The 71,217-nt window shown below is 43.9% G+C and overlaps 2 protein-coding genes across 6 annotated transcripts; one reads left to right on the top strand and one right to left on the bottom strand.

Annotated features, from left to right (window-relative positions):
• The first annotated feature begins 691 nt into the window (after positions 1-691).
• On the top strand, positions 692-53,600 carry RHOH (ras homolog family member H). 4 transcript variants are annotated; one of them, XM_021100346.2, is made up of 6 exons: positions 3,930-4,131; positions 4,553-4,593; positions 7,360-7,509; positions 10,988-11,073; positions 49,083-49,204; positions 49,502-53,600. In XM_021100346.2, exon 6 carries the CDS (start codon positions 49,716-49,718, stop codon positions 50,289-50,291), a length of 576 nt encoding a protein of 191 aa, XP_020956005.1. In that variant the 5' UTR covers positions 3,930-4,131; positions 4,553-4,593; positions 7,360-7,509; positions 10,988-11,073; positions 49,083-49,204; positions 49,502-49,715; the 3' UTR covers positions 50,292-53,600.
• Positions 10,829-26,801, bottom strand: LOC146400400 (uncharacterized). 2 transcript variants are annotated; one of them, XM_084971775.1, is made up of 5 exons: positions 26,636-26,801; positions 26,377-26,439; positions 23,183-23,291; positions 11,534-11,687; positions 10,829-10,945 (listed from the first exon to the last, which is right to left on the bottom strand). In XM_084971775.1, exons 1-5 carry the CDS (start codon positions 26,783-26,785, stop codon positions 10,921-10,923), a joined length of 501 nt encoding a protein of 166 aa, XP_084827901.1. In that variant the 5' UTR covers positions 26,786-26,801; the 3' UTR covers positions 10,829-10,920. The 2 variants fall into 2 exon arrangements, with proteins under 2 accessions (XP_084827901.1, XP_084827902.1); XM_084971776.1 differs by lacking the exons at positions 10,829-10,945; positions 11,534-11,687 and adding an exon at positions 20,025-20,143.
• Positions 53,601-71,217: the final 17,617 nt, after the last annotated feature.

The raw sequence follows: 71,217 nt of genomic DNA on the forward strand, positions 1-71,217 counted from the left end.
GATGTTTGTAGTGTGGCAAGCAGATGACTTCAGAAGGCATTTCTGGAGTCTGTGATCATGCATAAGGAATACATTACCATTCACAATCCAATTTAAAATTTTCCAGACCCTTTAAAACTGTTGAGGCAATAAAAACATGACATTAGAATCCTACACATGATGTGTAAGCTTGAATGATTTTATTTCAGCTAGAATTTGGCACTGGCAAAGCTTCTCAAATTCTGAAGTTCAGAAGTTGTTATTTAAAGAGGGGGGTGGGAGTAGAGGGAAAAAACCTCCAGAGGGAAAAAGTTCAAAACAGGAGTGGTAATTAATAGACATCCTGTATTGAGTGGCTACTATATTGCAAGGACCATGCAGCTGTTTTACAAAAGCCTTCCCAGATAGATACAATGATACCTCTTCCCCAGATGGGAAGATCAGAGCCTCATCCTTGCTAATAAGTGGACCTGGGATTCGAAGCTTGCTTTGTCTGAATCCAAATTCATAATTCTCCAAAATTTCCGACTGCGCTTGGGTACAGGCTTTAAACTGTTCCTTCCAGAACCGTGCAGGAGATCCGTTACTTTGAAACGATGGCAAGTCAGTACTCACTGGGCCCTGCCTTTTAACCGAAACGTCTGCAACCCCTGCTCTGAGGCTCTGAGCAGGTGCGCTGAGTTGCAGTTACCCTGCAATGTTTGTGCCCAAACCAGAGATCCCTATCAAGGCAACGAGTAAAATATGAGTGCCAGAAGAGGCAGCGATGGCCTTCTTCTTCTTTTTTAAACAAATCAGAATTTCTACATCAGAGAGGATCTTGTGCGCTGTGCAGAAGTCCTCTGGGAGTTGCTGCTGCTTGACCCAAGCACACTACTCTCCTATCGTGTCAAACTCCTCCTTGGGTTTGCTCTCAGAGCCTGAGGCACATTCTTTCACATTTTCTTCAATGATAGCCCATCTTTGTCCTTTCCCAGTGGATGTGATTTTTGGAGACAGCCTTTTGGAGCTAACATCTCGGGAATAAGGTGGGTGACAAAGCCAGATTATATTTTGAGTCAAAAACAAGTTGTGAACAGAATGCAGTGATGCTGGTGTGCTTTTGTAGTTTATTAACCTATCGTGGAAGGATAGTGTAAAAAGGTTCTAAATGTCTTTGCCTTATGTCTGCAGTGTTGGAAAAGCGCATCAACTAAGCAAGGACTGCTTTGAAGGTCATTTGACAACATTATTTCTGCTTTGACACTTAAAATAAAAGGTTTCACCCTCAATTTAGAGCCACAGCTTGAGTGATTAGCTGGGTGCCATTGTTTTCTGCAACAAGGCCCTGCATTGTTATAAATTATGGCTCCGCAGCAAAAAGGGCCAGTATGTAAATGTTTGCTGGATACACAGTTTATCATGGCAAACAAACCAGGATAAAAATGGCAGTTGAGACTCCTGAGAACCTGACATTCGCTGAAACAAAAAGCAATATATTATGTGACATTAAAACAGGTTGAAAATAGATGATGAGGATAACAGAGGGGGAAATGATGTTTTTATGGCTTTGGCTACAAGAGGGAAGCTAAAAGATGTTTGAAATGATATTCTCATCCGGTTAGGGAGGCTGTTGTTGATAATGAATTAAAATGCATAAGGAGGAAATCATTCACGCGTTTTCTAGCCTGTGGCATTGCAGGGATATTTTAATATTTAGACTTTTAAAGGGTATTTTGTGTGAATGTATTTTTACATGGAAAGTGATACATCAGAGTTAAGCTCTTTCTCTCATGAAGAGCTAACATTTTATAATCCCCGTCATAAAAATCTCTCAATCAGAAGGAATGCGTGTTTTGGTTTAACGAAGCTGTTTATCACTTGGTGGGGAGCTGGGTAAAAATAATTACAGTCTGACCAATGCCCTGGGTTTGAAACTCACAGCATTCAGACAAGGTTTTAGAACCCCTTTCCCATCTTCAGAACCCACCGAAATGTTTTATTAGGTGGCATATCGTGAAGGAGAATCTGTTTAAACGTTACCCACTAAATCTAAATCATTTCACTTAAAACCCTCACCATAAGAAGAAGGGGGAAGCATCTTATTAACCCCAAGTAAAAATAATTTAGTAAATGAGAGAGATCACAGGTCTCTAAGGTTTATTATTTATTACAATTGCCATTGTCATCAAGAGTTCTCTCTGGTATAACTGGCAGAGACCTTTGCAAAGGGCAAGGATACTACTTGTGAATGAGTTCAGCTGATGCAGCCTGGTAGATTATTTTAAAACCGTCCATAAGGTGTTCCTGTCGTGGCTCAGCGGTTAATGAATCTGACTAGCATCCATGAGGACGCAGGTTCAATCCCTAGCCTCGCTCAGTGGGCTAAGGATCTGGCGTTGCCATGAGCTCTGGTGTAGGTCGCAGACACGGCTTGGATCCTGCATTGCTGTGGCTGTGGTGTAGGCCGGCGGCTACAGATCCGATTTAACCCCTAGCCTAGGAACCTCGATATGCCATGAGTGTGGCCCTAAAAAGCAAAACAGCAACAATGACAAAAAACCCTCAATAAAAGACGTCTTCATTCTTATGAGACAGTTAAAGAGACAATGAACTCATCTGCCATATCAGGGGACATTTCAGATGAAGGTGTTTTTGAGAAACCAAGTCTTAACATTTGGGGGATTGTGTTTGCCCGGCCATCTCAGAGGAGGGGTGCTCAGGAGAGAAAACGGACCTGTGGTGGGGGCCCAGGCTGCCTTCCCTCCCCACAGCAGCCCAGCTCTCCGCTTTGGGAGACAGCAGAGTGAAGAGCCAGGACCAATGGACCGGGGTGCATCCTTTTTCTGTTTTCATGACCCTTTAGATTCATGCAAATTGTTTAGTCAGCTGAGGGCTCCTTGGCTGAAATATGTATTTAAAGCAAAGCCAAGCCCTGCGCCTCAAGGACCTCTGAGCTGGCACGACAGGGCTGTTTGGTGAGTCCCTGGCAGTGTTACGGAAGGTGCCGTGGGGGTTGGTGGGAGGGCACTCGCCCAGCTCACATCGGGCATGGGTGGGCCACATGGAAAGCTTCCAGAACATGGCTTATAACAAGGAGCCAGATCTTACAGGGAACTCCATACCCATAGCTTCCTTCCTCCCATCACTCTGAATTCCCCAGGATTTCCCCCTTCTTCTGTCCCAAGGCTTGGCTGTATAGCATCAGACAGACACACCCAGCAGTTCTGCTCTGTGTGTGTGTGTGTGTGTGTGTGTGTGTGTGTGTGTGTAAGCATGTAGTATGTACATGTATTTTAGGTTATTTGTCTTCCTCTTCTCACCACCACCCCTGTCTGTGAAAAAAATGAGAGAAAAAGAGCCAAAAAGAGATTTCCGGGGAAGGAAGTTTAGATAGCTGTTCCCCAACCTCACCCCCCCACCTCCCCTGAAAATCCCCTCTTCGATTAAACTATGTGTGGAGATCAGAGGTACGTAAGAGATAATAGGAAAAACCATCACCATCAGAAGCAGGAGGAGGGCTCTGACTCTGCGAGAGCATCTAAAACTACAATGACACACACGGAGAGGGCAAGTCCATCAGAAGAGGCAGGGCGTCAGCGGGGAGCCAGGAGGGAAAGGGGTGTCTTGCAGCCAGAGAGCAATACCCCGTCCCAGCAGCATCCAGGGTAGGGTGGGAGGGCTGCCGAGGCTGACCCCCTCAACCCTGACCCCAGAGCACGTATGCCCTTTGGTGCAGAAAATGAATGAGGCACAAAGCCCTGAGCTTACAAATTGTGCCTGAGGTGCCTCATGCTCTGTTTCCCCAAGGGCAGGGTCTCACCTTCTCCTGGAGGTGGAGGGGGCTGCCCCTGGAGGCTGCTGTCCTTGCTGGACTTCTCTGCTTCCTCAAGGGACACTGGGACACTGAGGAAACCCCTGGATCTCTTGCTGGAGGTACAACCTATTTGCAACTCTTTGATGTCCCCCAGTCTATTAAAAGCTCGGAGGAGAAAAGGATTTTTATCCTGAGTTTTGGAAGCATTTCTGAAGTCTGTTTGCCTCTCTGCATGAAACGGGCGTCTCGGCCCTGGAGCAGCACACACTGTCCTCGCCACCTCCCCGCCCCCCAAACCGGGATTGCTTTTCGTCAACTCTTTCCTGAAATGAAATCAGCCCAGATGGAGGGAAAATGTAAGCAGCCATCTCGCCAGGCTTGTGCCTGGCTGTGTTTCGTCTGAGGACGGTGTGTCACTTCAGTTGCAATGTCCTCTGATGAGAATCCAGGCACCAAGCTTGTCTTTGGTCTCAGCGCTGGGCAGCCAGGAAGCCCTTGCCATCCTGAGCAGCGCCCAGCTCAGCTTTGTATGTGGTAGTGTTCGCTGCTTCACCACGGCTGCTTAAACACTGAGACCTACGTGCCATTTTCATTTTCTCTATCAACCTCGCCCCTGGTTTTAGCTGAATTTTTTGTCTTCATTTCTTTTGGCCTCATCTTTCCATTTCTTGCTTTTAATTTGCTTTCTCTTGCTAAGGTGTGTGTGTGTCTCTAAGCTGCTCTCTTTTTTTTATTGATCTTTTTTTGTATATAATGATTTTTTTTTTTCCATTATAGCTGGTATGCTGCTCTAAGTCTTTTGATGACCCAAACTAGAGGTCAGTAAATAAAGTATCCACCAGCCATGTGTTCTGCTTACCTAATAACATCATAGTGGTGATCTGACTTTCCCAGGAGAGTTTTCTAAAAGGAGATCTCTATTTAACAGAGGGCTCAAGGATCTTACCTGCCAGACTGAGTTCTTACTGCTCATGAAACTCACTGACATCTGGGTTCATGGAAGAGTCTCTAAGGGACTTAGAAGTTGTGTGGCCATCTCTGAGAATGCTCGTTTTGCTCCATGTATTCCTGCTATTGTGACACACCAGACACATCACTCCTCTTTCACTCCCTTGAATATACCAAGCTCTTTCCCACCTCAGGGCCTTCTTCCTTCTACTCCCCTTAGGTTCCTTTTTTTATCATTAGATTGGTAGTGACACATTAGACTGGCAGGGAGATTTATATTGATGTCCTGGCCCCAGCTCAGACAAATTAAACTGGAATCTCTGGGGGTGGGGCCTAGGTATTGATATTTTTAAAAAGCTTCTCAGCCATGGCAGAGAGTCGTGACTTCGGGTCTCACCTTCAATGTCATTTGCACAAAGAGGCCCTCCTGGACCACCCCTAGGAAGTAGATATTGTCTTGCTCTTTAGCTCAGCTTCTTCTCTGTTCCTCTGCAATAGTTATTACAATTCGGAATTACCACTTTTTTTTTTTTTTTTTTTGTCTTTTTGTCTTTTTGTCCTTCTAGGGCCGCACCCTTGGCATATGGAGGTTCCCAGGCTAGGAATCTAATCGGAGCTGTAGCCGCCAGCCTATGCCACAGCCACAGCAACACCAGATCTGAGCTGCACCTGCGACCTACACCACAGCTCACGGCAACGCCAGATCCTTAACCCGCTGAGCAAGGCCAGGGATTGAACCTGCAACCTCATGGTTCCTAGTCCAATTCTTTAATCACTGAGCCATGACAGGAACTCCCATGTAATTATCACATTTGTATGAATGTTTTTGTTTGTGTCCCCCACCCCACTAGAATGTAGGTCCTGTAACACAGGGAACATATCTGTCTCAGCCTTTGTGCTTCTCTTCAGTTCATAGTATCAGGCACATAACAACATTCTGAGTCTGCAATGGTGAGTGGCTGAGGGTGGCCCTCAGATGCTGCATGAGGGTCTGTGTGGCCTCCTGGAAGCCAGCCAAGTCTCCCTGGAATATTAGGAGAGCACAAGAGAATGCACATCCACATTCAATGGTTACCTTTTTTTTTTTTTTTTTTTTTTTTTTTTTAAATGGCTACATGCAGCATATGGGAGTTCCCAAGCCAGGGCTTGAATCCTCGCCACAGCTGCGGCAATGCCAGATCCTTTAATCACTGTTCTGGGCCAGGAATTAAACCTGTGCCTCCGCGGTGACCTGAGCTGCTGCAGTTGGATCCTTAATCCACTTCACCAAGGCAGGAACTCCTTCCATGGTTATCTTAACTGGACAAAGGATTGTATACATTTACCTTTCTCTCGACTCTAGTGTGCCAGGATTTTTCGAGTGAGATTTGTAAATAGATCCCGACTCAGCATCTGCTTTATGTCTGTGTCTTTCCCCTTCACTTGATTTTGACCATCATGAGGGAGATGTTCCATCTCATTAACCTTTGGGTGTCCTCCCCTCCCCTGGCCCCCAGCACTGGGTCTTGCATATAGGAGGGGCTCTATAAATGTCTGTTGACTTGAGGGAAGTTGATTTTATCCTTATGGCACATAGGTATTTTGACCAGATTTTTTTTTTTTTTTGAAAACGTATTTTCTATTTTTTTATTATTTATTTTTATTTTATTTTTCTATTACTCAATGAATTTTATTACAGTTATAGCTGTACAACGATCGTCACAACCCCATTTTGTAGCATTTCCATCCCCAACCCCCATCTTTTGGCTAGATTTTATCCTGGGTGTTAGCTCTTATGGTTATTCAGGAAGCACAAAAGGGGAATTGTGACCACATTGTGAAAGTTAGATTTGCTGGTGCTGGCGACTCGCTATAACCTAAATAGATGCAGCTGGTGTCTAGATGCACCGAAGGATAGAACGAGTAAATTTGTGTTTGGAGGCAAATAATGACACCCTAAGGAGTCTGAAAACAACTCAGAGTCGCATATTGCCCAGCACGGTCCGTGGAAGGATAAAGGCGTGGTGGAGCTGCTGGAGCTCTCGCGAGGGCTGAGCCTGAGGTTTCCCAAGGATTATTTAGTAGCTATTAATAAAAAAGTGAACCGCCCACCTGCCCTTTTTCCCTCCACAGCTGACCTGAGGCTCTAAGGGGTTTTTTCCTTAAATGAACCAGGCTTAAATGAACCAAGAGAAGTCTATGTTGTGGCCTTGAGCGCCCGCCACCACCCTCCGGTTTATTTTACTTCCTGAAGAAAGCATCGTGGTTTTCTGCTCTTCCTTTCCTGAGTTTTTACATTTAGATGATTTGCTGGTGAGAAAAGAGGGGAAGGGGAGAGGAGATGGTCCCAGGAGAGCTGATAAATTCAACACAAACCCAGCCATGCAGCAAAGGCCTTCATCTGTCTCTCATCTGGGGACGTTTTCATCTTGTCACGAAGAGAAACGCACGTGCACACACATCCACACACATCACGAAACCCACACAAATGAAACCCTCTCTTCGGAGAAGCCAGCTACAGGAAATTGGCTTATGCACAGGAACTTGCTAATCTCTTTTGTCACATTCGGATTGTTCCTGCTGCCACAGTCACTGCGCACACTAAACCTCAACCATCTGGGTTGGGTTCTCTACTAGCCTAACTCTTAAAATTTCAGGTCTCCCAACATGAAACAGTTACATGCTTGAGGAGGAAGGGAAGGTCGATCCTTCGGCTGCTGTTGTTGTTGCTTACCTGCACCGAACAAATTTGACTTCCGGAGTCCGTTATATTGAGGTCAAGAAATTTCTTCGGCGTTCGACAGCAGGTAAGACTTTTGCCCCTTTAAAAATATTTCTTTGGGGTCAAAAGAAATCTTTCTGATTTTATTTAGCTTTTGCTCTAGCTTTTACTCTAGGCTGATTCCACTGTTCTACCTGTTGGGAAGTGTGGAACCACGTTTGGTGGATACGGTGCGTTGCTCTGATCTCCAGCTGCCCTGACCCCATTCTTGTCCAAGTCTAACAAGACACATAGAGCGTTTGGGACATTAAACGTTGTAGTAGTTGGCTTCTTGGTTTTTCAGACATTTTCCTGGAGAATTCACAGGCTTATGATTGGCTATGACTGACTGAGAGCAAAGATTTCGGTGGTTTAAATATCACCCTCGGTGTGATAAAGTCTAAAGATCCTCTAAGTTGTGCAAATATGAGTTTTCACATTTCCTAATTCATAAAAGAAACAACCCAAACCCAAAGATGTCGATTTATAATCGTAGAGGGTTGGTTTCATCTAGTCACAAGGCTAAAGTCCTTTTTCTAAAAGAGGCATTTGATGTATAAATATATATATATATTTAAATTAAATCAAATCAAATTAAATTAAATTTAGTTTTTGAGGTGGTTTCATTTGGAGACCTGCTGCGAGGTACCATTTGGAAGGCTGGGTCGTATCTAAATAAAGTTTGGGAAATCACTGGTTTTGGGTTCTTGACTAAATTAAAGCTGCCATCGGAATAGTCAAGTAAATCAGTGGACGATAATCACTTTTTGATTCTAAGCTGGTGCTGAGGAGGGTATGAGAGATACGTAAAGCATTCTCTCTTTTGAAGGATCCGGTAGTCACGGCAAGAATGAAAATTCAGGAAGCAGAGCAAGATGAGAATTAAGGGAGGAAGGGGGGCGGCCACTGGCTGTTAGTGTTCTCAGGCTTCCGAGAATGAGATTTGAGGTTCAGGTGGAAAGACATGGGCTCTGGAAGGATAAGTGATTTGAGCAGATGGAGAAGGAGGAGGTTCATTCACGCTGGAAAGACTGTGTGGGCAAAGGCGCCAAAGGTCAGACCGACTAACACACGAGCAGCCCCGGGGGAGGAAATTGGCCCCAGAAGAAAAGAAAGGTTGTTTCACACGTCGGCAGGAAAGAAGCTGGGAAAATTAAGGGGTCGACAGGCTGCAGAGCACCTTGCAAGGCTGCTGAGAAGAGACACCCCTCGGGGGTTGGGGGTTGTCTGGCCTTCTTAGGCTGCCAGCTCCTCTTTCTCAGCTTTTGCAGCTCAAACAGCGTTCACGGGAGAGGCTGCCTGGGGATCCTTGCCTCTTCATACTTGGGGCTGCTTTGGGGCGTCTCCAGGTCTGTGGTCTTCCAGGTGCCCTCCCTCCATGGTCATTATAAATAATGAAATTATTATATATATATAATATATAATTTCATTATAAATAATGTCATTATAAATAATATCTTCGTACATTATGTATGCAGAGAAAGGTTTGTGTGGCTTGGGGTACCTGTAAGACCTCCATTTCTGGTCCCAGCGTTTTAAGGAGGCCCTTCAATCATTCAGCAATTAAAGCCGCCTTCCTCTTGGGAAGCCAGGTTTTGACAGATGACAAGCATGTCTCCGTTCTTCAAAAGCCAGACCCCAAATCCCATGAGCTATAGGTTACTTCCTTTGTGTGTCTGAATGAGAGGATGTGGATCTGCTGCTCTTTTCCTAATGATGCAGACTGTTCCTGGACTGTGAAATAGCTGCATCCACATAATAACAAAAGTACAGTGTGGTGAAGAAGAACCCAGATTGCCTTGTGTTGAATCCTGGTGCTGTTGCTTCTGATCTATGAGAACTTTGGATATTTTCCTTTACTTTTTCAATCCTCAGATTAAAAAAAAAATCTGTAAAGTGGCTCTATTAATAACTGAAAACACCTGCTTCAGAGGGTTGTTGCAGGGATAAGTGAGATAAAAATATGTAAAGCATTTAGCCTTGGGCCTGGAATTCAGATAAACTTTCAGTAAATGTAACTACTACGGTTCTAATCAAGGCTGGACACTAAAATGAAGATAGTAGGATCCTGGGCACAGGAACAAGATATCTCTAAAGTAACTTTTTAAATGCCAGTATTCCTCTCCAAGGAAAGTGGAGTGATAAATAGAGACTGGGAATTAAGATTTTTTAAGCACCAAGAAGAGACTAGGCACAGGGTGAGATGTTTTATAGTGGTAATATATATGAGAAAAGGGAAATGAGATTAAAAGCTGATCTCTCATAAGCGTTTTCATAGCAAATTCTGAGACTAAGCTAACTCTCCGAGTGATGGCTGTTATTCATGGGCCTCTGTGCCTGATGCTCTCGGAATGCTTTGGGTAGAATTATAGAGTATGTGGAATTAGAGGCAAGAGGGCGACTCTTCTTCCTTGGCCAGTTTAAGTAAAATGCTCTATGACATATTTTAATTTTAGTGGCTAACAAGACACAGCTAAAAATCCACTTCTGTTTAGGAATTGGGACCATTTGACCAGAGTGCCCCAAGTGCTTATCTGGGTTCTGGATGCTTGGGTCTGGATGAAAGCCAAGATTAAAAATCATTCTGCTTTCCCATTCCACTCTCTAGATCAGAGATTCTTTGGGGCTAGTAAGTGATTTTTAAAAGTGCAATTATGGGGAGTTCCTGTTGTGGCACAGTGGTTAACGAATCTGACTAGGAACCATGAGGTTGCAGGCCTTGCTCAGTGGGTTAAGGATCCAGCGTTGCCAGGAGCTGTGGTGTAGTTCGCAGACACAGCTCAGATCCAGCCTTGCTGTGGCTGTGGTGTAGGCCGGCAGCTACAGCTCCGATTGGACCCCTAGCCTGGGAATCTCCATATGCCTCGGGAGTGGCCCTAGAAATGGCAAAAGGACAAAAAAAAATAAAAATTAAAAAAAATTAAAAAAAAAATAAAAGCACAATTATGTCCATCACACAGGGGACTCTCAGTTGTACGTGCAGGTTACTTTGGTCAAATCACAATATTATTTTTCTTTCTAGAGCCCCACTAAATCCTAAGGGAGAAATGTGGGGGCTTTGTGTATGGAAAGGGGGCGGAGGACACAAGTCAGGATGGGATACCCAAGTGGAATGTGCTGGAAGGCAGCCTGACAGAAACCGAGTGCTGGGACAGGCAGTGAGAGCAAGGCGGTGACCGAGCTGAGAAGGGTGAATAGAAGGAGCTGGAAGGGGCCAGAATGAAGGCTCCTCCTCTGTGGCTCTTCAGTCATCCGGCTCCAACAGCTGCTTGAATGCCCTGAACCACTTCTTGCCACCTGGCCTAAGATGCATCATACTGTTCCCCAGATACGGTCCACTGTTCGGAGATGGTTTGATGTGTCTAGTTCTGGCCTGGAATCCCAGTTCCTCAGGCTGGCTGGCCATCAAAACCCTTTGGGCTGTTTTTCAAACATAGCAATTCTCAGGTATCCCACCTCAGCCCTGGAGGGTGTTCAGGAATCTGTGTGAGAAAAAAATATAATTTTTTTTTTTTCTCCCCCAGGTGACTTGGAGACAGTTGTCTAGTCGATGAGCGTTTGGGAGCCATTCCTCCAGAACTCTCCTCCGAGGGCCCCAAGCACCGAGATGGTAAGTTGAGTAGGTGCTGAAATGAGGTGAAATGATTGTCCCTCTACTGTGAACAATCGTCACCCCAAAACATTTTCCTTTGTTTTGAAATGATCTCTTGGGAGAATTTCTGGGATGGGACCTGAGCCTGTTGAGCGTTTTTTGTCAACCCTATTTACATTTTCACATGCAAATGTAAGGCGCCACTGGAAACACTGAAGCGTTTAATGCAAAAAGAGCTTCTTCAAAAAAAACACACAACAGCCAAAATAGCCTCTTCAGTGTGGCACTCAGGGAAAGCCTAAGGAGGGGAATTCGTTTTCAGAGGGGAATTCGTTTTCAGAGGAGAAAGTGCCCAATCACTCAGTTCTCCTTCCCAGTGAAACAGAAAACTAATGAATGACTCCTGGAAGAAACTTTCGAAGCCTTGTGGACAGGAGATTGCTTCTTAGAGCCTAAGTTAGAGTCTTCTTATCATTACCTTTTAGTTTCTTGTAAAACTGAAGTCAGCACTGACCTCTTCCCCATTTCGTAGAAAAGAAAACCAAGGACGTAGACCATGGTTGAGTAACATGCAGTATTATGGTTCTCATCACATCTGCCCTGAGAACTGCGTCTTGTCATCCAGCCAGTCACTGTTTGAGAAAATAAGTGATTGAATAGTTTTATAAGTGACCCAGGGAAAAACACGAGTAAAAGGAATGCACGAAGAGAGTATTGTCTGAAGTGGGGGAGGGAGGGCAGAATTAATTGACCCAGATAGACCTCTTGCTCTATCTTTGTGTAATATGTTCTATTCATTATGCGTTATCATAATCTGCTAACCTAAAAGCAGGGTTATTGTTTGTGGCACAGATGGAATAAGGTGAATTTTCAGTAGCTGCAGTGGGTAAAAAAAAAAAAAAAAAAAAAAAAAAAAAAAAAAAGGACGTGCTTTTCCAAAACATCAAGGGAAATACATGCAGTGGTATATGGGAGTCTGCTTGTACTTGCTTGCAATAGCTGAATGGAATAGTTCCAGAAATTTCGCAAGTTGGTTGTTAAACAGTCACGATTAAAAATGAAATTTCGTAAATCATGGTTAAATACATTTTATTAAAAACAAAGGTAATACTCAAAACTCATTAATCCCTAATTATTTACCATTTTACTCTTCTCTATGCTCTTAAAGTTCTTTACTCCAGTTTCTCTATGTGTCAGAAATATTGCATAATGCATGCTAGTAAGTATTTCTTTCCAACTCTGCATTTGGAGATGTCACGTTTGTAACTTAAAACTGACCATCAGAGGCCGGTATTAGGAGTATTTCTTTCCACTTTTTTTTTTTTTTTTTGAGGAAAGCCTGTTAAATAAATCTTTACCAGTGTCCCAACGAGGAAATATGTAAAACACAGTCATGACCACCTGACAATATGTATCAAGAGCCATTAAAATGCTCATACATTTTGATCCATTAATTCTACCTCTGGGAATTTACCCTAAATAATTCAAAGAAGGAAAAAATAATGCATACAAACATGTTCACTGTAGTCTTATTATAAGAGAAAAATCTGAAAATAACCTCAATATTCAGCAAAAGTGGTCTGGCAGCACTAACACCACAGAATATTTTATAGACATTAAAGGTCATAGTTACGGTAGCTGTGAAAACATATGGTAGTTAATTATGGTGTTAAATTAGAAAATCAGGATTAAAAATTTTACTTACATTCTGGTTTCGGTATGAATGAGGATTAAATGTGAGTGTAAAAAAAATGAAAGCCTTTGGTGTGTTAGAAATGGTGAAATAGTAGAATTTTGTTTTTTACTTCATGTATTGTAGTAGTGGTGTGTGTGTATTCAAAAATGTGGAGAAAGTCTGTGAGTAAGTGGTCTTAGGTAGTTCTAATATTTAAGGGGAAGGCTGTGGACCGGGTGGGCTTGCTTTTAACTTGCAAATAGGTACTGTGAATCCCCAGGCAGAGTACTGTAGAGGAATGTAGGATCCAGACTATGTGGAGTGGGGGATGCCAAGGAGGTTAGTTAGGGTGGCTCAGGAAGAAAGACATGACTGGCTGAGTAAGGACGACTTGCTAATGTAGACAGCGGAGTCTGAGAAGGAGGCCAGAGAAAAGCTACCACCAAAAGCCTGAGAAAGGAAAGAACATTTCTTCGAAAGAGGCAGGGAGATGCTGATCTCAGAGGTGAACAAGATGGATGTGAAAACAGTGCAGTTTGGATCTCAAAACAAGAGGGCTCAAACCAGAGAGAAAATGGTTCTTCTTAATCATGGATGCTTCGGAGTTCCCTTTGTGGCTCAGCGGTTAACAGACCCGACTAGGATCCACGAGGATATGGGTTCAATGCCTGGCCTCTGCTCAGTGGGTTAAGGATCTGGTGTTGCCATGAGCCTTGGTGTAAGTCGCAGACACGGCTTGGATCCTGCACTGCTGTGGCTGTGGAGTAGGCCAGCAGCTGTAGTTTCCCAGCCTGGGAACTTCCATATGCCATGGGTGTGGGCCTAAAAAGCAAAAAAAAAAAAAAAAAAAAAAAAAAAGAAAAAAAAAAAAAGAAAAAGAAAAAAGAAAAGAAATCGTGGATACTTGAATTTCAGCATGTTTTAGAGTCGCCTGGATGGATGGGGGAACGTGTTAACAAAAACAGCTTCCTAGGTTCCAGGTCCATGGCTTCTGATCCAGTTGGTCTTGGGGTTGGCAGGAATATGCATTTTTTAAAACAAGTCCCCCCACCTCATGAATACACAAATGGTCTGCAGATCATACTTTGAGAAATGCCAATAGACTAAAGGTAATAGTTTCGGTTGGCCCAGGGAATGTGTGTGTGTGTGTGTGTGTGTGTGTGTGTGTGTGTGTGTTGGAGGGTGAGCCTGTTAGCTTGAGGCTTAAGATCCAAGAGCTTATGGTATAAGAGACATGTGACAACAGAGAAAGCCCAGAAGGGACAAATTACTGTGTTAGATCTATAGAAACAAACTAAAAACAGGAGGCTGTACTTCAGATACTCCTTAAATGGGACCATAGTTTGTGCCACAAAATTCCCTTCCACAGTTAAGTAACTTCTGTCAGGAATTCAGACCAACTGAAAGTAGGGGAACTGTGAACTGTGAACAGGGGAACTATAAAGGGGAAGCACAGAGAAAAATAGTCAGCAGGAAAGTCTGGGACCCATGAGTGCTCTTTTTCAAATCATTGGGAGGTGGTAATCAAGAATAAACCCGAGGAGTTCCTGTGGTGGCTCAGTGGAAACGAATCTGACTAGCATCCATGAGGATGCAGGTTCAATCCCTGGCCTTGCTCAGCAGATTAGGGATCCAGCGTTGCCGTGAGCTGTGGTGTAGGTTGAAGACGTGGCACGGATCCCGTGTTGCTGTGGTTGTGGTATAGGCCAGAGGCCACAGCTCTGATTAGATCCCTAGCCTGGGAACCTCCACATGCTGTGGGTTGGGCCCTAAAAAGATAAAAAAAAAAAAAAAAAAAAAAAGAATAAACCTGAGCAGGAGTTGCCCTGTGGCTCAGCAGTTTAAGGATCAGCATTGTCACTTCTATAGTTTGATCCCTGGCTGGGGAACTTTTGCATGCCACAGGCATGACTAAAAACAAACAAACAAACAGTGAGTGTTAAAAAAATAATAAACCTGAGCAGTGATGCCAAGTTAGGAGTTTGAGAGAAAAATTAGAAATGTTAGTTTAGAGAGCTATAGCCAGATACTGAAAGATATTAGAACAACTGAAAATTTGGTAAGGACTGACAAAATGTGTTTCAGGTAATGAACAGGACCAGAGTCTAATAACTCACAAAGTTCGCTAAGTTTTCTGTTAGAACACGAAATTTCTTTCCAGAATTATCCTTCTTTTGGTCAAAGATAATTAAGGTAGAATTATTCGTGATTTCAAAACAAAAATATAAGCTCAGTAGAATACGCAGTGCTGTGTTCAGAAAGCCTTTGGGCCTTAGCATATGATAATGTCACATTAAAGGAAGAAAGAAGGTCTGATGTTTGGTGAGATGTAGTCCTTTACACAGAGTCCATATACATATTGCTCAACGCAGTAATAACCGTCAGACATGTGCCGTAACAGCAATGTGGGTATCACAAATAAACATATTGAAGTAAACAACAGAGCGCTATCGGGAGCCATGGTACTAAGGTTATCTTCTTCACCTGGCTTTAGAACTTCGGTGAGACTAATAAGCTCTCAAATTGCCTTTAATATCTTGGGTTCCTCCAACTTTACATAGAAGGTTCTTTAACTTTAAAAAAGATTTCATCCTCCCTCTCATCAGGACACTAGTGTCATGGGATGTAACATAATAAAGCAAGGACAAATAAACAACCTTTCTAAGCGTCGGAGGCACAACTCAGGGGCTGTTGGATGTGAAAGGGTTTCGCACCTGAGGTCAGACCTTCTTCCTCAAGCACCTGCTGACTGTCCTATTCCCCACGGATCAGGGTTTTCCCTGGACCAGTTGGCTTACACTTTAGAGCGATGTTTCCTAATCACTTTTTTGGTCCTTTGAGAATCTGATGAGAACCAAAGATCTTCTCCTTGAGAAAAAGCACGTGCATTTGCCATAGACTTTTGGGAGATTTATGGATACTCTAGAGCACATCCACGGAACTCAGTAGTCCAGAGGCCTTGTGTTAAGAAATTCTGCCTCAGAGGTAATATGTATATGGACTCTGTAAAGGACTACATCTCACCAAACATTAGACCTTCTTTCCTCCTTTAATGTGACATTATCATACACTAAGGCCCAAAGGCTTTCTGAAGACAGCACTGTGTATTCTCCTGAGCTTATATATTTTGTTTTGTTGTCCCACAAGCATAGGACACCTTGTGGAGGTGGAGAAAATTCTGGTTATTGCTGATGTAGATTTAACTGCTAGAGAGAAATGTTGACTCTCGAGTTGGTTAAAATGAGGACAAGATGCCAGGTGTATGCGCAGTTTTATGGCACTGGATCCTTAAGTTGCTTAAACATACAGGGCTGGAACTGATTCTTTTCAGAGTATATATGACTGGAGTTGCCATTGTGGTACAAGTGGATTGGCAGTGTCTCTGGTCACAGGTTCTATCCCCCATCTGACACAGTGGGTTAAGGATCCAGCATTGCCAAGGGTAGCTTGGATCTGATCCCTGGCCTGGGAACTCCAAACGCCTTGGGGCAGCAAAAAAACGAAAATGAAAACAAACCAACCAACCAAAAACCCCAAAACAAAAAGCAGAACAAAACAAAACAAAAACCCCCAGAGTATATATGACCAATGTTCTAAGTCCTTGATTCTGAATTCAGAATTACATGAAGCCAGGATCAGTTCCCCTCTGGGCAAAGAGTCTCTAAGATTCTACTTTAATGTCTTATTTACTGTCATGTGGTGCCTAGTTGGCACAAGAAATGCAGACAGGTTGTAAATACCAGTGGGGCCAACTCCTGAGTGTAGTGAGTGGACTTGCTACTGGCTACCCAGCCGGGCTGCTTTGAGAGGCCACAGGCATAGCTGGTGTGTGATGTGCTTGCTTCTGGGTGTAAAATGTTGGTTTTCCTCTCTGAAGCTGAACATCTGTTTGGGTCCTGATGACTTTGGAGATAGTCCTTTTCCTGTGTAGCGTTTAGACCACGGAAGGCCTGTTGGCCTTCTTCCGCTCGTGGGTACTTGACTTGCAATTTTGGGAACTGGCTGTTTTTGATGGAAAGTTCATGCCTTTGTTAATCTTCTGTCCAACTGGATGGTGATGGGGGCTTAGGCAGGGTATAGAGATTCACTCCAAACTGTCTGTTTGAATTAGCCAACTGTGTTGAAAGTGATAAAACCATATTATCATGTCATGTTAATAGGGTGGGGTGAGATCCAGAACGGGGAGAGGAAATACATCTTGAACCCTCCAGAGAAAAAGTATGAACAACTGGCTAAAAAACTGTGAAATATTCCTACTAGTGTAGCACAGGCAATTATATTCAATCTCTTGGCATAGAACATGATGGAATATGAGAAAAAGAATATGTATATGTATGACTAGGTCACTTTGCTATACAGCAGAAATTAACACAACATTGTAAATCAACTACAGTAAAATTTTTCTTAAATTGTGAAATATGCGTCAGGCACAGTGTAAGGATTATACATCTTTCTTTGAGGTAGAAAAGGAAAATCTATAACACATATATTCAAGGCTACCTCACCTTTGACAACCATTTGTGTTATTGTACACCCATGACTAGGTCTCTTGTCAATTTCGATTGAATGTGTTTTTCAAAGTATTCAGTGTATTTTAATTTAACACATCAAAGGCATTTAAATAATAATACTGCATCATGGAATCCTCGGTTACAGCCCATACAGCAGAAGGACCCATGTTCACCAAAGGACAGTGGCAAACCCTTCACCCCTCTTTTCTCCTGGAGGTTGATTCCTCTGCTTCAGCCTTGTACCCAGCAGCCTAGTTGCTGATGTGGGGAACCGACTGGTGTGTCTCTCTTCCTTGATGCTTTCCTTCTTTCAGAGGACTTTCTCGTGGGCAGGATCCCTACTTTTCCTTTGCTTCCCCCAGTGCTATTCCAGCTGTCGCCTTATCAAGCACTTCTTTTTTTTTTTTTTTTGTCTTTTTCTAGGGCCACACCTGCAGCATATGGAGGTTCCTGGGCTAGGGGTCCAATTTGAGCTGTTGCTACCGGTCTATGCCAGAGCCACAGCAATGCCAGATCTGAGCCTCATCTTCGACCTACACCACAGCTTACGGAAACGCCAGATCCTTAACCCACTGAGTAAGGCCAGGAATTGAACCTGCAACCTCATTGTTCTTAGTTGGATTCGTTAACCACTGAGCCATGACGGGAACTCCATCAAGCCCTTCTTTTTTAAGCGCTGCAGCCGTGGCATATGGAAGTTCCCAGGCTAGGGGTCAAATCGTTGCTGCAGCCACAGCAACGTCAGATCCGAGCCACATCTATGACCTCCACCGCAGCTTTCGGAGACGCTGGATCCTTCACCCACTGAGCGAGGCTGGGGTTTGAACTTGCATATCCTCACAGACACTAGTCCTATTCTTAACCTGCTGAGCCACAATGGGAACACCTCCAGCTCTTCTTAATACACATATCTTATCATGAGCCATTTTCTTAATTGCCACCAAAAATCCTGCCTGTTTTTGTTCCAATCTTGGGCTGAAATAAGCTCAACCACGACTGAGTGGTGTAAGGCTGCCTGTGATTATTTCCTCTAACAGGGAAAAGGGAAGCCATATATTTGGATTCACATTTAAATGTCCTCAAAAACCCTTAAAGGGTCTAGAAATCCCCTTGGGTATTATACTTTTGGGGGCTAAAATCTGATTTTCTTCAAGCTCTTATAACTTTGGGCAGTAACTTGTCTTCATTTATGTCAGTGTTTCTCTCTCTCTTCCTCTGGCTGTGATGAGGCTGTAGAAGAGGGTGTTGGACGTACATACAGGAAATGGGAGGGGAAAAGGCAGAAAAAACCTTACATGTTGACAGTACCACAATTTCCTATATTTACTAAAATGATATTGTCACTATATTCTCGTACACAGAATAGCTGATGATATCATAGAAATATCTGTAATGATTTTGACTTTAAAAATGTAGTAGTCATACATGCTTATTGTAACAAATGTCGCATATGCCTTTTAACCTAAAGAGGTGTGTATAATTTTATTTATGAGTATTTAAGTTTTTATGTATTGAATACACCATCATGCTAGTGCTTTCCCTCCAAAATGTGCAGAATCTATAGAAAGAAGCTTAAAGTAAACATTGCTTCTTTCTATAATAGAAATATAGCTGATGCTTAAATGGATCGTTTGAATTAATGAAGGGCAGCAAGCAACTATGATATCTTTTCTGAGTCCCACAGCTGTCTTTTCTTCCTCTACATCTCAGGAAAAGTGACTTTTATGGCCATGTCTCCATTAAATTCTAGAGCCATGAAAATACACAGACAGTTTTGACATGGTAGCAGGGAAGTTCTATGTAAAATTGGGACCAAAATTTCAAAACTCAAACCGATAGTTGTGGATTTCCCCAAGAGTTACCCATTTGACATGTCATTCAGGAAAGACCCCACAGACACCGCTATGGAAGGAAAAACAAAAGTTTCTCTTCCAACAGGCCTAGACTCTTGTGGCTTTCAGTTTAGAAACTAGATTGTGCAATGAAAAAAATTCACCAGCATTCGCAGCTTACGCGCATTTTCAAATTTTTTTCGACCTGTGACCAGTCAACCTTATGAAGTTATGTTATCTTAAAGTTCCTCAGATTTATTTAGAAGGTTGAGATGATCATACTTTAACATTTGTCCTACATGTATTCCTGCTACTTGGAGTTTAAATGTTAGTGCTCCTTCCTTTATATATAGTTGGTCATGACTAATCTTATTTCTCAACAGGTATGTAGCTCATTATTTTATCTACCAATTATAATTACTTTTTTTTCTGCTACCTTTGAGAGTGTTCAACTCTTCTTGAATACTAGACCTTTAACAAGTTCATTATTAGAATAAACGTAGGATAAATAACAAATTCCCTTGCCTTCATGTCTTTTAGAGTTTGATCAAGAACTTGTAAATTATTATCAAGTTTTCGTTTCTTGTAAAATATTGGCCAAAGTACAGTTTATAAACAAAATCACCAGTCAGGAAAAAAAGGGGTCTGATGATCCCTTCTTCTCATCGCTCCATATGCGAGTAGCTGAGCAGTATGAATGAATAACCTTTAAATGTCCATATCCTGTGTCTAGTTATAACTATTCCTAAAAATACACTGTTTTATTATAAAAGGAAAACTTTTCATCAGAGTGATTTTTTAATAATAGAAAAATCTAAAAATCATCTAAAATGTCCAACAAAGGAGTTCCCGTCATAGCACAGTGGAAACGAATCTGACTAGGAACCATGAGGTTGCCGGTTCGATCCCTGGCCTTGCCAGTGGGTTAAGGATCTGGTGTTGCTGTGAGCTGTGGTGTATAGGTCGCAGACTCGGTTGGGATCTTTCGTTGCTGTGGCCGTGAGGTAGGCAGGCAGCTGTAGCTCCGATTCAACGCCTAGCCTGGGATTGAATATGCCGTGGGTGTGGCCCTAAAAAAGCAAAAAAAAAAAAAAAAAGTCCAACAGAAAGGTATGATTAATAAATTGTATTTCAGCCTATTAAGTATTCATTAAGATAATTTCTAGATGATGTTTAATAAGTGAGAAAAATCAGAGGACAAAATTATTTGTTTTTATTTTAAAAGGCCTATATGTTTTTTTACACATGAATTCAGAATATAAGGGTAGATAAACCAATATATTAAAAGTTATCATCTAGTGTATGATAAGATTACATATGATTTTTAAAATAATTTTTATTTTTCCTGTATTTTCTGTGGTTTGCATGTATTATTTTTATAATAAAAAAGTCAAAAGTCCTTGTTAAAAGAAAGTCAATTTGTGGTGTGAGGTTAATGCAACTAGTACAATGATGTTGATATGATCATTATTTTGGCATTTTGAATAAAATGTAATGCTTGTAAGCCCAAGCCTATAATTAAATTTTATATTTTAAGATTTAGAGGATCTTTAGATTTAAAGGGATCTTGAGTTTCTTTTATCTTGAACTTTGATAAGCTGTAGAAAATCACTTTTAATGAGAAACACTAGAGTTACTAATAGGCGTGTGTGTAGTTTATGTTTTTAAAATAAGAGAGAATTAGCTTTAGCTAGTATCAGAATTTAGGTAAAATATAAAATATTCAAATGATGAATATAGATGATCATCTAAAATTCTTAACATGTGGAAAGATTCCCAAAGGGATCCTTTAAGAAGCACATATTCCATATGCATCTTTAATGTTTAACTTAGAAATGATTGACTTTCAAATATTTTGAAAGCTGCTAGGCAAATCATAATGTATTCATTTTGGCATAAAGTAGGGAAATTCTCTTGTAGCCTTTTATGGCTGTTTTTCTATATGCTAAAGTTTGTTAGTTTCAAATGCCAAATATTAGTTGGAATACATTAGTTGAATTATTTGAAAAGTTGATTAATTTAGTGAAGGAGAACATTTTCCTTTTCTTTTTTTTTTTTTTTTCTTTTTTCCTTTTTTTTTTTTTTTAGGCCAACTCCCACGGCATATGGAAGTTCCCAGGCTAGGGTACTTTAGCTAGAAGTTGAAGCTGCCAGCCTATACCAGAGCCACAGCAACGCAGGATCCAAGCTGTGTCTGTGACTTACACCACAGCTCACGGCAACGCCGGATCCTTAACCCACTGAGCTAGGCCAGGGATCAAACCCATATCCTCATGGATACTAGTCGGGTTCATTTCTGCAGGGCTACAGTGGGAACTCCCATTTTCCTTTTATAACGAGTGAAATCTCCTTTTTGATTGTATAACACCTGAGATCAAATTTTGGTTTGTTTTTGTTTGTGCTTCTCTCTGGGCTTTGATTTAACGATAATTCATGATCTGTCAGATAAGCTGTTGTTCATGAGAAAGACAACGGATCAGTTAGCAATGCTTTCAGCTCCAAGGTATACAAAACCTAGCAGGAACTCATAAAAAGAATCCAGATTCTTTTCTCCCACACAAGGAGTCTGGAGGCCTTCGTTCCTGCCACTGGTTCCGTGGCTCAGTGATCCTGCCCCTGCAGTTCCTATGACCTTCCTCATGGTGGCAAGAAGGCTGCTGTGGCTTTGAGCCTTGCGCTTCCCTCGAGAAGCGTGGCGCTGGGTGGGGGTGGAAGGGAGGCCGCTGACCTGGCCGTGGCTGTGGCTTTTTCTAGGAAAACAAGAATTTTCCCAGAGACCTCCTATACAGATAGCAACTTCTGTGCCTTTGCTAGAACTGGGTTGCATGGCCGGCCAAGCTGTGAGAAAGGTAAGGAATCATTATAACTGCCTTGGACCACCTCTTCCCAACAGAGAGGGAGAGGGAGGAAAGTGGTAAATGGGCTGAGGGTAGGGATGGGGTGAGGGCGGATGTGGGAGAATAGTGTTTAATAGTGGGGAGGAGAGGCAGAAAAAAGATCTTGCTGATGCATAAAGAACAGGTATACATACAATCCATCAACAGATGTGTATTCAACTTTCCTGGGTGGAGTGATTAGGAAAAAAGTGTCGAAAAGTGCTCTGAGGAGTTCCCTTCCTGGCTCAGTGGTAATGAACCTGATTAGTATCCATGAGGACGCAAGTTCGATCCCTGGCCTCACTCACTCAGTGGGTTAAGGATCCTGCAATGCCGTGAGCCTTGGTGTAGTCCCAGATGAGGCTTGGATCTGTGGCTGTGGTGAAGGCCGGCAGCTACAGCTCTGATTAGATCCCTAGCCTGGGAACTTCCCTGTGCCTTGGGTGCAGCCCTAAAAAGATGGGGGGAAAAATGCTCTGAGGAGGATGATAATGAAAAAAAGCGTTGAGAAAGAGTGGCTTAGGCCAAGTATGATGCATTGCCTGAGGCTTTGCACACTGTCTTCTAAGCAAAATTGGATTCTATTATTATTATTATTTTTTTTTTTTGTCTTTTGTCTTTTTTGTTGTTGTTGTTGTTGTTGTTGTTGCTATTTCTTGGGCCGCTCCCGCGGCATATGGAGGTTCCCAGGCTAGGGGTTGAATCGGAGCTGTAGCCACCGGCCTACGCCAGAGCCACAGCAACGCGGGATCCGAGCCGCGTCTGCGACCTACACCACAGCTTACGGCAACGCCGGATCATTAACCCACTGAGCAAGGGCAGGGACCGAACCCGCAACCTCATGGTTCCTAGTCGGATTCGTTAACCACTGCGCCACGACGGGAACTCCGATTCTATTATTAATGACAAAAAGAGACTCGGATATTGAGTAGAAAATTAGCAGTGCTTGCCACAGATATCATAAATTAAATTAAGGAACCACTGACATTGACAAGTGTGCCTAATTTGGAGTTCCCTTCATGGCTTGGTTGGGGAACCTGACTAGGATCCATGAGGACGTGGGCTTGCTCCCTGGCCTCGCTCAGTGGGTTAAGGATCCGGCATTGCTATGAGCTGTGGTGTAGGCTGGCAGCTGCAGCTCCAATTCAACCCCTAGCCTGGGGAACTTCCATATGGTGCAGGGGTGGCCATAAAACGCAGAAAAAAATTTTAAAAATAATTAAAAAGCTGTACCTAATTTGCTTGTTTGTCCTGACTCAAGCGTCTGTATCTTGGCTCTGCAATCAGCTAAATTCCAGGAGATCGGGAAATCTTCCACCGTGTCCAGTGCAGTGCCGTGCATCTGGGAAGCAATCATAAAAGCTAACTAAATAGTGAATACAATGGATAAATATCAATAGATAAAATGAGAACCAGTAAGTGGTGGGACGCTTTGCTCTCTTTGCAGTTCCAAAGCCCCCTGCACAGTATTTGTGTTTTAACATTTATGTTAAAATGGAGATTCACTCACAAGAGACTAATCTTAAGGCCTGATTTAGGAGCTAGAAACTGCTCACTAGCTATGTTCTGCCTTCCATTTCCTGACCCTCTCTGCAGGAGGGTATTTTAGGCATGGAGGTGTGGTGGAAAGCCCAGGGCTTTGGAGCTAACCAGGGACGAGTTATTTAATTTCTCCGGATCTCAATCGTCACACCTGTGATGCATAATACTCTCTGCAGGGATAACATTATTTACCACGTGGCATTGTAGTGAGGATAAAATGAGGTCATATAGAGAAGTGCCTCCTTTAGGATGTGGCTCCGTAGAGGTGCTCAGTGTATAGTGTTTGGCTGGCTTGGTTTATCAGCCTGATTGATGTTTGGGGGGCAGTTTGTCTTTGCTTTACTGAATTTCTCTCTCAACATTCCCTTGAAGAGAAGAGGTTACTTAGGTGTGTGTAAACCTAAAAAGGTATTTCTAACTGAGGAGTTGGAGTCAGAGTGGTATCGACATTTCCTAACATTTAGGGCCGGGATGAATCCCTCCTGTGTTATGCATGATGAAGGCTGCGCCCAGAGGGGAGTGGTCTGCTCCTGGTTGTGAGGCCAGTGACAGAGATGAAATCGAACCCAGATATCCTGACTCCTGATTAAGGCTGGGTTGCTAGATCTAGCAAATAAAAGATCAGGATACAGGAGTTCCCGGTGTGGCTCAGTGGTGACAAACTCAACTAGTATCCATGAGGATGGGGGTTTGCTCCCTGGCCTCGCTCAGTGGGTTAAGGATCTGGCATTGTTGTGAGCTGTGGTGGAGTCCAAAAGCTGCAGCTACAATTCGACCCCTAGCCCGGGAACTTCAATATGCCTCAGGTGTGGCCCTAAAACGACAAAAAAAAAAAAAAAAGAAAAGAAAAAGACCAGGATACTAGTGGGATTCTGAATTTCAGATAAACAAAGAATTTTTTAGTATAAGTATCTTCCATAGCCATTAGTTAAAAATAACTGAAAAAAACCCTTTTGGAGAACAAATGAGAAAAAAATAGATGTGCAGAAGATATCTGATACATAATTAGGCTTGTTGGCAAGCTATTTTAATAGGCATTGAGAACTTTATTGGGGGAAAATGGAACTTTGGAGAAGTAAAGGTGCTGATTTTTTCATTTTTTATTTATTTTTGTTTTTTGCCTTTTAGGGCTGCACTTGTGGCAACTCCATGGATTTCCCAGGCTAGGGGGTCTAATCAGAGCTGCAGCTGCTGGACTGCACCACAGCCACAGCAACGCCAGATCCGAGCTGCATCTGCAGCCTATACCACAGCTCACGGCAATGCTGGGTCCTTAACCCACTGAGCGAGGCCAGAAATTGAACCCACAACCTCATGGTTACTAGTCAGATTCGTTTCCGTTGCACTACAATGGGAACTCCGTGATTTTTTTAAAAAATTGTTTGATTATAAAAATTTTGAATGCTTCTAAAAATCCCCATATGTCCATCACTCAAATTCAACAGTTGTCAAGATAGTGCCATATTTGTTTTGTATTCTTTCCCCCTTTGCTGAAGTACTTTAAATTCCAGACATCATGTCACTTTACATATATATGCTATGCATTTCTAAAATCAAGAATATTTTCTTACACATCATGCAGCCATTACCCACCTAACAATATTAGCAGTAATGCTTTGGAACCTTTTAATATCCAGCCCATAATCATATTTACCTGGTTGTCTTTTTATAATTGGCTTATTTACTTCAGTATTTAAACAAAGTCCATCCGTTATATGGTTGTTATGTGTCTTAAGTATCTTTAATGTTGATTATTTTAATGGCAAAACGAAGTATCGAGAAAGACATTGGTAGATGTCTAGGGGTAGTTTTATTTTGATTCATACTTAGCAAGCTGTTTGGTTACTCATATGTAGATGGTACAAAAACCAAAACAGGTTTTGCAAAGAGCGATGTTATAGTGATCATTTATGAGATGATCCGTAATGGCAATTCCATTGCTTTGGTTACAGCAGATGAAAAAGAAAGAAGATGGAGAAAGATGGAAAGAAAGATGGAAAGTGGAAAGGAAGGAAGGAAAGAAAGGAAGGAAGGAAGAAAAAGAAAGAAGGAAAGAAAGAAAGAGAGAGAAAGAAAGAAAATGCAGAATTAGTTTCGATTAATTTTGGGGTGGTGTGATTTTTTGTAGGGGGGGGCAAAGCTGCTTCACATGTAAACTGGGGATAATAATATAATTCTTACTTCCCAGATTGTGAAGGTCAAGTGAAAAGCTGTCTGAGAAAGCTGGGCTTAGCTATGGAACAGTGTTTATCCAATCTGACTGAGTTTCTGAGTCATCCTAGCTCTTTAAAAATAGCTTCTCTGGTTCTTTCTAGACCTACTGAATAATGTGAATGTCCCCAGGAGGGGCCCAGGAAAACATTTTAAACAACCTGCCAGGGTAATTTTGATGATGTTCAAATTTGGGGATCACTGACTTTACCCGCTGAACATTGATCAATTTGTCTGTAAATTGAGATGAGCATTCTTCCCCGGGCTCATGGGATGTCACACACTGCAGGGCAAGTAGCAAAAGTCGTGAATAAACACCAGAGGCTTCCTTAACCTTGCTCATGATCAGCATGAAGAACCCAGGTGATCCTCAGCCCCACGTGAAGACGCTTGACTTTGAGATGGATTAGAATTCCTCAGCTTTCTCTGTTCCCCGTGTGGCATCTAATACAATGCCTGGCACGGAGTCAGAGTGCACTGCGTGTTGGAGGAATAACATACGAGGGGTATGATTGAGAGTTCAGATCGGTGACACTTGAGGTGATCAATCCACAGACTATACAGGAGACTGATAGGCCACCCGCGTTGTGCCAGTTTAGGAGGGGCCCAGACTAAGATGGGCATGGCCCAGGAATGGGACCCAAGCCAGTAAAAAATGTCTTCCAATGCCTTACCTCTGTTTGTATACAGTTTTTGTTTTCTTGTGAAGCTTTCTCCTCCTCTGATCCAAAGTGGCTCTGAGGAAAGAATGAGACTGGAAGCACATTCATATAAACATGGAAATGCTAAAAAAGGGCTTTACCTTTCAAGGATATTTGCCTTTCGACAAAGCACTGAGCCTCTGGAATCAGGGCTGTTTCAGTGGTGGGGGGGGGAGTGAGCAGTAGCGAGGGGACTTCCCATCACCGTGATGTCCCCCATGGAGGCGGGTACCTTCCGGTAAGGCTGTTCCCTGAAGAGGACATGCTGTGCCTGCTGTGCCAGCTGGTTGGAAAGCCCGTGCGTTGGACTTTCTGGCAGGGGATCTTTATCAGCAGAGAAGCAGCTGCGCTTGTTAGATTGGGAAGCTCCTTGCTTTGCCATCTCTGTCTGGGGAGGGTTCCCCTGAGCTGGGCCTCTTGATGATGCCAGACCAAAAATTGTGCTGTGGGGATCTTATCTGATGCTTCTGAACTATGGTCCTTCTCCAACATGAGGAGCTCAGAACACTCAGTTCTGTGTCGAGCAGCCGTGATGACTCAGAGTCAAGAAGATACTTGAATTCAGCCAAGAGAATATCAGTAAAAGGAAAAGACAAGAAAATAGACTCCATGTGATGGAGAAAGGGCCCATTCTGTGCCCCATGATGCAAAAAAAGAGGGAACAGAGTTTGCCTAAGATAGTGGCCCTGTGGATAGTAAAGTTCCCTGGTACCTTATTTGAGAAAAATAGCAAGTGTGGGTCTCACTCTTCTAGTTCTTGATTACACACACACACACACACACACACACACACACACACACACACACACACACACCATGGGCCAGTCTAGTAAAGCTTCATGGGAAATAGAACACTCGAGTTCACTGAGAGGTTTTCAAATTTAATCTTACCACGTAAGCCCTTCTGGAATGATAAACCCAAAGGAAGCATTCTGGCGGATGACTGCAGAGGGTGCATGAGCCTGTAAGGATACAGGATTAGCCTAGAGTGAGGAGGAGGGAATGAGGTTAGGGGAGTATCTTCTGGTGCACTTGAGTGCACTTTGGGATTGTGGATTTAAGAAGTTGGCTAATGTCGATATCCTGGGGTTTCTTCTGGAGACTTACTGTTGTCTTTTCAAAGTAACTTCCGGTGGGCTGATACCCCTCAGGCAGGATAAGGGTAGCCTAGTACGTGACGATGTCTAGAGAGTCATCTCCTAAGAAGCTGGATTGATATGAAGAGGTATTGATCAGAAAAATGAGGGTTGATGTTCTGAGGAAACGTAGAAAACAAGCAAGTCTGAGAATCGTACTTTGACAGCGCCCATCCGTGCATCGTCAAAGGACAGAGACTCTTGGCGCATAGACTTCCTGTATTTTGATCCCATTCACAAGGCCACAGAGAGGAAGGGAGCCTTAGGCTAAAGCATGCCCTTGACTTTTCTGGGACTCAGGGACAAAAGGAAAGGGGTTCCCATGACTCCTAACAGTGGCAACCATCTCCATTACACAAAAAATCTTTTTTTTTTTTTTTTTGTCTTTTTGCCATTTCTTGGGCCGCTCTAGTGGCATATGTAGGTTCCCAGGCTAGGGGTTGAATCAGAGCCGTAGCTGCCGGCCTACGCCGGAGCCATAGCAGCTCAGGATCCAAGCCTCGTCTGCAACCTACAGCACAGCTCATGGCAATGCCAGATCCTTAGCCCACTGAGCAAGGCCAGGGATTGAACCTGCAACTTCATGGTTCCTAGTCGGATTCGTTAACCACTGAGCCAGTGAACAGTATGATGGGAACTCCACACATACTGTTTTGAACTTGCTTTTTTTTTTTTTTCATGTAACAATGTGATCATGTTAAATATTCCCACGATATTAAATATTTTTCTTAAATAATGAGTTCAGTGGTGAAAAATGCGTGTGTGGTTTTTTCCTTTGAAAAGTTATCTTTTGTGGCAGGTTGTCTTATATTTAAAAAGTCAAGATAGGAGTTCCTTTGCAGTGCACAGTAGGTTAAGGACCTGGCTTTGTTGTTGCAATGGCTTTGGGACCTGCGGTGGTGCTGGTTGGATCCCTGGCCTGGGAATTTCCACATGCTGTGGGTGTGGCCAAAAAAAAAAAAAAAAAAGTTAAGACAAATGAGGGCAAAAATAATAGAAATGGCAGGTCAATTGCACAGGGAGTGTGTGTTCTGAAGGTCCCTGCTGCTAGAAACAGATTTAGGCTTAGGTCTCCTGGTTTCATACATGTGGATAATAGCTGTGTGGAGGTGTGAGAGTTGGCATGAAAGATGAACATCCAACTCCGGGTAGGACCCCTGGGTAATCGAGAGAGCAGATGGTTATCAGTCCCTCTCCCTGCTCAGACCTGTACTCGTTGCTCCCCCATGGACATCTGGTCAGTAGTTTCTGGTCATTTTAAGGCTGTGGAAAATGCTTTCATGGGGCCTGAGAACGTCTCTTCTCAGTGTGGACCTTTGAGAGGCAAATGAGCCATGTGGCCCATGGCTGCTTTTCGGGCTTGAGCAGAGCTATGAGAGAGCCTTAGAGAGCTGAAGGGTTTTGTGGGGGTCTAGGTGACATCCCCCTTTGGGTTTCTCTGTCATCTTAGTCACTTAGTTGTCTGCTGCTGATATCTGTAAATGGGCTGGGTGTTTTCTCTAATCAGTCTCTGAAAACTCTGTAGAGCACAAAGTGTTTGCGAGTTCTGTCACAAATTAGGCCAGCAGTCTCTATATGGGATGGGGACATGTTCCCAGGAAAAGAGGTTCCCATACTGTTTCTGAGATGGCTGCAACTAAACACAGTCTTGGAATCAGACACGTGCTGGGGCCCCTCGTGTTTCGTTAGGCTGATGCACCCAGGCTGAGGGCTTTTCGTGTGCATGCATCTGGGTCAAGGGGATGGGTGGAGAAGGAAGGACAAGCAAAGCAAGGCTCGAGGAAAAGACCAGGAGTGGAGAAAGGTCATCCATGGCAGGAATGTTGAGCGGTCGGCTCCTTCACGCTCTTCTCTGTTAATGTCTGCTCTCAAAGCAGCAGTAGGGTTTGAGAACAGGGACTCCAATTTTAAAAGAAATTCTACTGTAGGTAAAATGTGATCACACTGCATTGTATGCTGCAGAGAAATTGTTCATGAAAGGAAGCGTCCGTGGATGTGGTGAACTTCACTGTTGTCTTATTTTAAACAACTGCCACCGCCACCCCAGCCTTCAGAACCACCACCCTGATCAGTCAGTAGCCATCAACATCGCGAGGCAAGACCCTCCATCCGCAAAAAGTTTATGATTCGATGAGGGCTCAGATGATGTTTAGCATCTTTTAGCAAAAAAGCATTTTTAAAAAAGGTATGTACGTTATTTTTTTAGACATCATGCTATTGCACACTTGATAGACTATGATATAGTATAATCATAAATTTAGCATGCCCTGGGAAACCCAGAAATTCATGTGGCTCACTTTATTGCAATATTTGCTTTATTGAGGAAACTGAACCTGCAGTATCTTTGAGGTCTGCCTGAAAATCTCCTGATAAAGAAAAAAATTAAATGAGAAAAGCATCAGGAAGTATAGTATAGTATGCTTTAGTTTTTATATTTACAAAAGAGCGAGTGTGTGTTATGGTAATTACACATATGCATTCATACGTGTATGTGAATGTCATAATGTAATTGTCATTGTGAATGTCATATGATAATTACACATATGCATTCGTATGTATACATTTGTTTATGTCATAATGTAATAGCTTTGGGCAAATGCATGAGAAAACTTAATACAATGGTTGCCTCTGGGAAGATGGCCTGGGTCCCTGGAGGACAGGCATAGGAGGGCATTTTGCGTTTACCTTCAATATGGCACTTGTCCACTTAAATCTTAATTTTCCTGGGATGGAGCTGAGCATGATGTCATTTGTATGCAGAAGGTGGCTTCTTTTCTCTCAAGTTAGGATTTTATTCTCTAAGGTCCCAGCTGTATGGGGCCTTCTTGTGATGAAGCACCATACTGTCTGCCTTGAAATGGCCATCATATCACCTCTCTGCATGAAGTCATTTCTTCTAGGGAGAACAGTGACAACAAAAACGTGAGGGTCAGGGACATTATTAACAAAGCAGAAAAACATTAAAAAAAAAAACAGGAGTTCCCGTCGTGGCGCAGTGGTTAACGAATCCGACTAGGAACCATGAGGTTGCGGGTTCGGTCCCTGCCCTTGCTCAGTGGGTTAACCTGATCCGGCGTTGCCGTGAGCTGTGGTGTAGGTTGCAGACGCGGCTCAGATCCCTCGTTGCTGTGGCTCTGGCGTAGGCCGGTGGCTACAGCTCCGATTCAACCCCTAGCCTGGGAACCTCCATATGCCTCGGGAGCGGCCCAAGAAATAGCAACAACAACAACCAAAAAAAAAAAAAAAAAAAAAAAAAAAACAAACCTCTAGGCCTCGTCTAAAGTATATAAACTATATTAACATTTTCTTTGTTATCTTCTGCCCTATTAGGCTCTTTAAACAAATAGGCCTAGTTTAGGGTCAGTTTAAGCCACTTTTTTCAGACTTCTATGGATTTGGAACTTAAATGTTCATGGAACATTATCATTGCATAAGCAATGAATTAAACAGTTAAAGAATTTTGTGGGTGGGGGAGGGATAGAGTGAGAGTTTGGGGTTAGCTGATGCAAACTATTATGTAGAATGTATATTATTATTCTATACTATTATATAGATTGGATAAACAACAAGTCCTACTGTACAGCACAGGGAACTACATTCAATATCCTGTGATACCCATCATGAAAAAGAATATGAAAAAGACTGTACACATATGTATAACTGAGTCCCTTTACCGTATATCAGAAATTAACACAACATTGTAAATCAACTACACTTCAATTACAAAGAATAAATAAAAAAGAATTTTGCTGTGGAGTATTCTGATAGTTTCAAGGGCATTATGACCTTGTTTCTCCCAGTTTCTGTAAGTCCTCTATCAGAAGTTCTAGATCTAGTAGAGTTCCCTTGTGGTGCAGTGGGTTAAGGATCCTACATTGTTGTTGCTGTCGTGGCACAGGTTCAGTCCTTTGCCTGGGAACTTCCCCCATGCCGTGGGTGTGGCCAAAAAAAAAAAAAAAAAAGTTGAGCATCTAGGGAGACAGTTAATCCCACCGCTGTGTATTATATCTGCAATGTAATCAATATAGAGAGTATATATATTGATATTCTGAAGGGGATTTCAGAAACCTAAGAAAGGCTGTACAAACTTGTGTTCTTTGTTTCTCTTCTCCCTTAGACAACTTAGGGAGTAACTGCTGTACCTTTAGTACATTTTCATCTGCAGGAGGACATGGGTCAGATGAGCTGGAATTCACAGCAAGCCTGGTTTTGTCCACCACTACACAGATACCTTTCCTCTGCTTTTCTGGCCATTCTGGGCACTCAAGGGCATCAGACCAGGCTTGAACACTTATTTTTCTTCATAGATGAGATCCTTTAATGAGTTGTTCAACTGCTTTCTTTTTTAGTGACTAATATATCATGGGAATCCTTCCTGTGCAATACATAGAAGGCTAACCTAATTCTTTTTTTTTTTAATGGAAATATAGTTCATGTACAATATTATGTTGGTTTCATATTATATATGTACTACATAGTGATTTGACATTTGCATACACAGTGAAATGATCACCACGCTAAGTCTGGTACCCATCTGTTCCCATACAGAGTTATCACAGCATTATTGACCATAGTCCTTAGGCTGAGTATTACATTTAACTTATTTCTTTTATAACTAAGAGGGCTGCACCTCTTAATCTCCTTCACCCATTTCACCCCCCCCATCCCTGTCCTAATTCTTTTTAACACTGTATTGGATTCCATTTTATGGATACAGCAGAATTAACTGAACCACTGCTTCTTGGTGGACTTTGCAGTTACTCTTTGTTCTCCCTCCCCCACTGTTGTGAATAATGCCATACTGAGAATTCTTGCACATAAGTCTTGACCACTTGTGTAGGTAAATAGGACAGTGTCTTTAAAGAAGTGGAATTGCTGGTTTAAAAGGAATATGCATTTGAAAAGTTGATAGCTCCTGGCAGGAACATATCAAGGACTAGTGGAAGGGGTCCACCCGGGTACAGGCAGTGAAGGAGTGCATTATCCATTGAGAATTTAAAAACAGCAGTAAAAGCAATGTGGGTCTGCTTGTTATTTTTTTTTAATATCTTCTCATAGGTTTACTGATTTTCCTCATTTTGCTCGCTTTTTTTTTTTTTTTTTTTTTTTTTGTCTTTTGGCCATTTCTTCGGCGGCTCCTGCAGCGTATGGAGGTTCCCAGGCTAAGGGTCGAATTGGAGCTGTAGCCACCGGCCTAGGCCACAGCCACAGAAACGCGGGATCCTTAACCCACTGAGCAAGGCCAGGGATCCAACCCACAACGTCATGGTTCCTAGTCGGATTCGTTAACCACTGAGCCACGACGGGAACTCCGGTCTGCTTGTTATTATCACCGAGCATGCTGGCCAGGATAAAGTTAGAGTCAGGGCTTAGGGTGTGTCTGAATTGCACTAGAGCTGACTTTGAGGGCAGATAGATATTCCCACTCTTGTGGTGCTACAGACTTCTGATTCCTGTTCACTGATTCCTAAACACTCTATTAGAATTAAAGAAAAATAGCACAGTGTTTACAGAACTTGATTTACTTCCATTTTATTATTCTATGTGACTTTTGTTTTTTTGCTTTTTTGGCTTTTGTAAAGGGCCACACCTGCAGCATATAGAAGTTCCCAAGCTAAGGGTAGAATCGGAGCTGCAGTTACTGGTCTCACCACAGCCACAGCAACCCCAGATCTGAGCCCCATCTGTGACCCACACTGGCAATGTGTGATCCTTAACCCACTGAGCCAGATCCTTAACCCACTGAGCAAGGCCAGGATCAAACCTGCATCCTTGTGGATTTGTTACTGCTGAGCCACAATGGAACTCCTCTAGGTGACTTTTGGATTTTTGTGTTTAAATTTAAAACAGTGAAGCAGAGCGCAGAGCGCAAATTGCAAAGTGTTATATTTTTAATTGATAATTGCATGAAATATTATACTGCGCTTGACTAATACTTTAAAAATTGAAATTTATCATTCCTGTAAATTTAGTCGTGTTTTTTTTTTTTGTTTTTTTGTTTTTTTTTTTTTTTTGTCTTTTTGCTATTTCTTGGGCCGCTCCCATGGCATATGGAGGTTCCCAGGCTAGGGGTCTAATCGGAGCTGTAGCCACCAGCCTACGCCAGAGCCACAGCAATGCGGGATCCGAGCCACGTCTGCAACCTACACCACAGCTCACGGCAACGCCGGATCGTTAACCCACTGAGCAAGGGCAGGGACCGAACCCACAATCTCATGGTTCCTAGTCGGATTCGTTAACCACTGCGCCACGACGAGAACTCCTGGTTTTTTTTTTTTTTCTTTCTTTTTTTTTTTTTTTGCCAAACCTACAGCATGTTTAAGTACCTTGGGCCAGGGATCAACTAGTACCAAGGCTGGATCTTTAACCTGCTGAGGCACCAGGGAACTCCCGTTAATTGTTTATTTTAAAGCTAAAGAATGCATCATTCTGGCATTGCTGTGGCTGTGGCATAAGCCATTGGCTACAGCTCTGATTCAACCCCTAGCTTGAGAACCTCCATATGCCACCAGTGTGGCTCTAAAAAGACCAAAAAAAAAAAAAAAATCATCATTGAGGAGTTCCCGTTGTGGCACAGCAGAAACAAATCCAACTAGAAACCATGAGGTTCCGGGTTCTATCCCTGGCCTCGCTCAGTGGGTTAAGGATCCCGTGCTGCCGTGAGCTATGGTGTAGGTCGAAGACATGGCTTGGATCTGGCATTGCTATGGCTGTGGCATAGGCTGGACCCCTCCTGGGAACCTCCATTTGCCTTGGGTGCAGCCCCAAAAAGACAAAAAAGACAAAAAAAACCCCAAACCAAAAAATGCATCATTGAGATAATGGTTGTTCCTGACTCTTACACAGTATTGTTGAAACTAATTTTGTGATATAGCTGAGGGTGATTAAAAAATGATCAGCTCCAGGCATCAAGAACACTAAATTCTCCAGGAGTTCCCGTCGTGGCGCAGTGGTTAACGAATCCGACTAGGAACCATGAGGTTGCAGGTTCGGTCCCTGCCCTTGCTCAGTGGGTTAACGATCAGGCATTGCCATGAGCTGTGGTGTAGGTTGCAGACGCGGCTCGGATCCCGCGTTGCTGTGGCTCTGGCATAGGCCGGCGGCTACAGCTCTGATTCGACCCCTAGCCTGGGAACCTCCATATGCCACAGGAGCGGCCCAAAGAAATAGCAAAAAGACAAAAAAAAAAAAAAAAAAAAAAAAAAAAGAACACTAAGTTCTCCAGCACCACTGGATTCTGTCAGATCAGATTGCCTTCTGCAAAGATGCCATTTTTCTGAACATCTTTCAATGGTTTGTGAGAGTGTCTGCTTAAGGGACAACTCTTTCAAATGTTGTTAGTAACCAGGCCTGTGGAAAGAAAGGAATCACCCACCCGCTGAAAAATGTCTTTCCAACTTTCCCTCCACACCTCCTCCCTGTATTTTAAGATTGTGTCTTAGTCTATTCAAGCTGCTATAACAAAATAACCACAGGCTAGGTGGCTTACAAACAACAGAAATGTATTTCTCACAGTTCTGGAGGCTGGGATGAGAGATCATGATTAGCCCAGATTTGGTGTCTAGGGAGGGCTCGTTGCTAATTCATGAGTGGCGCCTTCTCACTGTGCCCTCATGATGGAAGGGACAAAGGAGATCTGTGGGGCTCTTTTATAAGGGCACCGATTCCATTCATGAGGGCTCCACCCTTACTACCTAATCACCTCCCAAAGGTCTCACTTCCCAAAGTTCTCATCTCCTCATTCCGTCACCTTGGGGGTTAGGTTTCAACATATGATTGCCCCTAAAAGAGAGCTGATCTACCTCGCAAAGGAAGTTAATGGGAAAGAGAACATCTTTTTGAAAAGAAAAAAAAACAAAACAAAACAGAGTTTTATATTAAAGCTGAGAGTTACCAGGTTTACATTTAAATATTAAGGAAATTAAGTAGAAGATAGAAAATGGTGACATGATGTGTCTTTGACAAAATCCTGTGTGGGTGGAAAAAGTGCTGACTCAGTGATTCAGTTTCTGGGCCTCGAGTCAGCCCCCAGCACCTAAACCACCTCTCTCTGGGCCTTAGTTTCCTCATGGGAAAATGAGTGGGTTGAACTAAATGACCTTTCAGGTAGCTAATCGTGCTAAGTTTCTTTCCACCATCGGGGACATACTGTTTTACATTCTGTTTAGTTGCTCAATGACATTTGGGAAATTCCCAGAATTCATGGACGAAAAATATATAAAGAAAAACTGCTACGTATTTATTTAGCCGAGAGAGGAATGAAGTCTTCAATCTCTGAAAAGATTTTTAAAAATCGTTAAGAAATGATGACTGCCTTGCTAGAAAAGTAGGCAAAGTAGGTGACTTACAAAAGAAAAAAGAAGTGCTCAATAAACAGATGAATTTTAATTTTCACTAGTCATAACTGAAATGCAAATGAAAACAGATCAAACTGCGGAGATTATAGCCAATGAGGGCAGTGTGATGAAATGAACACTCATACACGCCTTATGGGGTACAAATCTGTCCAAGTTTTTCATCTTTCTTGTTCCAGGAATTGTGCTCATACCTATTTAAAGAAATAGCTGTGTATTTGTACAAATTTTTAATGTGTTCACTCAGTGTTAGAGTAAAAATTAGAAACAATTTAAATGTCCAATAATAGGCAATTGGTTTAAAAAAATGCTACATTCATATAATGTATATGTTTGAAGAAAAAAATTGTTTGAAATTAAAATTATGTTTGAAGACTCTTACTGCTATAAGAAATATTTATGATGTAAATGTAAAATAAAAAAGCAAGTTGCCAAACCACATGTATAATATTAGTTTTGAAAAAAAAAAAAAGATACACTGAAAAAAATGAAACCAGAAAATGTACACTAATATCTTGCAGCGTTTGGTTTTAGGTGGTAGTTGCTTTCCTCCTTCAGGTCATTTTGATAGTTCAGTATTTTCGAAGTGTTCCAGAACGTGCATAAACTACTTTTATAATCAGAAAAGAAAGAAAGAAAGAGGAGAGACGGAAAAGAAAGAAAGAAAAGGAAGGAAAGAAAGAAAGAGAGGAGAGAAGGAAGGAAAGAAAGAAAGAAAGAAAGAAAGAAAGAAAGAAAGAAAGAAAGAAAGAAAGAAAGAAAGAAAGAAAGAAAGAAAGAATGTAAAGATGATCCAGAGAAAATGAGGGGGAAACAGCCAGAGTGAGGAGTCCGTCTTTAGTCTGATTGGATCAGCACATAGAAAAACCACTAATGGTTCGAATACAGGTGTTGAATGATGGTTCCGGAGTGGGGGATGGGGAACCCTGAGATGTGATGGTTTCCTTTGTTACAGATGGTGCTTTAGAGCTAGAAGGTATCTTGGGCTGGGAGGTCTACCCAAATAGTGGGCAGACTTCTTATTTTCCCAGAAGTAAAGACCAGGCTACTTTAAGTCTAAGGGGCAAACATAAAATTCAAAAGTAGAAACTCTCCACAGCCCCCTCACCTTTTCAGATAAAAAAGACCCCCAGGGCCCAGGATCGTCCTTGTTCTCAGAGTACTTTGATTTGTGATCTGGTTTTATGTGGGTAATCCATTTTCACTCTTAGGTTTCTTTTCTTTTGTTAAGAATGGTATTTTTAGTATTACTTTTTGCTCTTTTGCAAAGAGCTGGTGCCGCAGAACTGGGGCAAAGAGGGCTGAGGGAAGTTAGAAAATGTAATTTTACCAGTTAGGAAGTTCAGGTAATTTCAAAGTAACTTCAGGTGTGTCCTTTGGCCAGAATATTTTCTAGCCGTGGCCCTTACTTTCCAGGGACAGGTGATGATGTCTTATTGAGATACAGTTACAACTTGTTCTTGAAGTGCACGCCTTTCTTTTTATGATTTGGCTGGGGATCCTAACCCAGGGCCCTGACTTTTCCTTCCCCATCTCCCACCTGCCGGGAGGTAGGCTCTAAGCCTTTGCACTGTCTCCCCTGATGTCACTTGTTATTTGATGCGCCAGCATTCCTTCAAATATGTGAACAGGTCACTGTGGCATAAAGTATACTATTAATTTTTCAGTGATACGTTTCTCCATCTTCTCTAAAACTCAAGATGATAATGAAACCACAGCTTGGACAAAATGCTATAGAAAACAAAAGAGTCCGCCTTTTAAAACTTTTATCATGAAAAATTTGGAACATATATAAAAGCGGTACTTACCCCCAATGAAATTACCATCATTCAACTTCAACAGTTCTCAATATTTTGCAGTCTAATGTCATCCATCATGCTTACGTCTTGTGGTTTTTTTTTTTTTTTTTCCTGGAATAATCTTAAGCTAAATTCCAGACATTATATTCATTTCCCTTGTCAGCTGGGGCTTTAAAAATGTATATGACCACAATGTGATTGTCACCTAACAAAATTAATAATAGCTCCTTAATGTCATCAAACATTCAGGCTGTATTCAAAGTTCTCTGGGAGTTCCCGTCGTGGCGCAGTGGTTAACGAATCCGACTAGGAACCAAGAGGTTGCGGGTTCGGTCCCTGCCCTTGCTCAGTGGGTTAACGATCCGGCGTTGCCGTGAGCTGTGGTGTAGGTTGCAGACGCGGCTCGGATCCCGCGTTGCTGTGGCTCTGGCGTAGGCCGGTGGCTACAGCTCCGATTCGACCCCTAGCCTGGGAACCTCCATATGCCGCAGGAGCGGCGCAAGAAATAGCAACAATAACAACAACAACAACAACAACAACAACAACAAAAGACAAAAAAAAGTTCTCTGAATATTTTAAAAATGTAGAAAGGGGCATTCCCATTGTGGTTCAGCAGTTATGAACCCAACTAGTATCCATGAAGATGTGGGTTCAATCCCTGGTCCCGCTCAGTGGGTTAAGGATCTGGTGTTGCCATGAGCTATGGTGTTGCAAACATGGCTCGGATCTGCTGTTGCTGTGGCTGTGGTGCAGGCCGGCAGTTGCAGCTCTGATTCAACCCCTCGCCTGGGAACTTCTATATGCTGTGGGTGCGGCCCTAAAAAAAATAAAAAAGAAAAAAAGAACTAAAAAAAAACATAGAAAGGGAGTTCCCTTGTGGCTCAGCAGGTAAAGGATCTGGCATTGTCACTGCTGTGGCTCAGGTCACTCTGTGGCTTGGGTTTGATCCCTGGCCCTGGAACTTCCACATGCTGCGGGTATGGCCAAAAAGGAAAAAACATGTAGAAAGGGCTTAAAAACTCTCTCATGAAGAGGAAATAGAGATGAGTCTAGGACATTTGTGAGAGGGGGCATAGTTACTCAGCTTCGCTTGTCTGCTTTCCAATACAGACCTTTAAAAAAGAACCAGAGAGAATGCTTTAAACAAATTCAGCTGTTCGGATGTAGGAAAAAAATTTGTCTTTGAACACTAACGGGGGCGTCTAGAAATTCTCTAGCCTCAAAGGCCTGCAGATCAGTCTTCTTTCTCTTTTAAGCCAAACTTTAAAAAGCAACACATATGAAGTTCCCATTAAGGCTCAGTGGAAACGAATCTAGATAGTATCCATGAGGATGCGGGTTTGATCCCTGGCTTCGCTCAGTGGATTAAGGACTGTTGCTGTGAGCTGTGGTGTAGGTCACAGATGTGGCCCAGATCTGGTGTGGCTGTGGCTGTGGCGTAGGCCGGCAGCTGCAGCTCCAACTCGACCCCTAGCCTGGGAACTTCCATATGTTGCGGGTGCAGCCCCAAAAAGCAAAATAAAATAAAATAAAATAATAAAAATACATAAAAAGCAACACACACAAAGCACTTCAAAATTGCACACATAACTCATGCTTTTAAAATGTGTTTTATTTGGTTTTGATTTTATTTTAAAATGCACAGAAGCAAGGAGAAGGAAATGAGAATCTCAGGACCCTGGGCAATTCACCTTAACATGTTGGCATATCCTGCTCTGGACTTTTTCATATTTATAGAATCATTCTGTATATATTTTGAAACCTACTTTTCCCCATTCAGCTTAGGGACCCTTTTTATTTTAAAAAATATGGATTATAGGAGTAAACTAATCAGTTTATCCAAGAACCACCTGCTCTGAATTTTTTTTTTCTTTTTGCCGTCATAACACAAAAATGTGCGTGTAACTAAATATTTCCTGTCAAAGCTCGTGGAAGAATAAGAACGCTCCTTGCTGCCATCCTTCTCCCCTTCCCACTCATTCTCAGGCCTTGTAACGTGGCCTCAGCCTCCTTGGCGCTCCTGAAACCGCTGGCTGGTCAGCAGGCACCGCGTGTCAGTTCTAGCCCATGGATATTGCTGAGGGTCTGAGGTTTGCCGCCACCTCCCGCCCCAGCACCAAGTCCCCTCTAGATAAATCCTTCCCTGTGCCCCCTCCCTTATTACTACCAGAACCTCTGAACTCACCTCTCGGATCTCCCCCCTGGGAATCCAGCCTACCCCACCACAGCGAAGAGCTTCCTAAAGCCCAGCTTTGACTCCTGCTCTGTGCTCTCCTCATCGGCTCAACTGAGCTCCTGACCATCCTCTCATGAGCCCCACGTTTTTTTCTTTATGGGTCATGATTCTCTTTCATCTCCATGCATCGCAAGCGCAATTGTTTTGAGAGCCATGGTCTAATATCCTGGCCGGCACAAAGCCTTCCTTGATTTTTGCAAGCAGCACATTTTTCCTTTGTTGGCACTTTACTTGTTCCTCTTTTAGACACTTGCTGAGGTTTATGGCCTGTGTTGCCCTTTAGACTCAGTTTCTTGAGGGTAGGGACTGTATCTTATTCCACTCGGGATCGGCTCCGTGTCATACACAATGCCTGAGACATACAGGTGCCCCAAAAGTCTAGTGTGTTGGTAACATTTAAGTGAAGAAAGACTGGATTGGTAAGGGTAAATGTTCAAAAGTTCCCTTGGGGTTTTCACTGGCTGTGGTGCTAATAGTATGCTGTAAATGCTGACAAGCCTACAGCAGTTTTGGATTGTATGAAAACAAATACAGGATCATTTTCCGTAATGCCCTCCACTGTCTTCTTCCTCCTCCCCACCAAACATCCTGCAGTGCAGCCTCCCTGAACCACTTTCCACATCTCCAAACCAGACATGGACTTTCATGCCCCTGGGCCTTTGCACATGCTTCCCTCTCCCTATCCCATGCCCTTTCTTCTTCTTTGCTTGTCAAAATCTTATTCTTTTTTTTTTTTTTTCTTGTCTTTTCAGGGCCACATCCCTGGCATATGGAGGTTCTCAGGATGAGAGTTCAATTGGAGCTATAGCCGCTGGCCTATGCCACAGCCACAGCAACGTGGGATCCTAGCCACGTCTGTGACCTACACCACAGCTCATGGCAACACCAGATCCTTAACCCACTGAGCAAGGCCAGGAATCGAACCCATCACCTCATGGTTCCTAGTTGGATTCGTTTCCGCTGCACCATGATGGGAACTCCCTGAAATCTTATTCATTTTAAATGCAGGATTTCCTAATCACCACTCCTTTTTCCCACCTCCAGGGAATTAACTGCTCCCTCTTCTGGGTTTTATAGCGCTGGTTCATATCAACACTCATAGCAGTTACTGTTAGAGCAGTGAAGGGCTGTGGGGTTTCAGAGCAGAGGTAAATAGAGGCAGAGAATCTGGGGCGTTGAGGCTTCAAGTAGGTTTATTGATCAGAAGATGGCTAGGAGCACTCGGGGCAGCCTCAGGCTCCCCGTTGTTAGGTTCTTAGTTGGTTTTACAGGGGCTCGTGGCTGAAGTAACCTGTGTCATAGGAGGGGCAGGAGGACAGGGTGAGAATGTTCCAGGATAGGGTGTGGGTTGAAGATTAACAAAGTCCAAACGCAGTCTGGGCAGTCGTTGTTCTGGAACGGTTGGTTCTTAGCTGAACAAATAAGGGGGTGGGTGGGTTGAGCAGTTTTATCTGGCTCTAAGAGTTACTACTTGTGAGTGGCTATTTTATTTCAGGCACTGTCCCAGGCTTGTGACATATGCTGACTCCAAAATCTTACAACAACCCTTCAAGATATATAATAATGAGTATAATAATAATAATAATAGCATTATAATAATAATAGTGTTATAATAATAACAGTAAATACTTCTATAGCACTCATGCTGTGCCAAGACCATTCTGTGTACTTTGCATTCACTAACCCATCGAATCCCATACAACAACCTTGTGCCATAGCTTCCATCCGTATGGTCTACTTACAGTTGAAGAAGCTAAGACTTAATGCCTTTGGTTACTAACGTTAAATAACTTTCATGAGCTCACACAGCCAGGTGTTAGTGGAGGCAGGAGGCAGCATGGTTCCTGAGTCCATGCTCTTCATCACGCTATATGATCACCTCTGTTGGCAAAGGAACTGAAGCTAAGAGAGGTTAAGTGATTTGCCCCAGGTCACACAGTAAGCAGATGTCAGAGCCAAGTCCAAGTTTGCCTGATCTCAGGGTGTGTCCTCGCCTTCTTTCTCTGAACTTCCTCTTCTTATTTAGCAGGGCTTGTCAATTTTTTTCCTTAAAGGGCTAGATAGTAAATATTTTAGGCTTTGTGGGCAATAAAGACTCTCTTGCAACTTAGAATTGTGGCAAGAAAGTAGCCACAGAAAATTTATAGATCAAAGAGCGTGGCTGTGGTCCAGTAAGATGTTATTTATGGATTTTTAAATTTGAACTTCATATGATATTCATATGTCATGAAATACTGTTCTTTTGATTTTTTTTTTTTTTTTTTTTTTTTGCTTTTTAGGGCTGCACCCATGGCATATGGAGGTTCCCAGGCTAGGGGTCGAATCAGAGCTACAGCTACCGGCCTGTGCCACAGCCCCAGCAATGCAGGATCTGAGCCGAATCTTTGACCTCCACCACAGCTCATGGCAATGCCAGATCCTTAACCCACTGAGTGAGGCTAGGGACCGAACGCGCATCCTCAGGGTTCCTAGTCGTCAGATTTGTTTCCACCGCACCAAGATAGGAACTCCCCCTGCCCCTGCCTTTTTTTTTTTTTTTTTTTTTTTTTTTTTGTATTTTCAGGGCTGCACACGAGGCATATGGAGGTTCCCAGGCTAGGGGTCGAATCGAAGCTGTAGCAATGGCCTACGCCACAGCCACAGCAATGTGGGATCCAAGCCGCATCTGCAACCCACACCACAGCTCACGGCAACACTGGATCCTTAGCGCACTGAGTGAGGCCAGGGATCAAACCTGTGTCCTCAGGGTTGCTAGTCAGATTCCTTTCTGATGAGCCACTATGGAAACTCCTGATTTTTTTTAACCATTAAAAAATGTTAAAAACATTCTTAATTCAGAGCTGTGCAAAAACAGATGGTGGGTTTTACCTGCAAGTAAACCATAGTTTGTTGCTTTATGGCATCATTGTATCCTAGCATGCATCTATTTGCCGCTTTGTTTTCTCTTTCCTTGAACAATTCAACTTGGACCCAAAACATGCATGCCCAGCTGAGAAAGTATGAGTCCTTCAGTAAATGAAATTTGCATGCCTTAGACAGCAGTTCAGAGACCAGTGACCTTTCCTGGAGCATGCCTTGTGGGGCTTCCACCCTCAACTCCAAGCAATTTATCAGAAAATTCCTTCCAACTACTTTGAGAGAGGTTGCAGTAACTACATTTTCTCATCACCTTAGTTTTAAGATGTCTTTAATGCTGCTCTGAGCAGTTGCCTGGCTGGCTAGGCTTGGTTTTGATTCTGAACTTGCACCAAATTGAGAACTTTAGACCTGTGATGACAATCTGATTATTGTGCTCCTGGGAGTGGAAGGGACCGTCAGGGTGGGGTGGGTGGCAGAGTAGGGAAAGGGTGGCAGAGTAGGGAAAGGGTGCCATGGTCCTTGGTTGGCTTGGGGTCAGAGGGGCAGGGCTTACGGCTCAAAGAGGCCTCAGGGCTTGGTGTTAATCCATTTTAATTCAACTATAATGGGAATAAATAGGCTTTAGGTTTAGGACTGTAAATACTACTTAGAACCTTGACTCTGGAGAAACTAATAAAAGCTGCAAACCAGCATCTTGCAAGCAAACTTTCAGAATAAAATTCATTTGAAATACAGAGGATCTCTATACAAAAATAAAGTGATTTGGAAGTTCCCAGGGTGGCTTAGCGGGTTAAGGACCTAATGTTGTCTCTGTGAGGATTCGGGTTCAATCCCTGGCCTTACTCAGTGGGATAAGGATATGGTGTTGCCATGAGCTGTGGGGTAGACCCCAGCTGCAGCTCTGATTCGACCCCTAGCCCAGGAACTTCCATATGCTGCAGGCATATCTATAAAAAGAAAAAAAAAGTGATTTAAAAGTGATTTCCATTAGTGAAATTTGGAGGAGGAATTTAATCATTATTTGTAGCAATTAGAAACACGCTAAGGGGAATTACTGAAGTAGAATTGAGAATTAGTGAAATGAACTCTCGTAAGAGGAAACTTAAGATAAAATACTCCCTGAAAAGACATTCCCTGGAAAGGCAGTGACATTATTTTAAAAAATACTTTTTACTTAAGTTCAGTTATGTACAGAAAAGTGAACACATCATAGGTCTGCAGTTTGATGGATTTTCACAAACTGAACATGCTCGTGGAACCAGCTTCTGGATCAGGACATTAGACACTTCTTATACTATCCAGGACTCCTTATTTATAAGAGGAGAGTAAAAGTAGGGGCCTGGTTGGAGGGATTGGTCAGAAAATGTGTCTCACAACTGGACTTGCTTAGGAAGCTTGATTTCACTTGAGATGCCTTGGGGAGGGTGATGGCATTGTAAGGTGTGGGTGACACATGGAGTTGCTGCAGCTTTGGGGTCACACTCTTTTTAGGTCTAACTTTGCCTCTGCCCTCGCCTCGCTCTGCGACGCTAGGCAGGATTCTCAACCCCCTGAAGTCTCTGCAGCTGCAAATATTTTTCTCCATGAAATCAGCCGCCAGCTTGCTTGCTGTTAGGTACTCAGGATCTGATACAGTGCCTGCTGCATAGGAAGCCCCAAAGTTGTTGTTTTTTTTTTTTTTAATGAATAAAACAGCTAAGAGAAATACGTATATAACCCTTAGAAAATGCTCAACAATGTAAATAAAAGTCACTATATAACCTACGGATACATTTGTGAATATATTCCCAAGAAAGTTGTTCTCCCTAAAAGTAACTTCCATAAATGCATATATTTAACATGTAAAATAATAACACTTGTTAATTATGGTGAAACATTGGAACCAACTCAAAGACTGGGGAGTGGCTGTGCGGTTGTGAATTGCTGAAACAGTGGAAAGCTAGTTTGCTGAAAGCTGGCAGGTATGTAGACTGTGGAAAATAGAAAAATTTCTAGATTGAAAAAATGTTGAGAAGACATACCCAAGCATGTATTTGTTAGAGATTGAAAATGGAATAAGCATTTGGAGTGCTCAAGTTTAGAGATGGCTATACTTTCCCCCGAAATTGCTTTAAGATTTTTGGAATTGATTTTCTTTCCCCCACAAGAAAAAGAAATGAAATGAAGCGTGCAGAGTCCCTGCTGGGCTGCAGAAGGGTGGCTGAGAGCAGGCGCTGGCACGAGGCGAGTTGCCCAGACGTGTGATGATTTCCTAATCATCTAAGTGTGTGAGATTCACGGCAGAAGCAATTTCCTTAATGAATGATTTGGCTGCTGCCCGTGCAGGTCCTTTGCCCGAGATTCTTTTAAGAAGGATGACATTTGACAGGCCATCCCTGGCCGAGGGCTGCCATGGGTTCATCTTTTGGAAAAAAATAGAAGGGCTTTATCCGCATTTTGAAGTAAGCCACCTCAGTCAAAGCCCAGATAACCTAAAACTTGCAATGACTGTCATCAGTCAGTAAGAGTCATAATTTCGTCCTAGTTTTATATTGTGCTCTATCATTGTATTTATTTTTTATTTTAAAACTTATTATTTGCATGCTCATCAATCTGCAGGGGCTTTCTCACAAGGCAATCAAGGGAGTATTCGCAGATGTACAAAGCCGTATAAAAGCACAAGCACAGGAGTTGTAGCTCAGCAGGTTATGAACAAGGTTCAATCCCTGGCTTTGCTTGGTGGGTTACGGATCTGGTGTTGCTGTTGCCATGAGCTGTGATGTAGGTCACAGATGCGGCTTGGATCCTGTGTTGCTGTGGCTGTGGTGTAGGCAGGCAGCTGCAGCTCTGATTCGGCCCCTAGCCTGGGAACCTCCGTATGCTGTGGGTGCGCCCCCTACCCCAAATGACACAAGCACAGATCATTGCTGTTTTTTTTTTTTTTTAGCATTTCCATCTGGTCCTTACAAGCTCCCTGTGATGAAGGTAGGGCTGCACTCATTCCAGTTTTTCAGATGAGGGAGAGGCTGAAGAGGACCGGTCATCTCAGCAGAGGGTGATGATGGAGGTGTAGGGGGTGTTCTGGCAACACAGTGGGGGCACCTGATCTGGCAGTGGATCAAGGGATCAAAGAAGGTTTTCAAGAAGAGGTAGGAGGTGAGGGAGTGAGTCTTTCCAGGTGACTAGGGTAGCACAGAGTGTGTCTGAAGAGAGTGGTAGTGGAGGGTGCGTAATCTGTTAGCTGGGATGAGAACTGAGGTTTGTGAAAGGAGGGCTCCCTACTGGACAGCCCTCAGCCTCCAGAAGACAGATGGACTAGGATGCTTCATCTCCAAGCCCTCCCTTTTGTCTGCCTCTGTGCCTTTCCTTTGGTTCATGCAATTCCCTTTGCAAGACGAAGCTTCCTTGCCCTCCTTCTCTATCTGTCTGAACCCTGGGGTCTGGGGAAGGCGTCTTTTCTGTGAAAATCATGGGAAAAGGAGAGAGGAAAGAGAAGTCAAGTTATGGAGACCTGAGAGGTTCTGAGGTTGATGGTTTATGAAATCCAGTCTGACTTAAGTCCTAAAAGGGTGGCTCGGTGCATCCCTCATGATGCTCTCTGAAGTCACTCTTGGTAACCCATCCATACGGAGCGACCTATAATGGGAGCACCCCAACTAGCCACGAGCGAAATATCTCTGAAAACCTGCTTCTAGTTTCCACCCAGAGGCCCTTTTAGGGAAACTCTCTCTCCTTAGGTGACAGTCCATTGAAATCAAGCCTATCAACCGTCCACACCTTACGTGCCCCATAGCAGCTCCATTGGGCGCACGTGTGACACACCATCTGACGAGGATCCGTCGTGTTTATTTAGGGTATCGCTCTAATCTAGACCAGAGCTCCTTCCCCTCCCCCTCTCCCAGATCCATATTTAGCCATCTGAGGGTAATACATGTCATCAAGCTTTACCATCTGTCTTCACCACTATGGAATAATGCAGAAGTTTGTGTTCTTGTACTCATGGGGCAGGCAATAAAGCTTTCTCCCTTGGCCTCAGTGTTAATAGAATCGCAGAGAGCTAACCTTGTCCATCATTTTACAATTTGGGGAACTGAGGTCAGCCCTGAGAGCTGGCTTGATGTGCCTACACCACAGCTCGCGGCGACGCCAGATCGTTAACCCACTGAGCGAGGCCAGGGATGGAACCCGCATCCCCACGGATGCTGGTTGGGTTTGTTCCTGCCGAGCCATGAAGGAATTCTTGATTGGACAGCGTCCTTTTCTCCAGTCTGAGTCTTTGGAGTTCTCTGAGCGGCAAAGCTCAAGACACCTATTTCTTTGTTCACATCATATTATTATTTTCATGCTAAGAAGACTATATAGTTTATGGAATATACATACATATTGTGGTCACGACTGGGTATAAGACACAGAGCACCTTTGCCACAGAAACCTCTTTGGCATTTTGGGAATTTGAAGTAGCACGGAGAGTACTTGTTTATCATTATATTTAGTAATTGCTATTTAACAATGACATTAGTAACAAGGACTATTTATTGTGTGTTTTCCATGTGTCAACTCTGTACTTAGGTGTACATGATCACTAAGGGTTTTATACATCGAAGCGCACTTGATATTCTCAACAACTCCGTGTTGTCGATATTTTCACATCCCATTTTACAGAGAGAGAAACCAAGGCTTAGGGAGGTTAAGAAACTATTCTAAGGTCGTTGTCACACAGGGAGTCAGTTGGTCAGTCCAGATCCAATTGCAGACCTAGCCCGTGTTCTTAACAATTTGGCCTCAGTGACTTCTTTTTGTAGATATTTCCTTGGGAAATTTGCTTTACCCAGTCAGTCTCTTAGCTTTTATTTAATAACCAAAAGCCTGACACATGCGTGTTTTTCCTAGTCCTGGTTCTTCTACAGGGGGAGGTCAAAATCAAATTTAAAACATGTCCTAAGAGGTCTTGGCACCGGACTAAGTAACAAGGCATCACAAATGCTTCATTTACATCCTCCGTGTCTGAGGAGCTAAAGTCTGAGACCTCAGGAGCTCCCAAGGGGACTTTGCTCAAAGGTCTAGTGACAAAGAGGTATCCATGACAACCACGTATGAGTGACCCAATGTGAGTCTTCAGATAGAGTCCAGGAGAATATTTGATGTCCCTGCCACTATGCTTGGACTTTCACTATTTGGCATTTTAAATAAATAGTAGTAGAAGTTGAAAAATATGGTGCCTGCCCATGAATCCCACATGCCAGGTTCTATGCTAAGCCAAACTCTCCACATACTGCAGTGTTATGATAATTGCATCAAGAAGATGCTTTTCTTATTTTCATGATGAAACCAAGGCTCAGAGAGGTGAAATACCTTGGCCAAGGTTGCCCAGCTTCTGCTTGGTAAAAAATGAGTATGTGAAAATCATGTGAATGATTTGTTTGATTCATTTGTAAAGGCTATTATGTGTAATTAAACAGAGACTGTGGGTTGACAAAGATAAAAATGTCTTGGAAGGAAATGTCAAGATTTAGAGGAATGATTTTTTTTTAGAGTATGTTTTGAAGTAGACCTATAGGTCTGTTTTACATTATTTTTCATGTGACATGTCAGAAAGATTGCCCATGGAGGAGGTTATAAACCCAGACTGTATTAATAACCTTTACTTTGAAATGTGATCCCAAAGACCTTTCCTTTGTCTAAAGCTGGGCTGGCCTTGAGATGAAATCCCTCAGCAGACAGGACACCGTCTCTAAGGCTGATCTCATCGTCTGGAGCTCTTTCACCTGCAGTGAAGGAGAATTCGTTTGACCCTTTCATGAAATTCAGATTCCGTCACATTTATGCAGCCCTGTTTAAGTGGCCAGCACCAAATATGGTTGCTTTTGAGTAGGTTTTTTTGTTTAACCAGAGGCCTAGCAGAGTTCCTGATACATAGGTAGCTGTTCAGAAAATAAAGAAATAGTTTTATCCTCACCACATCTCTGAGAAGTGGTTCCTAAATTTGTCACAAATTTGCAGATGTGTAAACCTTGCACCATGTGAGGCTTGGAGAGTAAGCAACATGCTCAAAGCCGTGTCGTTGTATATATAGGTAATGAAGTCTGATTTCAGATGCAGAAAATGCCAAGGATGGCACCCTTCATGTTACATCTATAGCCAATTTTTTGAAAAACCTCAAGGGAAAAAATCCACAGCAAATTTTTAGAGTCCTGATGATTTCTCCTCTCTGACCTGAGCACGAATTCCCACAAAAACCAAGGACTAGATGATGAGTTAATCAATGAAAGGAGGTGCTTGTAGTATCCATGGCTCATCACATTGCTCTTTCTTGCAGTTCCCCAAGTGGCTGGGATCCATTAGAGACTGAAGCCGCAGAGATCATTGTCGGCGCTGTCCCCATTTCTCGGAGCAGAAGCCAGCAGAGAGCTGTTGGAACACATCCCTTTCGCACAACAGGTTGCTATTGAGGTTTTTTTCATGTTGCCACCTGAGCAGTTGCTTGTGCTTTGATCACTGGGCTGATTTTAGAGATCAAATCAGCTTCTGCTTCTTGACTGGGTGGGGTTTGGGGTGCAAGGGTTGGGGTATAACAGATCCGAGCTTCACCACCAAGGGAGAGCAGGTTAGACGGGTGGGGTCGGGTGGCCCCACTGAGGTGGGCCCCCTGTTTTATCAGCTTGCCAATGAAGAAGCTTCCCATCATCACACACGGGAAAAAAGACTCAATTTCTCCCCTTCTCTTTCTTGATCCAGTTGAAGACCGGCCTTTAGAGGTTTCCCAAGTAGATGGTGCGTCTCCTTTGGATGGACTGGACCAAGTAATACGCTGCAAACTGCTCTGAGGTCCTGAGAACACCGACACTTGTGGTTTTCATTCCCCGTGTTGAATGGCGTTTGCTTCCGCAGCCCACTGAGGGCTCGTTTCCTCAGGATTCTGAACTTGAAACTAGGAACCCTTGCTGGGAAGATGCTGAGTTCCATCAAATGTGTGTTGGTGGGAGACTCCGCTGTGGGGAAAACCTCCCTGTTGGTGCGCTTCACCTCCGAAACCTTCCCCGAGCACTACAAGCCCACGGTGTACGAGAACACGGGCGTGGACGTCTTCATGGACGGCATCCAGATCAGCCTGGGCCTCTGGGACACAGCTGGCAACGACGCCTTCCGGAGTATCCGCCCCCTGTCCTACCAGCAGGCGGACGTGGTGCTGATGTGCTACTCCGTGGCCAATTATAACTCCTTCTTGAACTTGAAGAACAAGTGGATCGGTGAAGTCAGGAACAACCTGCCCTGCACCCCCGTGTTGGTGGTGGCCACCCAGACGGACCAGCGGGAGGTGGGGCCCCACCGGGCCTCCTGCGTCAGTGCCGTAGAAGGCAAGAGACTGGCCCAGGACGTGAGAGCCAAGGGCTACTTGGAGTGCTCAGCCCTCAGCAACCGGGGGGTGCAGCAGGTGTTTGAGTGTGCCGTCCGAACTGCCGTCAACCAAGCCAGGAGACGCAACAGAAGGAGGTTCTTCCCGCTTAATGAGTGCAAGATCCTCTAAACCTCAGAGACTGCACCCAGCACGCACTCACCGCCAAGACTAATGGGCACGGAAGAGCGGGCCGGCCAGCAAGGATTGATGCGCCTTCCGGGTACGTCCTGACTGCGTTTCCTTTCGGATACAGTTGTGGATGAGACTGGCTATTTTAACTAAATACAGTCTACAAATGAAGAACTCTTTGCCAAGTACAATTAGAGGATCCCTTGGGAAACTGTAATGAATATTCTCTCTTCGACTAAAAAAAAAAAAAACCAAAGTGGTCTCCATAATTTTGGACAATGAAGTGAGTTTTCCAAAGAATTTCATATTTAAAGACACATTTTATTTAAATAACAAAATGACTAGCACTTGGATATAGTTAGTATTCACACTTGGAAATTCCTTTCCTACCTACTCACAAACACAAACTGACATATGAGTGAAATGACCGTCTAGGGCTCTACCATATGTTTGTAATGTTATTCTTTTCACCTGAAGTAGTAACTGTGTTGAAACCACTTGCCTGCTAGATTTTACTAAGTAATCAAATTTGAAAATTATTAACTGATCCTTGCAATTAGTTTTCTACCCACTTGTTATTCAGAGTTGTATTAAAATACAGTTTAAGGACATAAGAGACTTTAATACTGCCTAATGATTTTAAACAGCTATCATTTTATGTCACTGAAATTATTTTTAAAAAGCATTTCTTATTTATGGTATGGCCTTTCGCCCAAAGAACTCCAATTATGCCCTGTCTTCCTCTCTTACTCACCAACACAGATGGAAAGGAAACCTTTCAGGTAGAGAATCACCTCCAAGTGATGGCAGCAGAACTTGGAGCAGAAGCGAGGCAGTCTTACTTTCATTTTGGAGAGATGCACGTTGCCTGCTTCTTCGGACACTGGGGTTTCCTATCTGGTTGTAGGTCTTGTGAAAGAGTAGGCTCCAAGTTCCATATGATGGTGATTTAGCAAATTTGCCATTTGAGCTCTCAACTGAGCTGGCCTGGCAACATAATTTATTAATTTTAGGATCTAATCATGAACGTGTCTACATGTATATTCTTGTGTTTAAAGGAAAAATATAGAATTTGTAGCTTTTACTATTTTATGAATATGAAACACCCTAGTGGACAAAAGTCATAAATTCCAGGCACAGGGAACGGGAAAACAGTATAGCAATTACTTAAATAATAAAGCAGTTATCAGGGGGAAACACTGAATAAATAGGGACACCCCTTTAACACCCATTCTATCAAATAGCTTAAAAGCGATGGTTATTGACCATCGGTTAAAGTTAGGAACAGAGGCCTGTGTAATTTAAGAAATTGTGAAGGCTGGAACCCAGGCGTTTCCTTTCCTCACCTAATCAAATAAAACCTAGACCCACTGTGAACCACTTTTATTAAAGTACATCTTTGTTTTATAGAATAATGTGCCACAACACAACAATGGTAAGGCAGCAGCATAAATGGCTACGTTGACATAACCAAACCAACTAAGTTCCCTTAGGTGGCCAATTCTTTATAGCTCTGATCTGTGCCAGAGTCAAATGAGTTCTCATCTCCACACTGCCCTCTCTTTTTCTTCTCTCATCCACATCCAGTACAAGGGCTGGGACCAGGGTCTTAGTCTCTAGGGCTGAGGTTCCCTCAATAACCTGGGGCTGACTTATCTGCCTTCGCCCAGACAGCTCCAAGTCTCCAGGCCCATGGCTCGTCCTTGCCTCTCTGTCACCTGGTCCCTTGACTTGAAAGCTACTTGATCCAGCTCTCTCTATGGGGCGTCACGAGGCTGACCAGGCAGGGGACCAGGCAGGGGAGCAACGGGAGCTCATCCCTTCTTGATATCTTTGTTGATCCTCTCCTCTTCTCCAGCAATTGCAAATGGTCTTCAATAATTGGTGCAGACTTTCCTTCAGGGCCAGGCTTTAGGGCGAGGGGGGGTGTTTAACATGATAGCAGGAATAAATTTCTAATGACTATAATTGGCACTCCCCAAGAATTCTTTCTTTTCCTTCTTTCTTTCTCTCTTTTCCATTTTTCTTTCTTTCCCTTCCTTTCTTTTCTTTCTTTGTTCCTTCTTTCTTTTTCTTTCCCTCCCTCCCTTCCCTCCTTCTGTCCTTCCTTTCTTTCTACTTCTCTTTCTTTCCACCCCTCCCTTCCTTCCTTCTTTCAGGAGACTGGTGTAGGGAGGATGGGTAGGGATCTGAAAATGAGAAGGGCCCAGATGCTTGATTCTAAGTGAGGGAAGAGGAGACGGAGGAAGCAGTAGAGGAGGGAAGGCCAGAGAGTGCACGGCCAACGACTTGGCCTTCCACCCAGGCAGACACACACAGGAGCCCTCTGCTTATCGGCTGGACCCAAGCTTAAAGGCTCCCTCTGGGAACCCTCACACTTGAGAAAAGGAAGTAAGCTGTCCCCAGTGATGTGGCCTGGACGAAAGGGAGGCCAGCTGGTGTCTGTCTTCCCTCCTGGACCACCATTCTTGAAGGCAGAGCCGCCTTCTGTTCCTCTCCATGTGCTCCAGGCCAAGCTCAGGGAAGGAACCATAGCTCAACAATGTTGTCTTGCATTGAATTGGAGAGAAGGACAAGAATTGGGTTGATGTGCTGCAAAGTGGTTATGGGAAGTGGAGGTGAGGGACCCTCACGAGCCTTGCAGGGGGAAGAAGTCATTCTGTAGGAATCCATGCAGTGCAGGTTCTACATGACTGAATACTGACTTTTCCTGCCTCACTCAGGCTTGTATTTCTCACATTTCTAAACTTGCAGTACCTTTTTTTTATAGACTATTGTATATCAATTCGTAACCATCTCAAATAGCAACATAAATCTGCCCTTGTTTACACTGAAGCGTTGGTTTGAATGGTTGACTCACCCTATCCTGACACTGACTAAATGGGGCGGCAGAAGCTAGGGTGATGAAATTAGGCCGAGTGATAAGAAAGCAGAAAGCATCCCAATGGTTTGAGTTTGCTGAGGGCTTTGGATGTGCCAGGCCCTGTGCTAAGTGCCTGAGTGTGTGTCATCTCCCTCGTGTGCGTATCACCTTACAAGAGGAAACCGAGGCCTGGCACATTGACTGACAAGCCCAAAGCCACACAGCAAGGGGAGTGGCAGCACTGGGAGTGGCAGCACCAGGAGGGGCGTGTGGGTCTGCCAGACTCCAAAGCTCTGCTCAAAACCACTGTGTCCCACTTCCGCCCATAGCAGCCCGACTGTATGGCTTTGTCACATCCCATCTCATGTAACCTTATAGGCCCCAACCCTACCAGTCAAGTGGCCTGTATTTGAAAACTTATTTTCAATAAAATATTCCAAGCCTGATCTTCATCCTCTCCTTTGACTTTTCTTTCTGCCAATGAGAAAGGGATCCACCTAGGTCACCGAGCACCATCATTTGCAAAGGTGTCTGCTTTTTTTTAGGCCAGAGGCCACAGCAACGCAGGATCCGAGCCGCGTCTGCAACCTACACCACAGCTCACGGCTCGCCGGGTCCTCAACCCACTGAGCAAGGCCAGGGTTCGAACCCTCAACCTCATGGTTCCTAGTTGGTATTCGTTAATCACTGAGCCATGACGGGAACTCCTGCAAAGGTGTCTGCTTTAACCCTTGGCTTTTAAGTATGATTCTGTAGGCTGATTGCATGTGAACAGGTTTTCACCAGAAAGGATAAATAAGCCACAGAAATTACTCATGATGTAACCTTCCTAAAGAGTACTTGATTCAACCTAAAGTTCACATTTTGGTCGATTCTAAAGTATATCCTGACATCGGGTTCCGTCATGGCTCAATGGTTAACAAACCCGATTAGTATCCATGAAGACGAGGGTTCGATCCCTGGCCTTGCTCAGTGGGTTAAGGACCCAGCATTGCATGAGCTGTGGTGTAGGTCGCAGATGCAGCTTGGATCCCGCGTTGCTGTGGCGTAGGCCGGCAGCTATAGCTCCGATTCGACCCCTAGCCTGGGAGCCTCCATATGCTGCGGGTGCTGCCCTAAAAAGCCAAAAAGACAAAAAAGAAATAAATAAAATATATCCTGACATGGAACTTCATACTTAATGGCACATAGACAGTCATAAAGAGGGAGTAAGAGGCCAGAGAGCTGTGACATCTTTTGGAGCAACAGAGTTTAGGTCATATGTCTTTCAGCCTCAGTTTCCCTAACTTAAAATAGATATTCATTCCTGGGTTACTCTGAGAATTAGTTCGATAATGGTGGTGGAAGTGCTTTATGCCTACAAACTATTGTTCAAACGGTTGTGTCATTATGTTTGGTAGATCTCTAAGCAGATAGATGGGCTGAACCTTCTAGATTAGATTAGATCAGAATATTCTAGAACTTGTTGCGAAAGTGGGCCACATGATGGCAAAATGTCACCCACAAAAGCAGGCACCATTTGTAGCGATGTCAAATAGATTAAGATGAGTAAAATGATACATAAAGATTGATAGGAACAAACTGTATTGGAATGCTGACTGGTTCCAGGTTTGTGCTAGGCACTTTACAGACACTGTCTCATTAAATACTCAGAACACGCTCATAAAGGAGATATTATTCTCTTTCTGTTGATAAGAAATGGGGGCTTAGACTGATAGATGGTGGTACTTCCCTTGTGCAGTATTTCTCAAAATGTCCCAGATTTATTATGTGATTTTGGGGTAATTAAACTTGACCAGCTAAAAAGTATATGGCGAATTCTATTTCATGTTCATTACACTGGCTCATTTAGCTAAGATGGTGAGAATGATCTTGCTACAGGCTGATTAGGGCTCAGCGGCCTTCCTGCATGAGCTTCCTTTTGTCACTTTTCCTGCGAAGAAGTTCCCGTCGTGGTGCAGTGGTTAACGAATCCGACTAGGAACCATAAGGTTGCAGGTTCGATCCCTGGCCTTGCTCAGTGGGTTAACGATCCGGCGTTGCCGTGAGCTGTGGTGTAGGTCGAGGACTCGGCTCGGATCCTGCGTTGCTGTGGCTGTGGTGTAGGCTGGCGGCTACAGCTCCGATTCGACCCCTAGCTTGGGAACCTCCATATGCCGTGAGAGCGGCCCAAGAAAAGGCAAAAAAGACCAAAAAAAAAAAAAAAAAAAAAAAATGTAGTCTCAGGTGTTCCTCTCTCACCATCCTGGTGGTCTCTGCTGGCCTGTCCCCACTCTCCCTACTTCCATTTTCCACCCTCGGCTGCCCTCCCCTGTGACTGGGAGGCTAACCCAGTGGAAGGCATCACCCAGGATCCCCTCCTGTCTGCCTTCCACGGGGATACACTTGGTGGGAGACTCTGGCTGGAAGTCAGAAGGTAGGAGAGGATAGCTGGATGTTTTTTCCTCCTTTTTTTTCTGCTTCGATGATGCTTACCTGTCCCTCCCACGTGCTGAACAGCTTCTCCTCCAAGTCTCTAGGTTTCATGGGGCCCCAGGATGGTATTTCCTCACTCTGCCCCTCAGCCCTACAGGAGATAATGGCTCCTGCAGGTGCTAATATTAAGAAGCGGCAACATTCCCCTGTGTTCCCTTTATTCAGACCTCTACAAGTGCTGCCTCATTCAAATCTCTGCATCTGAACCATTCGGAATAAACTTGGTTTTCTATGGGATTTTGACAGATATACTCACTAAGTATTAAAAGTCAGATATCTATATGTTTTGGGATTAGGCACTCAAAACCCTTCTGAAGGATGTGGATTTGGCAGCCTGGCTAACTGCTCTGTCTTGAGCCTCAAAACCCAGGAAATATTACTCTCTGACTTCTATTTGCTTGGAAGAGAAAGGAGTAATTGATTAACTCTAATCTGAATAAGAAAAAGAATAGTTCTGGGATAGCATATTCAAGAATTGTGGTGCTTCTAATGACATTAATATTAAGGTGCTGATTTTTTCATTTTTTATTTATTTTTATTTTTTGCTTTTTAGGGCCGCACTTGTGGCAACTCCATGGATTTCCCAGGCTGGGGGGGGGTCTAATCAGAGCTACAGCTCCTGGCCTATACCACAGCCACAGCAATACAAGATCCGAGCCACACCTGCAGCCTACACCACAGCTCACAGAAACACCAGATTCTTAACCCACTGAGTGAGGCCAGGGATCAAACCGCGTCCTCATGGTTGCCAGTCTGGTTCGTTAAGCACTGAGCCGTGACGGGAGCTCCCAATGTCATTTAAAAAAGGGGGTTATCTCTTCTGGGAGAGAAGAGAATATGATTGAGCAGGGTCATCCAGTGGTGTCACAGGTACTGGTAATATTCTATTTCTTAAGTTTAGGAAGTGGGAACATGAATGACAAGATAATTTTTTTTCTGTTATTTCCTTTTCAAAAGTATTCTGATGTTTTATACACTCTTTTGTGGGCCTGATACAATTCATAATTTGTGTGTGTGTGTGTGTCTTTTTGCCATTTCTGTGGCCGCTCCCGCGGCATATGGAAGTTCCCAGGCTAGGGGTTGAATCGGAGTTGTAGCCACCGGCCTGCGCCAGAGCCACAGCAACGCGGGATCCGAGCCGCGTCTGCGACCTACACCACAGCTCACAGCAGCGCTGGACCCACTGCACAAGGCCAGGGATCGAACCTGCAACCTCATGGTTCCTAGTCGGATTCGTTAACCATGGAGCCGCGACGGGAACTCCACAATTCATAATTTTTGACTTTTTTTTTTTTTAATTCTGGTTGTACAAATTGCCAGAACTCGAATTCCAACAGTGCCACTCACAAGCTTTGCGGACTTGGGCAGGTTAACTAGCCTCTCTGCGCATTAGTTTCCTCGTCTATAAAGTGGAGAAAACAATATCACAGGACAGTGAGGGATACAAGGAATGAATACAGCTGAAGACTGCATTATGTCCGGCACAGACAACGTTTCCAATAAATGGCAGCTATATGATGATTCGCTTGTCCTATTACACACCTCAGCGTTTGGAGGATCTTGCCCTGTAGTGGATGAAAGTGCTAAGCTCTTGGGACTGCGAAGGTGACCTTCCCAAAGCTCTGTGAGTTGGTGGCAGACCCAGCCCACCTCCCTCTCCCTACCACCTTTCCGTTCCCCCACTGGACCGGGACGTTCTTAGCACCAAGACTGCAAATGGCCAAAATTGCTGCTTTTGTGGCATTAAGGATCTAGTTAGGTAGGGATAGCTGTGTACGTGCAGATAATAATTACATACACAAATCTGATAAATGGGGATGGGTGATCAGTGCTATGAAGAAATCAATTAGGACAGGGGAGAGAGAATACTCAGTAGTTAATTCTTCTGATTGAGGAGAAGCCTGGATGATGTAGACAGACTGCATCGCTTAAAAATAAACCAGCCCTCTGAAAGAGAAAGCAGGCTTAACTTTTTCTCTGCTGGCCTCAAAAAAGGGACACAGGTACTTTTCACCATGATTAGTGTTCAATACCCAGTTCCCTCCAGAAGTGACTGACGTCGCCGAGGATTCCAGCTCACCGGCCTGTTGGATCAGCAAAGAGATTGGCACAGAAAAGTGACACGATTTGCACAAACAGGGTGATGCTGGGGCTGGCACGGGCAGGTGGTTTCCAACAGATTCTGAAAACAAGGAAGGAAATGACTAGAACTCAGGGGTTAGATAGGGCTCTCTGGGCCCTGAGGAGTGATTCCAAGAATCTGTGTGTACGTGATGCACGGACTTGAGAAACAGCAAGGTGGCAGCGCACTAGAGCCCATTCACTGATGCAGGTGGCGGGCTTGTCTTTAAGGCCATGTTGTTTCAATAGGACATAGTAAGGTACCCGGATCTGTCTTCTGTTGGTGGAACTTTCACACTGATGGAAAGAGGCAGGAGGTGCAATTTTCGACAGAGCTGCCAGAATTAACCAAAGGGCAGTTGTTAGATGGCAAAGTGGTCATCTCGGGGAACTAAGATTTTGATTGAAGGTTTTTTAAAACAAGTTTTCAAAAAGCCTCCAATATAGCATCGCATGCATGTGCTTCTCAAATACACCTCTCCCTCCGCCTTGTCTTCTCCTCTTCATCATTTCTCTCTGCAGCCAGGCACCCCTGTCACCCATCCTTGGTCACTCTGAAATGGTGCCAGCATCTGAAATGCTGCCGTACCCACAGAAGATGCTGAACTCTATTGCTTTTCTTTTCTTTTTCTTTTTTTGGTCTTTTTGCCATTTTCTTGGGCCAATCCTGCGGCACATGGAGGTTCCCAGGCTAGGGGTCGAATCGGAGCTGTAGCCGCCAGCCTACGCCAGAGCCACAGCAACGTGGGATCCGAGCCGCATCTGTGACCTACACCACAGCTCACGGCAACACCGTACCCACAACCCTCTGAGAAAGGTGAGGGACGGAACCCGCAACCCCATGGTTTCCAGTCGGATTCGTTAACCACAGCCACGACGGGAACGCCTGAACTCTATTTCTTCAATGACTCAATGCTCATTATCACCATCTCACGATTCATTCGTCTAGCGCTTTAAAGGTGTCTAAAGTGCTTTTCCATGTCTTATGGTGAAATTGCTAGTATGTGCTCAGCATTCTATAAATGATCAAAGTCTTTGTGTGTGTTGTCTCCCATGACATCGAAACAATGGTGCGGGTTATTGTTATTTGGCCCATTCTGCAGGTAAAGAAGCTAAGGCTTAGGAAGGCTAAGTGCCTCATCTACTCACACCTAATGCATGCTGGGCAGAATGGGATTGTACTTAGCTCTCCTGGCTCCAAACTCCCTTTTTGCTACTTCCCCAGGCTTGCATCTGAGGCTCAAGATGACCCTGTGAGGCTGTGGGAGAGGGGAGCCTCTAGAAGGCAATGTGACCTGTCCAGGGCCCAGGTACTGACCAGAAGTGGGCTCTCTGTTTCTAAGCCCTGGCGGTCACTATTATCATGCTTATTATCAGAACACATTTTTAAAAAATGGGACCCCCTCCTGTGTGGTTGTCCACTAAGCACTCATGAGGTGAGTTAAACAGACATGAATTATGTTCTCTGCTCCACAAATGGAAAAGTCGCAAGGAAATTTTCTGTTCATCTAGGTCCCAAACCATGTTTGCATTAATTCTTTGGATACTGCATGCAAACTCATACTAACTTTTTCCTCTCCTGTTAGTGTATAAACTTCCATTGAGGGTCTAATATCTAAATCAACATGGCTGGAACATTTTCTTCTGTTTCTCATTATTTTTGCTAAAGTATGATAATCATTTTATGTTATATAATATTACTGTTTATATAATGATATATTATATCATATATCACTATATTATATTACATTACCCTGTATATTATATTATATTAATAATGTGATATTGTTAGACTCACAATTTTAGAGTTGGAAGAGACCTCAGGGAGGATTTAGCCCAACCTCATCGCTTTGCAGATGAGGAAGTTGACTCTCCTGGCTGCCCAGGAACACAGAGCTGGACACACGGCTGGCTGCAGGAAAAGCTGGGACTTGAGTGTCAGGTCTTGGCTCCCAGGGGCTCTTTCACCTTCCCTCAGGCCTCAGACCTCCCCAGGCTCTACCTTGGAGTTCTGGGCTCTGTGTCTATTTGTCTCAGGTTTCAATGATGGAAGTTTAAAGGTTTACCCTTTGCTTAAAATGTCAGAGGCATTGGCAGGTGATTAAAAAAAAAATAAAGAAAATGTCAGAGGGAAAGGCCAACACGTGAAACCAGTAGCAGTAGAGGCGCAGGAAGACACAGAACACGACAGCCAGCCAGCAGCACTGCCTCACCTGTTCATAACAAGCTCAGCAGCCAGAGCTATGAGTCCCGCACAACTCACAGCTGGGGGGGTGGGGGGTGGGGGAGCCCAAGGGAGGTCCCTTCCTCCACCAATGCTGAGGCGGGAACTCTGCAAGCCAGCCTGGTTGGGACAGGTTAAAGCCATCAAAAAGAATCATTTTCCATAGATAAGTATTTCTACATCTGCTCCCCTGCCCCCAGATTATACAAATATTGCACAATTATTGTTGAAAAAAATTAGAAAAAAAAAGAGCAAAGCGAAAGATACTCATTAAAATCACTCTGATAATCACTGTTACATCATCTTTTGTGTTGATACCTCCAGAATTCTTTTCTTATATGCATTATGTGTATATTTAAAAAAAATAGGATCATATGGTACAATCTGATTTTCACTCTACTTTTGAAGGTTTACTATAGAGTGAACAGCTTTTGATGTCAGCATGCTAATAAATATATATATTCCTACGCTGCTGTGTGTAAAAGGCAGCATGGTAACTATCCCAGATTTTCCAAGGACCCTAAAACCTCATTTGTTAATTGCATCTATGGGTGTCAACTGAACTTTGTACTAGAAGGGTGTGTGTGTGTGTGTGTGTGTATGTGTCTTTGCTTAAAGCCATAGTAAAAACCAGACACATCTGGCACTGTGTACTTTATGTACATTTATTTTCTTGTAAGCACCCAAGATGAAGTTAATTTTATCATCCTCATTGTACAGATGAGGAAACTTACCGAAGGTCAGGCAGCTGGCATGTGTCAGAGTCAAGATTTAGCTCAGGCACTGGCCCACGCCAGTGCTCCTGACACTACACTTCCAAGAATGGTTCCCCTGTTTGGTACCACACTCCAGCTCCTCAGTTACACGACTGGGAGGACCTGTAGGAACATCCAGGCCCAGAACGAAAAGGCTTATTATGACAAATGTCAAGTCCAGAGAGTTCTTTACCTTAAGTGCGTTACAGAGTTTAGCAACCACCTGTCCAGCTCTTTTGTAAGTGCAGCTCTTTTGCTTTGGTCTTCTTTGCCCATCGTCCCCCCACTGTCCTCTCATCTTTTTCTACCTTCTCTGCCCTGCCTGCCGGCTTGGGTTCCAAGTAGAAGGTTCCCAGGTGGTGGCTTAAGCCCTTCAGAGAGACAGAGCTATGAAACAAACACACCTCTTTTTGGTCCCTATTGACAGTTGTCAGATAGAACTAGTTGGCATTAATCTCTCACAGTCACTTTCCTCTATTTTAACAGACCCCCCTCCCAGGAAGGGCTTGGGGGGGGGGCTTGGGGAGGACGGAAAGGGGGGGAAGGGGGGCAGAAAACCCCCATCCTGCCACAACACAGAGCCTCGGATTTTGCTCTGCTTTGATGCTAACGTCTCTGATGCTCCCCGGTTCGTTCTGAAGTTTGGGGGTGGGGTAGGGAGGAGGGCGCGAGGGCCGCTCAGCCTCCAAGCTATGGCATAGCTCTAAGAAGCCATTCGATGGGGACCCTTGAACAGACACCTCTATTTCTCTCTCTCCAAAAAACAAAAAACAAAACATAAAAAGACAGCCATATGGGTAAGTCTGTTGTTAGAGCTGACTGGCTGGAGGTCTGTGTAGGACGGGCTCAGGGTTTCTCCTCTTCCAGGAGGATTTTGGAATGGAATTTTTTTTTTTTTTTTTTTTTTTTGTCTTTTTGCCTTTTCTAGGGCCACTCCCGCGGCATATGGAGGGTCCCAGGCTAGGGGTCCAATTGGAGCTGTAGCCGCCAGCCTAAACCAGAGCCACAGCAACTTGGGATCCGAGCCACATCTGTGACCTACACCACAGTTCATGGCAAGCTGGATCCCCAAGTCACTGAGCAAGGCCAAGGATCGAACCCACATCCTCATGGTTCCCAGTCGGATTCGTTAACCACTGAGCTATGAGGGGAACTCCTGGAATGGAAATTATTATGTGATAAAGTTGTCTGGCCTTTCCAACAAGTCTGTGATCTTCTGATGAAACCTCTGTGGTAAAAGACATTTTCTTTCTTTTTTTTTAAATTTCCAGTCATTACAGACCAGTACTGCTTAAAAGCACAATGAGTTCCTAAGAAGAAGAAAAAAAGACAAAGAATTAATAGGGAAAAATGAAGTAGAAAAAGGACATAAAATGAAAGTTCCATTTTTAATTACTAGATTCAATAGACCTTTGTCAGTTGCTAAAAAACTTTCTAAATACATACTCTCGATTTCTGTGCTTGTCTTGCTGTGATCCATAGCAGTCTGCACACCTACCCTGCCTGGTCTTTGGATCACACTTTGAGCAGCTTTGATCAAATGCACTCACTTCTCTGTTTGGAAAATTCACTCATTTACTTATGCATTTATTCTCTGAATAAACATTTACTAAGCTCCTGTTTTAGGCCAAGCATATAGATTGATATCCACCTTCTTACAGTTACTGTGACACTGTGATTATGTGTTATTATTACATAATTAAATTGCAATAGCCATGAAGTGCATCAATATAATGTGGTGTTCACTGTAATAGCATTGAAGAGAAAAAAATCACCCGGACCTGATCAGGGACTGACCCTTTCTGGGTGTGATGTAATTAAAAACCTCCTTCTGGGAAGAAAATCAGTGCTCCTGATAAAACATCTACAAAATTTTCCGATAGATTGTAATGGGATTGAGGCTCGTTCCGGGAAAGCGGTCCCCCTCGCACGTCCCTCCCTTCATCTCCAGGTGACATCAGACAACAGTCTAGTTGACCTTTAACCAGATATTTTTTCCTTCTGTGTCTAGTCTGATTATCTGGCCATTCATATCAAGTATGAGTCCTTGAGCTGGACTCCTAGAGACCTCTTCCCTTGAAGAAAGGCTGCAAGAGAGTTTGACATGTGATCATATTTAAGGAGGATGGAAGAGACTAGGCTGATGGGTTGGTGGAGCTGGTGGGAACCAGTGACCTTGAGCAAGCTTTGTAATCTATCCTTCTTTCTTTCCTTCTTTCCTTCTTTCTTTCCTTCCCTCCTTCCTTCCTTCCTTCTTTCTTTCTTTCTTTCTCTTTCTTTCTTTCTTTCCTTTCCTTTCTTTTCTTTCTTTTTTTCTCTTTCTTTCCTTCTTTCTTTCTCTTTCTTTTCTTTTCTTTCTTTCTTTCCTTCCTTCCTTATTTCCTTCTTTCTTTCTTTCCTTTCCTTTCTTTTCTCTCTTTTTTTCTCTTTCTTTCTCTTTCTTCTCTTTCTTTTCTTTTCTTTTCTTTTCTTTCTTTCTTTCTTTCTTTCTTTCTTTCTTTCTTTCTTTCTTTCCTTCTCTCTCTCTCTCTCTCTTTCTTCCTTTCTTTCTGACTTAAACAACAAATATTTATTTCTTATAGTTCTGGAGGCTGGGAACCCAAAAGCAAAACTCTGGCAGATCTAGTGCCTGGCAAAGTCCACTTCCTGGCTTGAAGACAGCTGCCTTCTGGATGACCCTCACAGAAGGGAGGGAGGAGAAGGGCTGGGGAGGGAGGGAGGGAGAGGGAGCCGTAGCATTTCTGAGTCTCATTTTTGTCATCTATGAAGTGGAGAGAAGAGCTCCTCAGGTTGTGAGGATCAGGCGAGGCACTGAATGGAAAGGGCTGGGTGTGTAATGAGTTTGCCCTAAGTGTCCACCACTGCTACAATGACGACTGTGGACTCCTGGTCTCCTTGACCTCAAAAGCCCTCTGGGACCAAGCTACTCCTCTGCTCCAAATCAAGCTCTGGGTCTTAGCTGGCTGTCGAGGGACTGAGTCTAGAAGGAGCAGACTCACCAGGGGGCTCAGGAAAGGATGTGTCTAGGGCAGCGAAAGCCCAGTCCCTGAGGGGGAGGAGGGGCCTGCAGTGGGTAAGTCAGCCAGCCTTGCATATGGGGTCACACTTCCGTTTCCCACACTTTGCAAGTGCCCCCCAAGGAAGAGGGGAGGGCATTGCGCTACCGTCAGCTTGGGGCTGATGCTGGCCGAAAGAGAGCAGGTGTGTGATCTGGAAGCCGGCCAAGCCGACTCGGCCCCCAGCTGGGGGAGAAGGCAGCGGTCCCCTGCGGTTTCAGTTCTGCGGCTGTTCCTCACATGGGCTGTCCTTTGCACAGCTCTGCTCTCCGCTCGAGGCCTGGGCTGAGGGAGGAGGGAGCCCGCCGTATTCGGCTGGGTCTGTTTTTTCCTTTCTGCTCTCAGGAGAAGAAGCACGTTTGCCATGGTGTGAATAATTTTTCTCTTCCAAACCTCAGTCCTTTTCTGAGAAAGCGAAGTTGGTGCGTCTTAGGCTCTGGAAGAGGCATGAGGAGAGAGTTCGGAAGAGCGGAGTCAAGGGAGCGGGAGGAGGGGAGATGGGCGTCTGGCCACCATTCCCAGCCCACATCACGCGGTGGCGACTCAATAAACTGACCCGTCTCTGCCATGGCCCCCTGGGGTCAAGGGAAGAGGAGGCAGGGAAAAGAGGGTGGGGGGGTGGGTAGAGCGTTGTTAGCCTGCAGGGCACCCTTGGGAGAACTAGAAAATGGCGCCTGCTCTGGCTGCACATGGCCCCACACCAGCCCTCAGAGCTTGGCAAGCCCAGCACCGGTTGGATTTCCGTCTCCACTGCCCCTTCTGTCTAGGGTTTTGTTCAGTGAACAGCCTGCACAACGGTGACCCACAGCCCTGACCGGGGCGGGAAGAAAGATGGATCCTAAAGGCTGTAGAAGATGAAGGCTCACAAGAAACTGAGATAAGAGAAGAGGTAAAACCTTCCCTTGTTAGGGCGCTATATCTGGTGGGTTTATACGTATAGTCCTCTTTCGGAAAGAAAGCCTTATTATTCATTGAGTACAGCCCTTTAGTAATTCCCCACAAGGAATCAGCCCAACCCTGTGTAATCTAGCCCACCCACCCCCACCAAACTTGGACTCTGCCCTGTCCCCTCTTTGCCCCATATTGTTTCCCTTGGGCTCCCCCCAAAAGAAGCTTCCTGGACTTCAGAGTGAATTTCTTTTCTTTTCTTTTTTTGGTCTTTTTGCCTTTTCTAGGGCCATGGAGGTTCCCAGCCTAGGGGTTGAATCAGAGCTGTAGCCGCCGGCCTACGCCAGAGCCACAGGAACGTGAGATCCTTAACCCACTGAGCAAGGCCAGGGATCGAACCCACAACTCATGGTTCCTTGTCGGATTTGTTAACCACTGGGCCATGATGGGAACTCCCAGAGTGAAATTTCTACCCTCAACATTTCTGCTACTAATACTCACTACCTCTTCCAGGAAAACTGGTGCCTTGTTCTGCTGAAATAATCTTTTTTTCTTCTATTACCAAAAAACACCTCTTTTAGAAAGAAGGAGAAAAAATATATATATAAGAGGGCAAAGGAACATGAGAGGGGAGAAAATCCTTCCTAGTCACACTCAATTTTTTTCATTAATTCATTTTCCCCTGCTGTGAAGCGAATGCCTAAAACTTGCATCAGATTCTCAAAGGAGTCCACGAGCCCAAAATTTGAAAAGCTGCTGCTCTAGGGAGTTCCGTCATGGTTCAGTGGTTAATGAATCCCTCTAGGAACTATGAGGTTGCAGGTTTGATCCAGGGCCTCACTCAGTGGGTTAAGGATCCAGCGTTGCCGAGAGCTGTGGTGTAGGTCGAAGACTTGCCTCGGATCCTGTGTTGCTGTGGCTGTGGTGTAGGCCGGCAGGTATAGCCCCGATTCGACCCCTAACCTGGGAACCTCCATATGCCGTGAGAGCGGCCCAAGAAAAGGCAAAAAGACGTAAAAAAAAAAAAAAAAAAAAAAAGCTGCTGCTTTAAAATTATCCATGAAATCCAAACAAAAAGGAGGGAGACATTTCAGGGAAGGTTTACTGAATGTATTTTATCCCACTGTCTGACTGTCTGCAGATTATCTCATTTCTTTTAGACCACAGGCGTGAACACTGTGGCTTATTCTCCCCCCTGACTCGGATGCTCCTCAGAATCACATTATTTTAATTGCCAACTCAGAGCCATCTCATTCTTCAGCTCCTCACCCTCCGTGGTGTCCCCAGAGTTGGCATCTGAAGGGCATCTTTCATCCTATCTTCCACCAAACTCCAAGCAGCTAGTTGGTGTTAAATTTCTCCATAGTCTGGCCCATCCAACCTCCCTGACCTCACCCTGCTCTGTTCTCTAGCCAGCCCTCCATGCCAACCAAGTTGGTCAGGGTACTGCCCACCACACAGGCATCATGACCATCACACAACATGCAGGTCCTTGTCACCCCTCTCCCCTCAGTTTTCCAGAACCTTCTCATCATTTAAGTCCAGCTCTCTGAAGTGATATACCCTGCTTCTATGTTCCCACAGCACCCCATTCCCCACCCCCCCATCCCAGACCCCATGACTGTGAGCTGGAACTCTTACCTGACCTGTCCGTCTCTCCCACTGGTCAGTGAGTTTCCTCTGGGCAGGGCTTGTGTCTGGCCAATATTCCTAATATTGCTCGGAACTATGTATGTGCTTGCTAAATGTTTATTGGGTAACTGAAATCTTCTCTGACAATTATAGCCCATGCCTACCCTGTGGCTGTATTTCCCCAATCTTCTCTTATATTTACTGTTTTTACCAGTGACTGATGATCAGGTGAACTGGGAGAGAGCTTATAAAATACAAATTCTCGGCACTCCACCCTAGCTCTACTAAATCAGAATCTAGGGGAGGGGACCCAGAGTCTGTATTTTCACAAACTTCCTTAGATGATTCTGATAACCTAGTTTGCTTCATATCTGCAGTTCTTAAACTGTTTGGTCTTGGGGCCATTTTAAAAATCATTGAAAACCCTGAAGAGTTTTTGTTGATGTGCGTTGTAGTTATTAATGTTAATCTAACTAACATTACAATGGATGACAAAATATTACTATAGTAATTCATTTAAAGCCACAATAATAAATCCATTCAATGTTAACATAAGTGACACATTCTTACATCAAAAATATTTTCCCAAAGACAAATTTTAATGAGAAGAGTACCATTGTTTCATATTTTTGCAAATTGCTTTAATGTCTAACTTAGCAGAGGATAGCTGGATCTCATATCTGCTTCTGCATTCAATCTGGTGCAATTTGCAGTGTGTAGATTTGGATGCAATACCTCAAGAAAATTCAGCTTCACACAAACAGAGAAGTATTTTAACAGCCTTTCCAGAGCATTGTGGATATTTTTCTTTGAAAGTATTCCAAAAATTGATGTTATAATATCTTGAAGGTTGGTTGCAATGTGGAATCTGAAACCATAGTAATGAACTCCGAACACTTGTAGAGAATGAGCAAAATCGACAAGTCCTTAATATTATTGTGAATATGGTTTTGACTTTTTCTGGAGAATTCTACAGCAATATGTTGTTCATTATTTTGACAACTTTTTCATGAAGATAATTGTCAGATTATTTAATTCATTCAACAAATATTAGAGTTCCTGCTGTGCTGCAGCAGGATTGGTGGTGTCTCTGGAGCACTGGGATGCAGGTTCCATTCCTGATCTGGCACAACAGACTAAGGATCCAGTGTTGCTACAGCCATGGTGTAGGTTGCAACTGCAGCTCAGATCTAATCCCTGGCCCAGGAATTCCATATGCTGTGGAGTGGCTAAAAAGAAAAAAAAAATGGCATATATATATATGAATATTCATCAGCCATAAAAGGTAATAAAAAATTAAAAAAACAAATATTGTTCAGTTCTCTGGACACTGACAGTCTATTTTTTGTTTTGTTTTAGGGCTGCACCTGAAGCATATGGAGGTTCCCAGGCTAGGGGTCCAATGGGAGCTGTAGTCCCTGGCCTACACCACAGCCACAGCAACACAGGATCCGAGCCACGTCTTCGACCTACACCACAGCTCACGGCAACGCCAGAACCCTAACCCACTGAGTAAGGCCAGGGATCGAACCCACATCCTCATGAATGCTAGTTGGGTTGGTTAACTGCTAAGCCACGGCAGGAACTCCGGCACTGATGTTCTAAACGTAACTAATCCCACAATGAAATCATATTGAAGAGAAAGCCCCCAATTTCAGAACTGCCACTTGAGAACCCAGTTTCATGGTTGCTGTTAGGCCATCAGGCACCTTTGCATAAATTAGAAAAAGTCACTTCCTCTGAAGAGGTGCAGCTCATGAGCACACACTTCTGCAAGCAGACACCTCTCCTTCTGGTGGACACAGGACTTGGTGAGAGGACTGTGGGTAGAATTGCAGCCACCGCTCACTTGAAGGCTGAATTTTTTTTTTTTTTTTTTTTACAGTGAACCACTTAGGTAACTGCTCGTGGTAGCCTTACATGTTTTCTATTTCTCTTGTGCTCTAAGCCAGGAAGCCTCAGAACCAGAATTTGAACCTAGGCGGTGAGGCTCCTGAAGGTTCCAATAAGTCCGTGGCCTTAACCACTAGACTATGCAATTCCTGATATACAACAGATTGTCTCCCCAGGCGGCAGGAGTGTGGGTGGGAGTTGTACTATCAAATCCTCTTAGGCTTAACAGATTTATGTAGACTTGACAATCGTGGTACTTCCCAAAGACTATACAAAGAACTGAACTGATTTCATAGAGGGATATGTCCGCAGCTAACTTTAGCAGAAATATATATCTAGGAGTTCCCATCATGGCTCAGTGGAAACGAATCTGACTAGCATCCATGAGGATGAAGATTCCATCCCTGGCCTTGCTCAGTGGGTTAAGGATCCAGCATTGCCATGAGCTCTGGTGTAGTCACAGACACGGCTCGGACCCTGCGTTGCTGTGGCCGTGCTGTAGGCCAGCAGCCACAGCTCTGATTCAACCCTTAGCCTGGGAACCTCCATATGCCATGGGTGTGGCCCTAAACGTGTGTGTGTGTGTGTGTGTGTGTGTGTGTGTGTGTGTGTGTGTGTGTGTGTGTATACACATATCCAACAACTACAAAGAATGCTGGTCCTCTTTGGTGTTAACTACCCCAATTTTGTCACTGGTGCACTGATGAATAATCTCTTAGCCAAATGACATCACCATCTGGGCACTGACCCTGTCTTCAACTGTGTCAAATGCTATTGATGTTCAAGTGGAAAAGAACTGAAAATTGGCCATGGGATTTATTCCCGTAGCAGTTTCACCTGAGAGGTATTGGCAAAAGGTTGATTGGACCTTTTGTGTTCCATGGAGAATTTTCCGAGTAGATACAATTGAAATGTTAAAGAATGGGCCTTAATTGGCAGTATTTCTGGAGAGCTCTGTATTTTGCAGAGTTGCATTTCATTCCTTGGCTGCTGCATGAATCTATGCATAGGTTGGAGATTCACTTCTGCAGACATCTCGGCTGCAGTTGCCTTTGGACGGGTGGGGGGACCCATTCTCTGCGGCCAAGTGGTGGGACTACTTGGAACGAGATGAGCTGAGAATAGTTGAGGTCTGGTGAGTCTCTCACCATCTAATCGAAGCTCACACCTGCAGCCCTTCCTGCACCTGCATGTGGAGCACTGTGAAAGCCGGCAGCCTAGCAAGTCTAGACAGCTTGACAATGACTGAGGGCCCAAGGATGTGGTTGGTGGGGGGTGGTGGAGGGAGGGAGACAGAGAGGGCGGGTGAATTTTTTAATGCTTCCAGGAATTATCTGAATAGAGATGAAAGCTCTGTGGGAGGGGCCAGGAGAGAATTAAATGAGGCCTGGCAAAATCGAGCTTGGTTGGACTGGACCTCTGTGTGGCCACGACCCCAGCTGTAGCATCTTCAATTAGGAAAGAGATAGAGTTCCCGTTGTGGCTCAGTGGTTAATGAATCCGACTAGGAACTATGAGGTTGCGGGTTCGATCCCTGGCCTTGCTCAGTGGGTTGGGGATCCGGCGTTGCCGTGAGCTGTGGTGTAGGTTGCAGACTCGGCTCGGATCCCTCGTTGCTATGGCTCTGGCGTAGGCCGGTGGCTACAGCTCCGATTCGACCCCTAGCCTGGGAACCTCCATATGCCATGGGAGCAGCCCAAGAAATGGCAAAAAGAAAAAAAGAAAAAGAAAAAAAAAAAAAAGAGAGATGATTGGTCTCTATGACCTTGGTCCCTTCTGATGCTCTGAGCTGGTACATGACTTCAAGTTCCATGGGTTGAGAGCATTTTTTTTAAAAAAAACTGTTTTTGTTGTTTTTCTTCCCAATGAGGGAAGAATGTTTCAGAAATGCAGTTTGTTTTGGAACCTGTATTACACACCAAGAATAATAACACGAAGCCATCTTTTCAGTAATCTTCTAATATTCTAAACTTTTTGGATATTTAATATGCCTTCCTGTGATGTTTTATAAATTTATATCAAAGGCATGGGGCATGAAGCTTAAAAGCCAGGTTTTAGCATCATCAGATGGATCTGAGTTTAAGTTCTTTCATGGCCCTTTGTTAGCTGTGTGACCAAAGGCAGATTATGTAGCTACTCTGAATCCTTGTTCTCACAAACATAAAGTTGGGGAGAACACAGCTACCATTCTCATGGGTTGTTGTGGTGACCATGTGAGATAAATGCGGGTTAAGAGCTTAACACAGGGTCTGGCACAGAACAGACTCTCATGAGCTGCTCTTCCCACCATCACCACCGCCCTCATCACCTGTGAGGCAAGAGCAGGCAAAAAGAATCATTCATTTTACAGAGAGGACAACCAGGGTTCATGTTCAACTGGCAAGATTCAGGAAGAGATCAGTCCTACCACCTCATCAGTTAGGATGTCTCTGATCTGCAGCTCTCTTCCTCCATTGTTACAAAAAACCACAAAAATATCCAAACCTTTCTTTGCAACAATCGGAAGTGAATTGGAGTGGCTTCTACCAGCAGTAACATCCAGGAGGAGGGAGCTCTTCCTTTCCACGTGCAAACGGCGGTTGGGGGGGGGGACACGAGCCGAAAGCTGAGTGAGACTGTGACACTATGGGCAAATGTTCCATCAGACAGCATGGGACCCAGGGAACTGGGATTATGCTGTTTTCCTGGTGGGCTGATCAGAGCATGCTGTCTTGCTGAGGATGACACCTGTGTTTATTTCCCCTGATGAAGTCTGATTGAGAGCTAGATGTGTTTGAAGTTTGCTTTGTTCTGTCCGTTTTTGTGTGTGTTGTGTGTCTTTTTAGGGCCGCATCTGCAGCATGCGGAGGTTCCCAGGCTAGGGGTCGAATCGGCCTACGCCACAGTCATGGCAACTCGGGATCCAAGCTTCGTCTTTGACCTACACCACAGCTCACAGCAACGTGGTATCCTTAACCCACTGAGTGAGGCCTAGGGATCGAACCTGTGTCCTCATGGATATTAGGTGAGTTTGTTACTG

This window comes from Sus scrofa, chromosome 8 (genome assembly GCF_054392235.1).
Source record: "Sus scrofa isolate SSC_HxYL_T2T_F1_AM1 chromosome 8, Sscrofa_HxYL_maternal_Yorkshire_Landrace_v2.0, whole genome shotgun sequence".
In the NCBI taxonomy this organism is placed as follows: domain Eukaryota; kingdom Metazoa; phylum Chordata; class Mammalia; order Artiodactyla; family Suidae; genus Sus; species Sus scrofa.

Bases quoted from the DNA above. Each gene is read 5' to 3' on its own strand.
- LOC146400400 (XM_084971775.1), bottom strand. From the start codon at position 26,785: ATGGCAAAGCAAGGAGCTTCCCAATCTAACAAGCGCAGCTGCTTCTCT. The intron at 26,440-26,635 runs GTACCCGCCTCC...TTCTTTCCTCAG, and splicing joins GGGAACAGCCTTACCGGAAG to AGCCACTTTGGATCAGAGGA. The intron at 11,688-23,182 runs GTACAGCTTTTT...TTTCTCAAACAG, and splicing joins AGGACAAACAAGCAAATTAG to TGACTGGCTGGATGACAAGA.
- RHOH (XM_021100345.2), top strand. From the start codon at position 49,716: ATGCTGAGTTCCATCAAATGTGTGTTGGTGGGAGACTCCGCTGTGGGG.